Here is a 72089-nt window from a genome sequence, read left to right as displayed (position 1 = left end):
TCGATGATACCGAGGAAGGTAAAACCGAACCCTGGAACACAGCCATTTTGAAATTCAAGGAAACAAGAGAGTACCCTCCCGACCTTGACACGCGTGGAAAATGCGACCTACGAATGTTATCAGCCCAATTCATTAAGACCGATGACGGGTAATTGTACAAGAAGACGGCTCAAGGTGTTTTATTGCGATGCATCGATAAATCAACAGCTGAAAAGGTTATGGAAGAAGTCAATGACGGTGAGTGTGGACTACATATGAATGCCCATATGTTGGCCCGTAAGATCATAAGGCTTGGTTATTATTGGATAACGATGGAAATCGATTGTTTCAAATATGTCAAGCATTATCACAATTGTCATATATTCGCAAATGTACAGCGTATGGCACCTTCCATGTTATACACCATGACGTCACCCTAGCCATTTTCAACCTGGGAATCGATATCATTGGAAAAGTACACCCATCAGGAACTAGAGGGCATTGTTTTATCCTTGTTGCAATTGACTACTTCACGAAGTGGGTGGAGGCTAAATCTTACAAAGTGCTGAAAGCAAAGCAAGTAGCACAGTTGAGACCGAAGTTATACTTTAAAAGTATAAAATTAAACATCACAAGTCATCACCATACCGACCACAGACGAATGGTGCGGTAGAAGCTGGCAACAAAACAGTTACACCCACTTTAAGGAAGATGTCTGACAACTATAGAGAATGGCCATAAAAAATACCCTTCGCATTATGGTGGTATAGAACTTCAATTAGAACAGCCACGGGAACAACCCCTTACTACTTAGTACATGGAATGGAAGCGGTTCAACCAGTTGAGCTGGAAATACCGTCCCTGAGGATCCTACTAGAAAGTCATGTTCTGAAGCAGATTGGATTCAAGCAAGATATGATTCACTAGTCATGCTCGATGAGCGACGTTTGAACGCATTGTACCATGTCCAACTCTTCCAGAAAAGGATAGTGAGAGCTTTCAACAAAAAGGTGAAACCGAGGGGAATTAGTGAGGGGGATCTAGTTCTCAAATCAGTTAGACCTTTGTTACCAATTGACCCGAGGGGTAAGTTCAAACCAAATTGGGCAGGCCCTTATTTGGTAAAGAAGATTTTGTCAGGAGGTGTTGTTCGATTAACAGATTTGGATGGGAATGACTTCACAAATCCTACAAATTTGGACCAACTGAAGAAGTATTATCCTTGACGGCGTCATTCTCAAATGTTACGAAATAATCTTTGAATTGCAAATGTTTCTAGAATAAGTTGCAAGTTGTTTACACTACATGAAATGTTTTAAGCATGAACTACGGACTCGGTTTGATTCTGTTGCTAAGCAGATACGTAGGCAACTCTTAGTTAAGAGTACAACCGAAACATGTAAAACAAAAATGAAATTTTTGATGCAGAAACTGAGGATTTCTAATAAATAATAAGTTTTTATTTATTCTAAATTCCGGGCGAAGCCCGTTATAATATTTTATTTCAAGCGAAGCCCATCACACACAACTAAAAAGGAAAAGCACACAAACAGTAATAGTAATAGTAGATAATAAAGTCGAAGACTACTCTTTGCTACCCTTAGTCGGGCCGCACGCCTCATCACGACGAGACGAAGTCTCACCCATCATCACTCGGGCTCTTTTCTTCGGAGGAATCATCAATTCTTCCCAAGGGCCCAGTCTGTCTTTCAGACTAGGTCGAGGACAAAGTCTTTCTGCAAGTGTCAACCCACTTTCGTTTCTCAGACCTAACCTCTTCCACACATCTGGAACCAAAGAGTCAGTCCTAGGAGTCGAATCAGTCTCTGTTTCGAGCCTAGATGAAATCGGGGTCGTCCCAGTAAAGAATTCACGGTTCTTCTCCCCTCTATTGTGGTATTGGTAATCAACAACTTCATCCTCATAAAGTTTTCTCCGGGCCTTGAAAGAAGGTTCAATAGTCCACTGAAAATAAGAGGGTGACACCAAAGTAGAAGCAAATGACTCAGAAATATGCCAAATAGTCCTCCGAGTCTAGGACTCTAACCATGCATTGCACCTCGCGAGAGTCACTCCTTGAGCTTGGCTGCGAATAGGCTCAACAGCGCGAATCCGTTGCCGACGACCGACCTGTCGAAAAACACGGTCCGGATAGATATGGGTGGAGCACTCCAAGCCCAAAAGAGTGAGATGTCTGGTCATATCAGTTTTAGACAAACCAATAACTGCGGTGAGGCAAAGCCATGGCAAAGCCCATCTAACATGTAACCCGGCATTGGCCAAAAGCCGCTGTCGCCAGAAAAGCACTCTCTTTCTAGTTGGAAATTGACGATGACGAGAAGTGAAGCTTCTCACTTCATATGCACCCGGAACCTTTGGTGGATCAACCAACTCGAGTCTCTCACATAGCAGATCTGTGAAAAGTACCAAAAGCGAATCAGACTACAGGAAATGATGTCAAAATCCACTGAAAAGAAAGGAGGTGGGCAAAAAAAAAGAGACGAAAAAAAAAAAAAAAAAAAAAAAAAAAAAAAAAAAAAAAAAAAAAGCGAAAAAAGAAAGAAAAGAAAGAAAAGAAAAAAGAGCAAAAAGACATAACTGTAGAAGACGAGTTGATCCAGTATAAGCAAGGTTCGGGTTGGCCTTTCGAGCATCTAACCCAGCAATGATTTCAGCAAGAATGAGCCAAGCCGGACTCCTACGTTGTTTCATTTGTTCAACGATCCGAATGAATTTTGCTTTTCCGTAACAAGTCGGTACCTCAATATGTCTTTCAAAAGCATAAAGATGAAGCATGATCAATCAAAAAGCCCTACGATGGAGCGCCACGGTAATCAATGGGTCGTTAACACGACCAAATTTCTGAGCAATAGTGAGTAAGTTTACTCGTTCCCCATCAACAAAGGCACGGGCCTCATCCCGTGACAAACCAAGGAAATCATAGTACTTGTTAGCCCATCCCCTCTGAAAGTCGCGAATAAGGGGAGTTAGCTCAATATTCCAACCTCCTAGAATGGCAATTTCTTCTGGAAACGGACAAATCTCTCCTTCTGGAAAGGCAAAAACATGATGGGTAGGGTCCCAGAATTTTAGGCATTCATCAAGAAAGACAGTTTCAGGCAAGACCTGTCTTAACGGGACTAGTTGTTTCAATCCCGTATCAACAAGTATTTGGGAATCCAATCCTTTGAAATCAGAAGCCCAAGATGACATTGTTTTTCGAAAAGAATTCATGCTTAGCAAACGTTTTGTGAGAAAAAGAAGAATAAGAAGTTGTGATTTGTCTCCTATTATGATCCCCTTATATAGGAAGAGGCAAGGGAAGAATTCCAGAGCTTTTAGGAAAGCTCCTACTTGCCGCCCAAGCAACCGGCTGTGGGCCTCGAGGTGCGTGCCTCCACACCTGTCCCATCAACTTGTGTTGATTTTCACATTTTTTACCACCAGCGAGTTGACCCCCCCCCCCCTTCTCCCGAGTCAGAACCTCGAAGCATATTTCCTCATCGTCTTCCTATGAAATTTCAAAATGAAATGATCTCGGGCGAAGCCCATCTTCAAAATGAAACTCCAGCTCCTGGCAAAGCCCATTTTCTAATGTATGCTCCGGGTGAAGCCCATTTTCAAATGTATGCTCCGGGCGAAGCCCATTTTCAAATTTATGCTCCGGGTGCAGCCCATTTTCAAATGTATGCTCCGGGTGAAGCTCGTTTTGAAATGTATGCTCCGGGTGAAACCCATTTTCAAATACATGTTCCGGGTGAAGCCCATTTTCAAAACGTAGTAGTAATTCCAGGTGACGTCCCTATCCACGAGCAAACCGGGTCAGAAACCCAATGTTTTAGTTCGGGCCTTGAGCCCCTCCATGTTTGAACTGTGATTTCCGAAAGTTCGGAATAGCATTATGTGTTTTATGTTATGATATATGTCCAAGTTTAAGCAGGTACGCTTCAGTTAAGCACCCCAAAGTCAGAAACTTTAAACCCAATGCAACTGGGGGCTCTGTTTGCTCTCCGACCTCCAGAGACCACCACAATGATGTATGGAGAAGTCTCCACCAAGTAAAAGTGATTCGTGTCGGGTTAGTAAGACGACAATATTCCCAGCGGAATGCAACCAGTGATATTACAACAATACTGCTCAAAGTTGGGCACCAGGAACTACAACTCAAGCAAGCTACGATGAAAACTGTTAACTCTAGTGGGTGACAGTATGGGAGAAGTATCTCCAAAGTATGACGGCAACCTCCTTTTGGAAAGCTCCATTTCGGGTATAGTTAGCGGAACGCATACCAGCAGCATTCGGGTATAGTTAGCGGAACGTATACCAGCAGCATTCGGGTATAGTTAGCGGAACGCATACCAGCAGCATTAGGGTATAGTTAGCGGAATGCATACGAGCAGCATTCGGGTATAGTTAGTGGAACGCATACCAGCAGCATTTGGGTATAGTTAGCAGAATGCATACCAGCAGTATTTGAATCAAGACAACAAAATGCCAAGTCTAATTTTTGCCAAACTACGATGCGGATTTGATTCTGTTACAACGGATACGTAGGCACCTAAGGATAAGGCTCAATCTGCAATATATGTAAGTTTATGGGTCGACGACCAATGATGATGATTCAACGCAACATAAGTAAGAAGCAATCTCTAGCAAAGTTTCAGGTATGATCTCTTCTTATGGCTGGCAAGCTTACATACGCAAGTCTAATGGACTATAAACGACCCGCGAAATCCTCAAATCGAGTGGGACTTGGGGTACTTTGACTTTCACCTTGTCCAAGCCTCAGTCAAAGTGGGGGCTCTGTAGATACCCGTATCTGTCAATATTGAAATTTACAAGAATCCCGACAAAACACCCGATGTTGATAGGACACATGATTACTTACACCACTAGTTAGCGGATTTCGTATAGTGATGCGGGACAAGTGTTATTTGATGCTTTTATAATTTAAATAAAATTTAAATTATTTTGAAATAAATGAAATTTATTTCATCGGTTTTCATATTTTCAAGTTTATTTAAAATTTAAGCTTTTATAATTTATTTGAAAAATAAAGTATCGTTCAAAGTTTTTATTTAAATTTATTTGAAATGAGATTGTGACGGTTTTTTCGTGTTTTTATCACTTTATTTAATTTGAAAATTTAGATTTTTTCAAGCGGTTTTAACTCGATTTTTGAGAGAGTTTTAGCTCATTTTTTTGGACGGATTTTTGCACAAGTTTCGAGTTATGCTTCTGACCCAACCCATTCTCCCACAGGTCCTGGGTTCGAACCCCACCAAAACCCTCCTTTCCTTTCCCTTTTTCCACCCCAAACCCGACACTCACAACTCCCTTCCCCTGTTTTTACCCGAGGCCAACATCCAACACCACCCCAAACATCAACCCAACCCAACCAACACATCACCAACACCTGACCCATTAACCCAGCACCCAACCAATGCCCAAACCTAGCCAAAACCCACTAAATGACCCATACCCGCACCCTGTTTTGCGCGGTAAAATAGGGGCCTTTCCTGAGCGCCTTTCGAGCTCTATTCTAACCCTACTCCATTCCCTATCTTTCCCTAACTTGCACCCCAAGTATGGAAGATATTTACCTCCCATAAACAGCTCCCACAGTCTCCCATATCAACCGAAATCTCTCTCAAATTCTATCCTTTCCATAACCACCATATCACCTTCCAATCTCCACATCTCAACAAAATTCTCAAATCCCTCCATATACAAACTCCCTACCAGCTAACAAACGGAACCCTATCATTCATTCCCCTTCATACATAAGAAAAATCTCAAAAAAGACAAAAGAGAGGACGAAAAGAGAGAGACAAACGCCCGGTTTTGAGAGCTCGAAACCCTAAGCATATCACCATCAAACCTCACGTAAAAAGAATCCTAAAACTCCTCTCATAATAAAAAAAAAAACAAAGTATAAGGTTCATACAAAGGACTAGACAAACATTAGAGCATCGATTTGCTCTCTTGTTTGTGTTCTCCCGCGTTTTGGACAGCTACTGTTCTCGTCCATTTTTCTTTATTTTAAAAATCGTTTTCACTTCTGTTTCTTGCTAAAATTTGAATCTTTGTTCTTCAAGAATTCCAGAACATCTTTCAGATTTAGATTTGATCAAGAAACGAAGTCATAATCTTCGTTTGAAAATCGTTATACAAAGTACAACAAAATCGTGTTTTGCAAACTCGTGTGGACAGCACCTGTTTTCGTTCGTTTTTAATTAATGCAAATTACTTTTTGCTTCTATTTCTTGCTAAAGTTTGAATCTTTGCAATGCAAGGATTCCAGAACATCTTTCGGAACGAATTTTGGCTAAGAAACGAAGTCACAATCGTCAGATAAAAATCGTCGCACGAAGTGCATCTTTTAAAAAGAAACTGTTTCGAAATTTTTTTCAAATCAATTTGTTTTACAATCGTCGAAGACGCGCCTTCAAAGAAAACCTTGCATACGGGATCCCGAGCGGTGTCCAAGTCTACATGTAAGTTGAGGGTGCACAAAATCCCGTCTCTTTCCCTTCCTTTTACTCGTGTGGTACACGGCCTAAGAGCCTTTTATCGCTTTTATTTCGTCATTTAATTATCGTCTCATGTTTGTTAATATGTTACATAATTATGATGTTGATGATGGATTAATTGCTGTTTAGAATAGATAGTATGTTAATCATATGCTTAGTTTTTCAATTTATGACAATAACATGTTTAGTTAAAATAATTAACATGTTTAATGAAATAGTTTGCAATTGTATAACGATAACATGTTTTAAATCAATTAAAATGAAATCAATTGTATAATAATTAACATGTTTAATGTTTTGATTTAATTTTAATTATGAAATAATTAGATTTAAATCGCATGTTTAATTGATTATGATGCATGTATGTTATTTGTGTCGTTTATCAATTGTTAAATCTCAAACTTGACCAATTAATATGTAGAATGCATGTTAAATGAATTAGACATTTATAGGTCATACAAAACCCGACATAGGATTTTAAATGAACTTCTTTAAAGAATTTAATGAATTCATCTTTTCTATGACGATTTCTCACTAGTTGAATTGTGCATGCTTAGCATCCAATTCATTACACTCGATGACTAGAATAGTCAATTTTGACCTCCCCTTTGGCCGTGTGATGCCTCGGCCTTTGTGCCATTGTTGGTTCATTTTTTGTCTTATTTTAATTATTGCGGTTTTATTCCAATTATTGTTGTTATTTAATCGTTGTAATTATTGTAATTCATTTTAAACAATGTAATTTGTACTTTAAAATTTGGGTCTAGTTAGTCCTTTATTTTGAGTTAAAATGATTTTACAAAACCTTTGTTTTAATTGATTAAGTTGAAGTATTTTCATCAATTAAATCGCAGTGAGTGCAACAAACAATGATAAGGCTAAGGACGAAGTCCTATGTGAGTCGTGGCCTCATCATTGGAATGGTTTTCGAGGCACCTAGATAGGCGCGTCAGTCGTATGTCAAGTGTCATGTTTAGCAATTGTATTTAGATCAAGTTGTTTCTTTAATTCAATTGTTTGCGAATCGAGTTGACAAGAATCGTCTGGGTTGTACTAGCTAGTTCCCCAACGGCTCCCCCATTCCCATCTAAGCCATGTTTGTGAATGCTTGTTAGTATAGTTCAAATCAACCTCACATGCTAAATCACTTGGACAAAGTAAATTAAATGCATTAAACGATTAGAAACCAAGCTCACATGTTAGGATCAAAATGGTGTTTGCATTCTTTTACAACGAATCGTAATCTTGTCCAATTAGCCATCGTAGTCCTTAGTAGAGGCCGTTATTACAACGGGCCGGGGTGGGTGTTTTATTAACGAACTTCCTGACACGGCTATCACAACCCTATCAAAAATAAACCAACCGGCTCAACTAATATAGTAGAGGTAAGTCGAGTATCGTACTCCACAGGGAGGCTATTATATCTACTTGTTATTCTATTCCGTTACGGTAACAGATTGGGGGTGTTTTGACTTGATTTCTAAAGTCATGACTTGAATTAAATGGCAAAAAGAGAGAGAACAATAATAATAGTAAAAATGAAATAAGAGAAGATTAAATAAAGAGAGAAATGCTAAGATGGTGGTTCACCATGGTAATTAGCCAATTCAGTCATAACGAGATCAGTCAGTCTAATGTGAGAAGGGTAAAGGAAAGGTCATTTCGGTCCGCTATCCACCCTAAAATACCACTAACTTAGCTTTAACCCTCATTAGTGTAGTCTATTGTTCATAACAGGTCTGTTCATTCCAATCTCTCGATCTAGGTCTGGATTTAACCGGATTAACTAGTTTAGAAGCGTGCACTAAACTAAACGATTACAATTATATTGTTATGAATCAATTCTCACATATAAACCTCCTAATCTAATTATAGCATCATTGTTTTACTACTATGGCCCCCCTAATCCTAGCACAAAAGGATTTACCTACGCATGTTAATAATGAAAATAACAACAATCGATGAAATAATAGTAGACATGATATAAAGATGATGAAGATGAAATAACATAAACTTAACAACAACACTAATGAAAATATGAATTAAGAACAAGGATTAAATTATGCAAAAGAAGATTAAATTGAATAAAGAGAGTAAGAAAGATTACAAAGTATAAGATCCGGCAATAGAACGAAGTAACGTCGAACAAGAGAGAAAATAAAAGTGTCTGCTAAATGAATGCTTAAGAGTAATTAAGAATTTCTGAGATTAATCAAAAAATAACCTAAACCTAAGTAACGTCTTTTCTTTATATAGGAAAGATATTTATTAAACACGTAATTAACAAAATAAATAAGTTCTCGCAAAAAAATCTCGCGTATACTAGCAAAGCTCTCGACCGAGCAACTCCATTCTCCTCGATCGAGCAAATCCTCAGCAGAACCTCTCGATCGAGTACTTAACATACTCGATCGAGGAACCTCAAAGTACCACCTCTCGATCGAGAACAGCAGGGTCTCGATCGAGGTCTTCTCATCACCCATATCTACTCGATCGAACAGAAAGTCTAACAAAAGCCTTTGATCGAGTACACTGCCATTGAACCAGCTCCATATTCGTTGATTAGCTTCCGAGACCACTTCACGCTTCCCGAGGCATAGTAATTCCGCTTTAATTCTTCCATCTCCATGAATGCATGCTAAGGGACAGAAAAAGGCATGATTCCGCTACTTCCGGGTCCGTTCCTGCAAATAAAGCAAAGCGAACCAAATTAAACTATTCGGGGCATTTCGTAGCTTAATACTACGAGAATCGCATAGAAATACGTGCAATAAAGGCTCAAAAAGACTATATAAAATGCACGTATCAAACCTCCTCAAACCAAACCTTTACTCGTCCTCGAGTAAACTATATGCAAACTAATGGAATGGAATAGAAAACTCAGAGCTAGCTACAAATCGTCCACTTAAACCGATTTAATGCAAACAACTAATACTTATAGCAAAACAGTCAAGTGCAAACGAGTTGTATGATGTTTATAATAAAGATGAATTGTAGACCTTGCAAGACCTTTAAAAATGGACTCTCACGGGTCACGCTTCTCTCATGAAGCAAAGGGAAAGCATATGAGTGTAAGATAAGAAGAAAAACAGTCGCTCACCTAAACTACGACCGACATAGACATGCATGCAACTAATATGATAGACAATTCTAACTACCATACACATACATTCCAACCAAATAAAGTCTGTCACAGCCGAGGGCTTACAAAAATATGGTAAAGTGAGGCAATGGGTAAGAAAAGGCAAAATGTTTTGGAAATGTGAGGCTAATAGTCAAACTAGCAACCTAATCAAAACCAAACTGAACAATATCCGATTCTTAATCATTAGAAATAAGCACAAGTGCCCCTTATTTCGGCACACAAACTCACTAACCAAATAAATACTCCTCATAAGATATAAAATAATGCATAGTAGTAGAAACCGTCAACAATCAAACTCTTTTTTTCTTTTCTTTTTTTCCTTTCTTTTCCACGGTTTTTCCTGACTTTTTTTTTTCTTTTTTTGAATTTCTTTTTTTCCATCATATCATTCTCCTTATTTTTCATATACCAACTCCAAAACAATACAACATAAACCAAACTCGGATCAATAGACAAAATACCGCAAAAACATACACTAAACTAGCTTGACAAGGCAGCCTAAATTTGTAGTTAAGGGTCAAAAGGCAAATTTGGCTAAATGTGGAATTAAATGAGTAAAAATGAAAGGAAAAGGGGATGTAAGCACCTCCCTGCATGTGACACCAACCACTAACCCGAATGTATATAGGCAAAAAACAATTAAATCTCATATATGTGCAAATTAATGAAACATGCTATGCAAGGAGTACACTACTCAAAATCCTACATGAACTGGTCACAAATGACACCAGTTGTAAGGCTCTAATACTTAGAAATTATAAGTAGTTTGCCAAAATTATCAGGACAAGTCTATTTGTTCAGCTAAATTTTAATATTAACTCGTAGATATGCAAAAAGACAAAGCTAATAAGATATCAATTTGTTGCAAGGCTTAAGTGAAATGACTAAATGTAGTGCAATTTCATCATTGAAATCCACCATTCCGACTCAACCTATATGCAAAAATAAACGTGACATATTTTTTTGATTTTTTCGAAATTTTTTAGATTTTTGGATTTTTCATTTTCTGAAATAAAACACAATGTAAGCATAAATGCAATAAACGTGAATGCAAAACAGATGCAAATGCATACTCAAAGGATGCATTACCCTCTCAAACCAAAACGGACAACGCCCTCGTTGTCCTCCAGCATACACCAGAAGAATAAATGGGGGACGGTAAAAATACAACCAATATGTAATCAAATGAAATAAATGAAATGGAGATGAAAAAGAATAAAAAGTAAGAAATACTTACAATATATACGAACTTCCCCAAACCAGTCAACAAAGTGAGGAAGTGAGTAGACCAGTAGCTACTCGTTAGCCTCCTCCTCGTCAACCACCTGGTAGGTGGGGTCCTCATCCTATTCTCCTCTCCTCCTCTAACGACCTCCCGCGGCAAGCTCAGCTCGGTACCTCTCCTCCCTATCAGCTGTGTCCTCCTCGCTCGCTGGCTATGGGTACCCCTCCGCCGGGTACCGGTAGAAAGAAGGGTGTGGCGAGTCAGCTGGGACAGGACGTCCTCTCATCATATGGTACTTATATAGAGGGAATAAGGCAAGTGTCTGATCCCGCTCTATACGAGCCACTCTCCTGCACGTCCCCAATAAAAGCGCATCACGACGCCCTTGGTCCATGACCTCAGGCGCCTCAAAAACTAGAGGAGCAAAAAAATTAGCCAGTAAAGCCGGCTGAGGGACAGAGGGTGTAGGTGTAGGGGTAGGGATAGGCGTGGGCGTAGACGTGGACGTGGACGTGGACGTCTGCCTAGCATGTGTCTGTGTAGACCCCTCAGTTGTCTCCCTAACATCAGTGGGAGGCCTCTTCCGCTTCTTAGAAGTGGGAGGAGTAAGGTCAAGGAGGTAAGAAGGTGGAGGTAGTGGTAACCTATCCGACACAGTAGTCAAGGGTAAAAGACGGGTTAGGTTAGCTGAAGGTAAAGTCACGGACGTGGAACTGCCAATCTTCCACGTCCGTTGGTCTTTTGCTAACCAACGCATAGCAATCATGGTAGGAATATCAATGACTACATCCTTATCTAAATATTGAAGGCTACGGGAAAAATTGGGAAAAAGGCTGCGGGCAATGCGGGTCACCAACCCACCACAAGCAATCGTGCCTGTCGCTTTCTGCCCGACAATGTTAAAATGTTGAGAAGTTAAATAGGCAATGTTAAAAACAAAGGGGTTACCGCAGTCAATGTTCATGTAACCCCCTAAAATAGACAACTCGACATTGTTAACGTTGTTGGGCTCGTGGCGACCAAAAATGGTCTTTCCTAGCAGACGGAGAAAGTAACGGGCTGGGGGAAGGTGGACGTGAGCAACACGTCTCATACCGAAGGGAGTCTGTGCAAGTGTAGGCCAAAGCAGAGCCAGGAGCTTCCTAGGAGGCTCCCGAAGACCGTCACTAACTAAACACAACCGCCCCCCAAACTCAGCTAAGGTCCAGGTGCAGGTCGTGTTGAACAGTCTAAAGGTAATACACTTGCTCCCGGGGTCAGCCGCATAGGCTGCAGGTGAAAAGGTGAAAGAGCTAAAGAATTTTAAGGTAACTTATCGATATGTGAGCTCTTTCATGGTGGCCACACCCTACATCCCAGTCCCGTTGAGCAGCTCAGCAACGGGCTCAAAAATCCCCAACTTTTCTAAGGATGGTCGACACAAGAAATGGGTCGACGTCATGTCACAGTCCATTAAATTTAAAAACCGAGTTTTGTGGGATGGGGAAATGAAAAATACCTGCGGAAACTCAGGTACAGTCTCTGTGGAAGTGTCGACCTCACGTAAGGAAGTAGCCCGTAAGGCAGCAGCGCGAGACCGTAGTCGCCCAGAACGAGAACTCGAAGTAGCTGATATAGTAACAGTAACAAGGGCAGTGGCAGCAGCTGGTGTCGACGCAGCAAGGGTCGATACCATGGAACCTGTGGCAGCAGTAGTAACAGGTGTAGTAAGAGCGGCAGCAGCTATGGTTGCTGTGGTGGTGACGGTGGTGGCAGCAGGGACCACCGTCTCAGAAACAGACGGAATGGTAGCTGAAGTAGAAGCAGAAACTGACATACTACTATCCATCCTAATATCACAAGGAAAGTTCTAAATCACAATCCAATAAACACAATCGGATTTTTCCCCAAATCAAATTTTCGAAACCCTAATTTTCGAAATTAAGCATAAAAACGCAATTAAAAATTAAAGAGGGGAAGGAACTTACTTGTTACGATTACCCAACATAAATGATCAATTAAAATCAACAAATACGCAAATTAATAGAAATAAATTCCGATTTTCGAAACCCTAATTCTTCAGAAAGCCCCAAATTACTCGAAAATCAATGAAGCAATTAAGGGGGAGTGATTTAATTGATGAATAGGAAGGTATTTGTGTAATTAATTAGGTAATTTAGGGGAAAAATTAGGGATTTGGTGAGGGATTGATTGGGAGTGTCGAGGGATTTGGGGGAAAATAAGATTGAACAAATGAAATAGAAAGAGGGAAAGAGATACTCCCTAGTGCTCATATCAGCTCAATGTGCTCGATCGAGTGATTTGAAACCACTCGATCGAGAGCTTTTCTTCTCATTTGCTCGATCGAGAGCTTCTGTTACTCGATCGAGATCCCCCAAATATGACTTCCTCGATCGGGAGCTTCTTATTACTCGATCGAGGGTTTTTTCTTGCACAGTTGCTCGATCGAACACATAAAGTGCTCGATCGAGTGCTTTCCTCTTGGCGCGCTTCCCAATGATCATAGATCTCCCAAAACCTGCATAAAATGCAAAAATACTTCCCGCAAAAATACCAAAACCACAGCAGCAGTCTATATTCTGTATAAAGCTAATTAAACTAACTAAACTAAAACTATTGTCTAAAAGCAATTAAAATGTCTAACAAATTCAAATTACAAATTGTTTATACAAACGGGATGGCGTCCCGTTCTATCGTCCGAAACACTAGAATATCCCGTAAGAGGGCTTCTGACTGGACGAAATCCCTTCAGCATCGCGGACCGTCCTTTTTGGCTTCCATGAACTTGAATTTATCAAAGGAGAATAGTCTGCATCCACGTATGCCTTTACTCTCGTCTTTACTTTCTCTTGTTTCTTCCTTTCATGGCCTTTGTCTTTGGCATCACCTTCACCATTGAGCTCAAATTCCATTGTACTTTTATCAGCGGGATCTCCAATGTCCAATCCGCCTAGACCTGTAACAATAGAAATGACAGAATGGTCCTCCATATTTCTCCCAATCTGAGGCGGAGGTGTTAATATAGCAGCACATGATTCAATATTATCAATTGGAGGTTCCGTGTCAGGGTCTATAGAGAGTACTGCATTGCAGGGCTGAACTTCCATAGGAGACCTGGGAACGCTAGACTGATAGAAGGTCAACTCCTCATCACCTACCTGAAAAGTCAAAGTCTTCCCCCCGACATCTATTACTGCACGAGCGGTAAATAGAAATGGTCGTCCTAAAATAATAGGAGTGTAAGAGTCTTCGGGGATGTCCAAGACTACAAATTCAACGGGAATAAAGAACTTCCCTATCTTAATATATATGTCCTCTAAGACACCTAAAGGCCATGATAAAGTACGGTCGGCCATTTGTACGGTCATATTGGTACAATGAAATTTGGTCAAACCAAGCCTCTTAGCGAGAGACAATGGTAAGACACTCACACTAGCTCCCAAGTCGCATAAGGCATTATAAATAAAATGGGTCCCGATAGGACATGGTATATAGAAACTACCCGGGTCAGATAATTTGGGTAGGGTCTTATTTTGAATTAGGGCAGTGCCCACTTCACTCAAAGCCACCGTCTCATGGTCATTATTATGCCTCCAACGTGTTAAACTATCTTTCATAAACTTCATATAGGAGGGTACCTGGGTTAGTAACTCAGAAAAAGGTACATTAACATGAAGACTTTTCAAAATTTCGGTAAACTTACCGAATTGTTGCTCAATCTTCTTGCTCTGTAATCGTCTCGGAAACGGGACTGTAATTGGGAAAGCTAGTCCTTCATTTTTCTTCGCCAAAGAAATCTCACAGTCAGCATTGCAATCACTCGATCGAGCATCAATACCTTTCGATCGAGTTCTTTTCTCAACAATAGTGCTCGATCGAGCACTTTTATCTACTCGATCGAGAACCCTCTTTCCATCAATGCACGATCGAGCACTTTCAACCTCTCGATCGAAAGCTTTTTCAGCATAGTCCCTCGATCGACCATCAATACCTTTCGATCGAGTTCTTTTCTCAACAATAGTGCTTGATCGAGCACTTTCATCTACTCGATCGAGAACCCACTTTCTATCAGTGCTCGATCGAGCACTTTCAACCTCTCGATCGAAAGCTTTTTCATCATAGTCCCTCGATCGACCACCAGAAATCAGTCGATCGAGGACATTTCTTGGATTCAGCAGTTTTTTGTCAAAAGACGACTTTTCTTGCACAGTAACTTTAACTTTCGGGTCAGAAAGTTCAGCATTCTTTTTTGATATTTTGGGTCCTTCATAGGAAAGACCACTCCTCAAGTTGATTAAATTTACCGTCTCATGATGTTTTTGTCAGGTTGTGACGGTAAATGACCCGGTTGTCTCGAAGCTTGATTGGTAGCCAGTTGAGCCATTTGAGATTCAAGTGACTAAATGGAGGCATCTTTCGCTTGGTCACTTTTCTGCAACTGGATGGTCAAAGATTGCACCATCGACTTCAACTCAGCTATCTCACTTATTCCACTAGAAGAGGCACCTTGTTACGGCGGTGGGGAAAGAAGGAGGCTTTTGAAAGCCTTGTTGAGCTTTATGAGGTGGTACATAAGCTTGTTGCTGCGGTAGAGGTGTAGGATTCAAGACATTTTGACTAGTCCATCTCAAATTAGGATGAACTCCAGCTTGATTGTTATAATAAGAGCCTCCTTGCCTAAATTGTTGGAAGTCATAGACTTTATCCTTTTCAGCTAAACAGTCCACGGTAGTATGACCATCATTAGCACCACATCTCTCACATGAGACGGTCTCTTGTCTATACAACAAGTGAACCGTCTGTTGATTCCCCGCGGCCTGCAACTCAAACTTATCAAATCAGGCATTCATGGCTTCCAGCTGAGCCACAAGTGCACTATTATCAGTAGAACCATTCTAATACCGCTTCTAGGATTCCCATATTCAGCACAATGGGTGGCCATCTCTTCTATAATTCCCCAGCCCTTATCATCATCAATGTTCTTTTGGAACCGACCATTGGCTGCAGCATCCAAAATAACGCGGTGGTTATCATACAACCCATTATAGAACTGGTTGCACAAAAACCACTGGTTAAAACCATGATGTGGGATAGACCAAACAAGCTTCTTAAATCGACCCCATGCTTCATACAAATTCTCATCTAGAGTTTGTTTAAAACTCGTAATCTTCCCTCTCAATGCATTAGTTATTTGTGGAGGAAAATATCTTTTATAAAAAGCAAGGGCCAAGGTCTCTCAGTTGGTAATTCCAGCTGCAGTCCTATCCAGATCCGTTAGCCACTCTCGGGCTCCATCTGTAAGAGATAAAGGAAAAAGGACTTCCTTTATCTTGTCTTGTGTCAGTCCCTTAGTAGCGGGAATGGTAGAACAGTAATCTGTAAAGACCTCCATATGCTTTCTCGGGTCCTCACCAGCTACTCCACGATACAAGTTTCTCTCAACCATATTAGTGTAAGATGGCCGAATATCAAAAGTATTTTCATCTTCGATTGCAAGATTAAAACCCTTAGGAATAGAGTCAGTTGTAGGCTCGGAATGACTGGCAATGTTAGGCATCTTTGCAGATTTGGTTGCAGAAATAGAAGTGTCTTCCTCTAAAGACTGATCTTCTACAAATGTAAAGTTTTCAAGATCGGGGTCAAAAGTACTCAAGGATTCCTTTTGAAGATTCTTTCTCAACAAGTTCTGTCTACGGCGAAAAGTCCGCTGCGGTTCAGGATCAGCTGGTACTAATTCTGACCTGTTAGCCTGGTTATAAACAAAACTAAAAAAGAAAAATAATAAGAACTGTCTCAAGGAATTAGAAATCCCTCGAGACTGAGTCAAACGAAAATAGACAAGTAAATAGGCTAATTGCCTCCCCGGCAACGGTGCCAAAATTTGACACGGTTGTCGCGACCCTATCAAAAATAAACCAACCGGCTCAACTAATATAGTAGAGGTAAGTCGGGTATCGTACTCCACAAGGAGGCTATTATATCTACTTGTTATTCTAATCCGTCACGGTAACAGATTGGGGGTGTTTTGATTTCATTTCTAAACTAATAACTTGAATTAAATGGCAAAAAGAGAGAGAACAATAACAATAGTAAAAATGAAATAAAATGTGATCAAATAAAGAGAGAAATGTTAAGATGGCGGTTCACCATGGTAATTAGCCAATTCAGTCATAACGAGATCAGTCGGTCTAATGTGAGAAGGGTGAAAGGTCCTTTCGGTCCGCTATCCGCCCTAAAATACCACTAACTTAGCTTTCACCCTCATTAGTGTAGTATATTGTTCATAACAGGTATGTTCATTCCAATCTCTCGATCTAGGTCTGAATTTAACCGGATTAACTAGTTTAGAAGCGTGCACTCAACTAAACGATTACAATTATATTGTTATGAATTAATTATCACATATAAACCTCCTAATCTAATTATAACATTATTGTTTCACTACCATGGCTCCCCTAATTCTAGCACAAAAGGATTTAGCTACGCGTGTTCATAATGAAAATAACAACAATAGATGAAATAATAGTAGACATGATATAAAGATGATGAAGATGAAATAACATATACTTAACAACAACACTAATGAAAATAGGAATTAAGAACAAGGATTAAATTATGCAAAAGAAGATTAAATTAAATAAAGAGAGTAAGAAGGATTAAAAAGTATAAGATCTGGCAAAAGAACGAAGTAACGTCGAACAAAAGATAAAATAAAAGTGTCTGCTAAATGAATGATTAAGAGTAATTAAGAGTTTCTGAGATTAATCAAAAGATAACCTAAACCTAAGTGACGTCTTTTCTTTATATAGGAAAGATATTTATTAAACACGTAATTAACAAAATAAATAAGTTCTCGCGATAAAATCTCGCGTATACTAGCAAAGCTCTCGATCGAGCAACTCCATTCTCCTCGATCGAGCAAATCCTCAGCAGAACCTCTCGATCGAGTACTTAACATACTCGATCGAAGAACCTCAAAGTACCACCTCTCGATCGAGAACAACAGGGTCTCGATCGAGGTCTTCTCACCACCCATATCTACTCGATCAAACAGAAAGGCTTATAAAAGCCTTCGATCGAGTACACTGCCACTGAACCAGCTCCATACCTCGTTGATTAGCTTCCGAGACCGCTTGAATTCTTCCATCTCCATGAATGCATGCTAAGGGGCAGAAAAAGGCATGATTCCGCTACTTCCGGGTCCGTTCCTGCAAATAAAGCAAAGCGAACCAAAGTAGACTATTCGGGGCATTTCATAGCTTAATACTACGAGAATCGCATAGAAATACGTGCAATAAAGGCTCAAAAAGACTATATAAAATGCACGTATCATTTCCCATCACGTACTTTCGACCACGAACTCAAATCTCACTTATGGTTCCTAGTTTTCCTTCAAATTGGTGGTGACTCCAAACAATATTCAAACCCGTCGATAATTTGAATCCCAACATCCACAATTGTATAACAACCCAACCCACCACCGTCGTAACACAACCCCAATAACATGGGATGTGTACCTTTGGTTTGGGCCATTATTTGTCCTCACTCAAACCCAAAAGCACAAGGCCTTGTTACTATAGTGGTGGGTGGAACCTCTTATAAACATATCACTAGCTCTATATTTTTCTGATGTGGGACAACTTTATTCTCAACTCTTGGGGTGTTACAAACTCCCCCATTAAAGAACATAACGCCCTCGTTGTGAATCAAACTTGAGCGCAGCCAAGCCTAGAATCCTCCCCCGCTAGGTGGGTGACCCGAGTACTCCCATCCACAGGCTCACCACATGGTCGCAGGGTTACTCTAATACCACTTTGTAACACCCCCCATCTACCAAGGAGCCTTAACAAGACCTTCCCTAGCATATATGGGCGTTACCATCTCGATTGTCTGAGGAATGATATATCATAATGCCAATAAAAGAACTAATACATTTAGTTACTGCAATACTCCGTTTTTATATTTTTATATAATAATATTTTATTGTATTTATACGAGTTATGTTTGAGACGGAATAATAAAATAATAATAATAATTATTATAGGATGGTAATGATGATAATAATAATACGCAATATGATGCATGTATACGTATCCGCATAATACCTTATGTATATATACCCTCACCTTAGATACTCCACCCTTATTCACCCATCACCCTTATACATTAAAAACCTCAACACAATCTTCACCCACCAAATTTTAGAGAGAAAAGAGAGAAAGAGAGAAAGGAAGAGAAAGTGGAGATTTTGCCCTCCGCCTCCAGATCGTAAGGTAAAATCGTCTTAAACTTATTTATATGTAATTTAATTTATACCGTTGACTCACCCGCGACTTACACCTACCGTGGCCACCATAGGACCACCGTTGACCACCAAAATGGTGGTTTGACCGAGTATATATAATGGATTATAGCTGTTTTGTGCGACGGTCTTAAGACGAATTGTTAACCCTCTTACCATGACTGACCGGGGTTGATTTTGGGATGGTTGTGTCGAGGGTAGTGAGTACAAGCTAGTGATGGTCTTGGGTGGTGGGGAGGGTTGTTGTGGTGGTCGGAAATCGAGTCTAAAAGGGGGTGTACGGACTATTTTGTCTTGGTTGTGTTTGTTGTTGTTATTTGTTGCTAGCGGCTATAGTGGTCATTTGTCATGGTGGTTGGACTCGGACCAGAAGATGGCGACTGGTGGGAGGTTAGGTAGGGACCACCGTGGTGGTGGTGGCCCACGGTGGGGGCTGTGGTGCTGGTTATTGTTGGTGTCGTGTGTGTTTGTTGTTGTTGGTGTCGGTTGTTGATGTTGGGGGCGGCCGTGAGGGCTGCTGTTGGCCGTGGCCACCACGGTTCGTAGTGGTGGTCCATGGTGGCGGCGGCAAGTGTGGCCAGAGTCGGGGAAGTCGGGAGTCGGGATGTGAATAGCTTTAAGACGGGTTTCTATTTAATTAATTAACTCGTATTTAATTTAATTAGATTAGTTAGTAATTATATTTAATTATCGTAATTAGGTGCCGATTTTACGGAGGAGCGCATTTATATCGGTTTGCTTGCTTATTTGATGGGATTGCTAAAAGGTAAGTTTATCCTACTCAGTTCGATAATGTGTTTAATTGTTAAATGAGTCGTTTGTCATTTAATTAAATTAGATAAGTCTATAATTGGCATGTTATACTGTATCTTGCATATTTATGTTATTTTATATGTCGAAGGGCATGATTGGTTATTTGTTGTTGTGGAGACAGAAGGCGGTTGGGAGACTGTCTTCCGCTTGAGTCGCCTCTTGGAGTTTCCCGCTCCAAGAGGGATGTGCACATTAATGACTTGAGTTTGGAGGGACGCGTGTGGTGAGGCACGACGTCTGGCAGGGGACCCGAGTCGCTCTTAGGCCCGGTACCACCGACGTGTTCGGAGTACCTTGTGTGAGTGTGGTATCGTGGATGTGTTCCTGGCACCAGTGGTTGTGGGTACGTCTGGGCGTGTCCCGGTACCGGCGTGACGGTTGGATAATTGTGTGCCATTCATATCATGGTCATGTTGTTGACTCACACACTTGAGTTGTATCACACTTTATTTATCGTTACTGACGTTTGTGTGTCTGCGTAATTGTCACCTATCTCTTTTGGGGTGGCCTATGTCGATCCACATGATGTCCTTTGGTCATATGGGGAGCAGGTCCAGTACAAGTTATTTGGATAGCACGTGGGAGACGGGACGAGCTTGAAGAGTCACGAGACGAGTATAGTTGTCATGAGCTTTACTTTTATTCATTTGTTTACGTTTCTGTAATTCACTAAACATTATGTTTATTTCGAAAATGTTCTTTTATCGGAGTTTTGTAATACTACCTCGGGAAACCGAGATGGTAACGCTCCAATTATCTCGGCCGGATAGTTGGGGTGTTACAAAGTGGTATCAGAGCGACAATTGTGGAACCTAAACCAATGAAATAAAATGAATCTAGGAGTGTCTAATAAAATGAACCCGACTTGAATGCAATAGGAGGTCAGTTTTGGGTGAGAAGGATCCCTCATTTAAAAACTAGATCCTATTGCTTCGGTTTGTCACTATGTGGGTGGTTACGAGTCGTGAAACGTAACGTGATATGTTGCATGATTGTATGCGTGATATGAATTTTGCTTAGCATCTGACATGATTTATTTACTGAAATGAAATGTTGCTTGATTATATGTAGTTGTGATCATTGTTTAGTTCCTTGCCTTATATATGGCTCCATTCGATGCATGATGATATGTGAAAGATGGCGTGATTACGTGTTTACTATAACAAGTCAATAGGTTTTGCATGATATCGCTGTTTATAATGTGGTGCATCTATCGTGTGAAAATTGGATGTAAGTATTCATATGTATAATGTGTTTCGATGAATGGTTATTATATGTTAGAATGTGATTAGTAATGATTGTTAGTAGATTAGTCGTTAGTATAAATATAATATTTGTGAGTCGTGAATTGCAAATCATAGAGAGGCATCCAACCAAGTGCGAACTAGTACTCGACCGAGTACCAGTCACTCGACCGAGCGAACCTTACCACTCGACCGAGTGGACCAAATTCCAGAAACTTTAAAATTTCTGGAAGTAAGACACTCGACCGAGTGGACAGGGCACTCGACCAAGTGCCGATTTTTGGGTTGTTAATTTCACAAAAAAAAATTGAGTTATTACCTAATTTTATTTTACCTCTTTATTCTTTCGTCATTTAAAATTATTTCTAAAATTCCCTTGTGATGTTTGTTGTTCAGATTCAAGTTTTCTCTTTCATGTTATCCTCTTAAATTGGCTAATCTCATCATGTAAGCGATGTTTTCTTCCTCTTATTTTCAAAACTTGATTTTGTTTAAACCTGTGCTAATCCCTTCAAATTTTGCCAATCAATGGCATGTTCTATTTGATTAATGATATTAATCACCTTTTTCGTCATTTATGATGTCAAAGATGAATTTTCATGTTGAAATTTACCCAAATTTTTTTTTATGAACTTGAAAGTATACATTCTTGAGTCGATAATTTTATTTTGCGTTTATTGCTTGGTTAATGGTTTGGCAAGGACCAAAGTTCGGTTGTTATTGCTAATTTTTTCGTACATTTGAAATTTTGTCTTGAAAATTTTGAAACTTTAAGGCTCATTCTTAAGCTTTGATTTGTTGGTGTTTGAGACCTAGTTTAGTTGACTAATGAGGCTCAAGAATCTTCCAACGCTTAAGTTTTGATTTTCTCTGTTGGTAACTGCATATATTATCGTAAAATCCAAAATTTCATATTGAAATGTTGCCCAAAAATCTTTTAAGATTTCATTTTAAAAATGAATGATTTTGATGTGGTTTTATATACTCCGTCTATTTTTGTCTAACTATGTTGTAAAGATTCAAATGTGGCTTAATGATGTGAGGTATGGACCGTATGGTCTTAAAAATTTAAAAATTTCATTTTAAAGTTTTCTTGATTTAATTGAGAAATAAGACTTCAATTTTGTTAATAATGCTATGCATTGCCTTAATTCGAGAACCTCATCTTAAAATTTTGCTAAATATATACCATAGGATATATGATTAAATTTTACATCCTTGCTTCATAGTGTTGCAATTTTGTTGATAATGTGTTGTTTTGTATATGCATGAGTCACTGCTTAGCTTACCTTGTGGATTGTATGATTTTGATGAGTGAAGACGTATAGACTTGTGATTGAGGGTATGCGAGACGGGAGTGAATCGGCGAGCTCATTAGTATAAGGAGCAAAATGCTAATAATGTGCGATGAGTGAGTGTGTCATCTTGGGGGTTATGAATGGGAAACAAGTATTTTATTGGAATTGAGGTAAAAATTGAGTAAGTGATGTGGATTTGAGTCAGGTAGAGAGGTACATGTATAATGTTATGAGTGGTAAGTCATGGAATGAATACTTTTGATTTAAACCTTGAATGTTGGTTAAGTAGTATTGTAAGTATTGTGGGTAAAAGAACATTGAACGGAAATGAGTCGTATGTGAGTGTATGTCTCGTTGCCTAGAGGTATTGATACATTTAAAGGATTTAGGTGAAGGAGTGAAGTGCGGAATTATGTATAATCATCGAGTTTAAGAGTTTGGGGAATGTATTTCGTGAGATAAAGTTGTAGATGTAGCATCACCAAGTGGATTATGGGTAAACGTTTGAGAGCGAAATATGTAATGCATGTGGGTTAAATGGTGTTGTTAAGCTAGTTGGTCATTGATGTTATATAGGGTAACCGTTTAATTTAAGTATGCATGCACGACGAGAGAGAGTAGTTGGTGAGATTTTGGCCTAGCGGTGATAGTATAGATGTTGCTTGTAAAGTTGCCTCCTAATCGTCAAGTAAAGCGTTCGTGGCATACATCGTGAGTTTGTTGTAGTATTTGGTTGAGTTGAAATGTGGTATCATGTTTTGTTTTAGTTGGGTTATAATAATGGCCATAAGGACGTGCATTTGTTTTAATTAGGTTGTTTGATGACGTATTAGTCACCATCGGAGTCTATTAGCATTTACGTGATGAAATAGGAAAGCTTGGAACCGAGTTTGAGAATGAAAATCTCATGCCCAGGTGACACTCAGCCGAGTGTACCATGTACTCGACAGAGTGGTCGCCTAATCGGCCGAGTGGCCTCCTACACCCGACCGAGTGGTCTACTTTAACCCCTGTTTTGTCGATACTCGACCTAATATTGAGTGTATATCCTTATTTTCACACTTTATAATGGTTGGTTTGTGTCGGATGAACATGTTGACCCCATATAGATGAGACCTTATGAATTGTTTGCATTATGTGACTTTTGAGTGAAACTTAAATGAAAGTTGTCAATTGATATGTGTAATTGGACAACAATAATGATGTGATAATTTTGTTTGATGTGTGTTAGTTGACGTGGTTTTGTTTTTTTGTGTAAAAGTAAGATGAAACAAGCAAATTATATGTCACATAGTGGTCATTGCATGATAGTGATTGTGGCCTTTCATATGAGCGGAAGTGTTGATGATGAATGAGAACGGATATGGAAACACATGTGTGATCATATGGTAGATTTGACGCGGTATATGCGTGTCATGATATCCGGAAATGGGAATGTGGAACATGGTTGAGTCACATTATAAAAATTTTGCATTAATTGATTGTTTCCTAGAGTCCACGTATTGGTTTTTTGATGTGCATACATGTTAATGTATGAGGATTGACGTGATATAGATATGTAGTAATAATCGAGTAATACCCCGTGATAAATACGTATTCATATAACCGACATGAGTTAGAAGTTGTCTATAGGATTAGAGTTTCGAACCGTGGGTTAGACCTGGCACTTCACCTTTGGGAGGCTCGTAGGGGTACCCATAGAGAGACTTCTTGGAAAGTTTATAGTAATGGCATAAGACGATACGAGATATGATAATGGATTTGCAATAGGTAAGAGAGTGGGTCGAACCTGAAACATAGTCATTTGTGGAATTTAGTAACGAGCGTATGAGACCGCAGATTGAGGTTTGATAGTCGAACTTGGGGATGAAGTTCCCTTTTAGGAGGGAGTAGATGTAATAACAAGAAGGAAATACAAACAAAACCACACAAGGTTAGTAACTGAAGATTAACGAACAAGACACAATACAACAAAAGCATGAACCTCTAACTCCAGTAACTCACCAATCACCTGACTAGCACGAAGGTATAGTCCTGCCAGATTACTAATCGCAACCAGTAATCCACACCGCCAGTGGGGACCGTAGCCTTACCACCTAAGCCCCGCTCAAAACCATACTACGAAAACCCAAGGACCATTAATGTGAAGATCCCCCTTGTGACGGGAACCACAAGGGGCGGAACAAGGGCGTGAAGCCATTCTCGAAGATGACTCCACTGAGCCACGGACGCACCCCACACATACACAATCATACTATTATATAATTAGAATTACCACACAATACATATAACCACTAATCAATAGTACTGAGTAGGAAAACCTACCTTTAGCGATCCACGGCTAGCATCACATCCCTACGATTGCAAGACAACCACCTAACACACCTAACAACAAAGCCGTACCCTTATTACTAACGACCATAACCACAAACGAAACCTAAGGATGATGATGATGACTTACCTATGCCTGGCATACCGGCGACAAGACCGCAACCCGACTCGAGCCTCCGTCCCCATGGTAAACTCCAAGAGTGAGGGACTCAAAAGGGTGATGAGGGAGGAAGAGTGTCATCGATCTAGGTTTAGGAGAAATGAAAATGAAAAACTGATTTGGCTTTACGACTTCACGATTTATATCTTAACGTTGAACCCACCATACTCGATCGAGTATGGAACCTACTCGATTGAGTGGCTCTACTCGATCGAGTCACAAGACTATTCGATTGAGTGGCCTACGCTAGATCGAGTTCCCAATCCCCCAAGGTTACTAAGACGTAAGGCCGATAGTGTAAATATTCCAAGAGGTCAAACATGTGTCTAACGTTAGTCAACAGACAGTCAATGGGTCCCTAACAGGGCGAGTATTACATTGCATGCCATCGAACGTAATCGATTGATAAGATTAAGGGTTCAAGATCAACTTACAACGTCTAGATGCGAGGTGCTATTAATGTAGTAGTCCGTCTTAAACCGTCTTCCTCTCTCTTCTCACTTCTCTCTTATGAATTAGGGTTTGTAGGTGAGATGAGTAAAGTGTATCAGGTTAGATGGGGTGAAGTATTTATACAAATAGAGTAGGCTAGGTCAATAGGAAATAAATTAGGAAATAAGAATTATATATGTTCATTAGGTCGTCTGATGCGTCAATCCCCTATATCGATCGACATCTAGCTCTCTTTCGATCGACCACCTTCTATAGCAACTCAAAATCACCATTGTCTATCAACCAACCACCACTGTCTATCCACATACCTTACCTTGCCGATAGACGCTCAGTACTATCTCGCTAGACAAGATCACTAGACATAACAGAAGCTCACTAGACAAGGACATTAAACTTATGCATGTTAAACATAGATTGTCATCCATATAAAGTACGGGGTATTACAATCCCCCCCCCCCCCACTTAAATGAAACTTCATCTCGAAGTTCGCACATACCATACAAAACCGTACAACTAACACGATGTCACGATCACGGCTCAAGACTTACACAAACACAATTCACATTTCCTAACTTATGCAAACATATGATTCAAGAAATATACCATTCAAGAACTATGACAAAACATGTTACCACATTATTCAAGAATAATATAATAACGACATTCAAACTCATAGTATCACATCTGCACCGATTATTAATTAAAAATCCTGCAAAATTACAGCAATTTCAGCGACATTAAAAAAATTCAATCAACCATGTTCTTAGTTCATACAATAAACCCCAATTTCATCCTAACCAATCCCTAAACAAAAGAGAAAAATGATTGTACATCAGATGTACTACCTCATACATAATGAGTTTTTGAGTTTTTATGTATTTTTTTCTTGAGTTCTATAAAGCTTATAAATTACATTTTGGTTTCATGACGTCAAAAATCAAAATTTTATGAGCTTATATGTAATTTTTTGAGTTATGATGTAACTTTTTGAGATTAATGTTTAAGTAAATAAACTCAAAATTTTTATAATAAAACTCAAAATTTTTAAATTAAAATTCAAAAACTTTATCTTAGTGCTCAAAAAGTATACCATCTGATGTACTACATCAGATGTATAATCCACTTACACCTAAACAAAATTAACAATCATAAATAAGCAAATATAAGACTAATTCATACTTCCTCCATTCAACTCCACTCGACCACTTTCCATTTTCTACTCTATTCGCGGCTTAACATTCAATTTCAATTTTCTCTCAAAACATAAGGGAAAATATATTCATACGGGATCTTGTTTGATTCGTCTTTACGAGTAAATTAAAAATATCTAACTTTTATAATTTTTGCAAATACGTAGTTAACGATATTTACCGCATAAAACACGCATTGGCAAACGTGAAAAAACAAAGTGGTAGAGTGGAATTGAATGGAGAAAGTATTTGTTATACCTTACCTAACATTATTAACAAAATCGTCACAAAAGCCCTTTGATTGCATAGTTCATACAAATCATAACAACAATCAAAAATCAATGCAATTTTCATGCTTTTAGTGACAAATACTACTCTAGTCTCTAACTAACTATAATTAACATATATAAGTAATAAATTATGATTAACTTACAGAATTAGAGAAGATTTGAGAGCAAAAGTGACAACAAAAGATCAATTAGGGCTGATTTCCTCTTCTTTTCTCCTTTTCTCCTTCTAATTTCAGGGTTTTGTGACGATGGGGATGTGTTGTGTTTCTTCAATCGACAGAAGAGTTAGACAAAAGACACGTTATTTGTCGAATCATCTTTTTTATTTTATTTTTATGAATAATTTATTCTTACGGGTCCAGTTAATACAATACGGGTTGCTATTACTATTTTAATCCGAGTTAATAACTTACTTACGTCTCTTTTATTAATAAGTCAGTTTCATCTAATATACTAAAGTTATCTCATTTATTATCTATAATCGTAACTTAGACCATTAAACTATCCATTCATTTACTGTTTCTTTTATTAATCATTACCAAATTATTCCGGATGTTATATTGACACACATGAAACAAACAGTCAGCCACATGGTTGAGTATAGAGTCTAGAGACAGTCACTACACAAGTAAACCTCAAATGGACGTTTTTTTTTTCAAATCGTTTCTCTTTCTGAGAACTACGATTTGAAAGGCTAATTTGTCGAGTCTGAAACTCGTGACCAAGATAGATGGTCACTAAAAATTTTGTCGGTCAAAAAAACTTAGACATACAAAAACTCCTAGGCACGAGAACCAAATACGGCTAACTTTTTTTTTCAAATCGTAGTTCTCGAAAAGATGAACAAATTGAAAAAAAACCGTCATTTTCTAAGCTCGTAAACCCGTGTTATGGTCCCTTAAAGTTTTTCGGATAAAAAAATTGAGTATTTCGTGCAAAGTGTCAAACCTCAGAGATACCGCGTGAATTTCCGAAGAAATAATATTAACCGTGGGAGTAAAGAACGTAGTAATATTAACAAATGATATTGTAAAAGTAATAATATTAATTGTGGAAGTAGTGAATCTGTCTCGTAATTTGTTGATAAATTTTATATTTTATTATAATTTTACAATATGTCATATAAAAATATAGGGTTAATTGATGAGAATAATCCAAACTTTGCCTCACCTTCTTATATTAATCTAAACTATACTTTAACTCATAATAATCTGAACTATGGCCTCATTTAACTCGCATCACTTTTTGAGATGGGTAACCTATATAGTCGGTCACTCCTTCATTTATCTCATTTTAATATCACTTTTTAGCCTTTCCCCCTCCCTTAATCAGTCATTCCCCCATTTTTAATCTTCCTCTCATTCCTCTTGTTTATCATCAAACATCATCACATCCTAACCCGCCACTTATAATTTTCATAAATCATGAAGAACAAAATCAATAACCCATAAAAGTAGCAAACTTTAGTCTTGTCACCAACAATTAGCATAGTCCCACTTCAAAAATCATCTAATCAAACCAAACCCATGAATAATAATATAGCAAAAAAGCAAATTCGTCATGATTCGTCACTCTAAATTCGAAATGATACAAAGATTAATAATCTTCACGCTTCTATTCCTTCTATTGCCTGAAATTCTAAAACTAGTAGTTCTGGAAAACCTAAACCCAAGATTTGTCGGAGTTTGAAGAAGTAATTGAAGAAATTTGGGGGCTTTGGAATTTTGGATCTGGTTTTGGGGTTGTTTGGATTTTATTAAGTGGGCTGTTGGATTTTATGTTTGTTTTATGGGTATGTTTTTGTTTTGTGATTGATTTGGGGGTTTTTGATTGAAACTTTTTGGGTTTTTATCTTTGTTCCTGAATCGATGAATAGCCAATTAGGATATGGATGGGGGAGTGGTTCTATCGGTGGAAAAGGGATCATTAAGTTACAATATAAAAGAAGGAATATGATCAAAGACATACTAGTAATGAGGGAGGGAGATGAAGATCCATAATACAATTATGAAGTATATAATGTAGCAGAAGAAGAATAACCTAGTTAGAAAAATTGTGATTAATTGATATATAGTATAAGATTCACATGGAACAGGGAAGAAGAATATTGGGGAACCGTGAAAAACAATAATGAAGAGAGAGAAAGCGATTCTCGTTTCTATGGTTTGTCTGATCTTCCAGCAATGGCGAAGATAATGTCTCCTTCTCAATCTTCTACTTCTAAAATTCCTAATCATAATAATAAACCAAAAATTAATACTAGTAAAAATCTAATTACACAAAATCAAACACAAAATAGTAATATACCAAATAATACAAATATAGATACAAATACTCAATTTACTTTACAAATTTTGAAGCCTAATGCAGATTTAACTAAAGATGCTCGTGCTGCTGAAATTGCAAAAATTCGGCAGGAAGTGGCGAGTATGCTTGCGGAAGCAGGGTATGATAGAGACGAGTGTGATACAGTGGTGAATTCGGTTGACAAAGAATGGACAGAGGTACCTCCAAGAAGAAGAGTGATACCAAACTTGCACCGATTGTGGAGGATGAGGTCCTGGAAAACTCTCCTAAAGGTAATTCATTAAAACTCACTATGGATGATGTAAAAGATGAAATTAAGTACTGGAATTTAGCGGTTTATGGTTATGTGATGGGGGCGAACCCTCCTTGGGAAGCAATTGAAGGTTACCTTCGTCGTATTTGGCAGAATTATGAGATCTCTCAGGTCTCGTTTTTGCCTAATGGTCTTTTTGTAGTGATATTTGCTAAAGAGGAACATAAGAGGTTAGTACTGGCATAGGGAATGTTTTTGTTTGATGGGAAGCCAATTATCTTAAGGTCTTGGGATCCTAATGTTAAAATCACTAAGGTTTCAGTCAAAACTGTTCCAATTTGGGTGAAACTAGTAGGTCTCGACCTGAAATTCTGGGGGGTGAAATGCTTAGAGAAGTTGGCGTCCTTGGTTGGTAAGTTTGTTAGAGTGGATGATCTTACTTTAGAGAAAAACTTATTGGGTTATGCTAAAATAATGGTTGAGGTGGAAGTGGATCAATATTTCCCAGATAAGATCAAGTTTGATGATGAAAATGGGCAAGAGGTCATTGTTTTACTTGAGTATGATTGGCTTCCTATCACTTGTCAAAAATGCAAGGGTATTGGTCATAGAACTAATATGTGTAGGGGAAGAACTAGGGTGTTCAGGAAACCTGTAAATGGTCCAACTGCTCAAGCCCCAAAACAAGTGTGGAGGAAAAAGCCTGAAGCAACAGTCACTCTTGATCCAAAAGAATTTCCTACCCTCATCTCTCCACAAGGGGTGGTGAACAAAGAAAATCCTCCTGGTACTGTGGATAGGATTGCAGGACTTGCTACTCCAACAAATGCCAGTACAATGCAAGGGTCTCTATTAGAGCTGATCGTTTGCGGGCTAGGGCCGGACACGGGCCGGGCCACCATGTATAAAAAGTGTCCGGCGGGCCTATTTTTTATGTCCATACCCGTTATAACGAGCTTATTAAAGTTGCCCATACCCGTCCGTTATAAGTTGGCGGGCCTGCCCATGGGCCACCGGGCTTTGAAATAAAAAAGACACTAGCTTCATAATGACATATATTCGTACCAGAACTGAATTACTCTGTATATAGTACTAGAGTGCATCTTTGCGCGAACGCAAATACGTCCTCATACTAACACCAAAAGGCATAACAAATGCCCAAATTAAGTGTACATCGGGTAAACATTCACGTCATTCAGTACGTGGGTTTGGGTAATTTGAGATTTCAAGGTTATTTTTCTTCATTAATTTAATTAGGTATTGGATTATTACATGGACTTAGTTAATTAATTAGTTTGGTTAATGGTTTTAATGAAGTAAAAATTACGGAGTACATTATAAGCTTAGCGGGCCTAGCGGGCTGTCCACGAACATTTTTAGTTAGTCCATACCCGCCCATTAACTTAGCGGGCCGAGTTTTCCTTGTCCATTAACCATTTTTCTAAAAAAATTCATGTGACCAAGCCCGCTTAAATAGCGGGCTGGACGGGCCGAGCTGGACGGGCTGGACGGGCCGAGCTGGACGGGCTGGCCCGGAGATGATCAGCTCTAGTCTCTATTCACTCCAGCAAGAATTCTGACCAGAATGACTAGACATGAATCTAGACTGCCAGGGGGACAGAAAAGTGGTTTTGTCACAAGTACTAATGCTGAACTGACTAAATCTGCAGAAATGGTTGATAAAAGGGGGGAGGGGAGTCATCATCCCTTCATGCTTAAGTTTGGAATGTGGAATATTAGGGGCTTAAACAGTGACACCAAGCAGAGAGATGTGAAGTGGTTTCTGTATCAAACTGAGGTGGTCATGTTTGCGCTCATAGAGACCAGGGTTAAACCTGGTTGTCTGAATAATGTAGTTAATAATGTGTGTAATGGTTGGTTATTTACTACAAATCATAGCTGTCATACTGGTGGTAGAATATGGGTTCTTTGGAAGGAACAATATGTTCAGGTAGATATTGTTGAGATAGATTCTCAATATATTCATCTCAAAGTTAAGGATAAAATTGGTGATCATATTTTTTATGCTACTTTTGTGTATGGGTTTAATAATGTTGGGGAGAGAGTGCCCCTCTGGAATGCTTTAAAAAGTTGGACTATTACTGAGCCTTGGGTAGTACTTGGGGATTTTAATAATGTTCTGTACTCCAATGAGAAAATTGGGAAACCTGTCAAAGATGCAGAAATGATTCCTTTTCAAGACATGCTGGATATCTGTGAGTTACAAGATATGAAGACCACTGGTGCATTCTTCACTTGGACTAATAAACAACCAAGTGAAACTAGAGTCTTCAGTAGGATTGATAGAGTGGTTGTTAATACTGCTTGGGTTGATTTGTGGCCTGATTACTATGCTCATTTTGGCCCTGAAGGGTCATTTGATCACTGCCCTTGTATTATTTCTTATGAAGCTGATGCTGTCCAAGAGGAAACCATTCAAATTTTTTAATATGTGGAGTAAGGTCAGTGATTTTCATGACATTGTTAAGATTGGGTGGCAAGGTTACATTCAGGGATCTCCCATGTTCAGAGTGGTGAGAAAACTTAAGATGTTGAAAGCTGATTTAAAGGGTTTGAATAAGACTTTGTTCTCTGATATTGAAAGGAATGTTGAGATAGCTTATGAACTTCTTTTGGACTGTCAAAAGAATCTGCAAACCAATCCCAGGGATACTATTCTTATGGACATTGAACACCAAACAAAGGAGAGTTACTTACTACTTGCTCAAGCAAAAGATGATTACCTGAGACAGAAAGCTAAATGTCAGTGGGCTAAAGATGGGGACATAAATTCTGCTATGTTCCATAAGGTCATCAAGCTAAGGCAAATTCAGAACAAAGTCTTGCGAGTTGAGGATGCTCAGGGTAGGATATGTACTAAACCTGATGATATAATTCATGCTTTCGTGAGCTATTATGAGAATCTGCTTGGATCAAATGCACCTACAACTGGTTTCTATCCCCATATTGTTGAGAGAGGGCAACAGGTTTCCATTTCTGACTGGGATGCTTTATGCAAATTACCTTGTAATGAAGAGATAAATCAAGTTATTTTCTCAATCCTTGATGAGAAAAGCCCAGGTCCAGATGGTTATACCAGCTGTTTCTTTAAAGCTAGCTGGAACATTATCCATACTGATATCTGTGCATCTATCAGCGATTTCTTCCATTCTGGTCAGATGTTAAAGCAACTGAATAGTACCAATCTGATTTTGCTACCTAAAAATGATAATCTTGTGTCTGTCAAGGAGTTCAGGCCAATAGCGTGTGGCAATACCCTTTATAAGGTAATCTCTAAACTGATGTGCAATAGATTGGCTGATATTCTCCCTAGCATTATTAATCCTTCCCAATCAGCTTTCATAAAAGGAAGAAGTATAATGGGTAATATATTGATAAGTCAAGATTTGGTAAGATTGTATACTGGAGGTCAGTTTCCCCACGTTGTATGATGAAAGTGGATCTTAGAAAGGCCTATGACTCCATTGAATGGACATTTGTGCATCAAATGCTTCTCAGTATGAACTTCCCCTCCCAATTTATTGCCTGTATAATGCAATGCATAACCACAACTTCTTACTCTATTGTGCTCAATGGACAATCACATGGCTTTTTCTTTAGTAAACGTGGACTCAGACAGGGTGACCCCTTATCACCACTCTTGTTTACCTTGTGTATAGAGTATCTAAGTAGGCTGCTGAAGGAGGCTTGTGGTTACCCAGGGTTTAGGTTTCATCCACTTTGCAAGAGCCTACGTTGACCCATCTAATGTTTGCTGACGATCTCTTATTATTCAGTAGAGGTGACATCAGGTCCGTGTTTACTTTCATGGAGGTTTTTTCTTGCTTTTCTGGTGCTTCTGGACTGCAGATTAGCAAAGAAAAGTCTGATATTATCCCCAATGGTCTCACACCTGATAATGAAGCTACTATTTTGAAGCATAATGGGTTTAAGAAAGGTACTTTGCCTTTTAAATATTTAGGGGTGCAGATTTCTCATAAAAGGCTTACTAAACTGGATTGTAATGTCCTTGTGGATAGAATGCTTGCTAGAATTAGGGGTTGGAACAAGAGAAAAATTTCTTATTCTGGCAGACTAGTTCTGGTTAAATCTGTGTTAGCTACCATACACAATTATTGGTCACAAATCTTCATACTTCCTATTGGTGTTATAGATAAAATTCAGGCTCTCTGCAAGAATTTCCTTTGGGAGGGTGGGGAAGGCTATTCTAAAGCTCCTTTGATAGCTTGGTCCACTTTTTGTAAGGGAAAGGAGTATGGTGGTTTGGGACTTATTGATACAAAACTGTGGAATATTGCTGCAATAGGTAAGTTGGTGTGGTGGCTTGTGAAGAAAAAAGATCATTCATGGATACAATGGGTGGATAAGGTTTATATGAAACAAACATCATGGCTGGATTATAAACCAACATATGCTAGCTCTTGGGCGTGGAGGAAGATTTGTGAGGTCAAGGAAATTTTTAAGGTGGCTTATATGTAAGGTAAATGGGTAACTGACACTGAGGAGTATACTATATCTGATGGTTACACTTGGTTAACTCAGCAAGCTATAAATAAGGTCCTCTGGTACTTGAGTGTTTGGAATAAATTCATCATTCCAAAACATTCCTTTATCTTATGGCTCATTAATCATGGGAGATTGCTAACCTTAGACAGATTGGTTAAGATGGGAATTACACAGCAAACCTCCTGATTTCTGTGTGGTATCCAATCTGAAACCCACCACCACCTTTTTCAGGAATGCTGCTACACAAAACTGTGTCTTATTAAACTGCTTGCCTCGTTAAAAATGCAGCTTACTGGACAGGTCACTGCTGAAGCAATACTCAAGATGAAGAAGTTTACTGGTTTTATCAGATTGCTGCTGAGCTCTCTGATTGCGACTTTGCATTGCCAAATCTGGTATACCAGGAATGTGTGCAGGCATGAGGGCTATATTCCACAACCTGGTGCTCTCATTTCAAAAATTCAGAATGATTGCAGATTGAGATTACTGGGTCTGCCTCTTGGTACTCTTAGAAGTGAGGAGATTGAATGGTGTAAACAGAGGGGGTTAATGTAACAGGAAGGTTCTGTGGTTGTTTACTAGTTAATTTGTGATTATTGTTGTAATTGGGTGTTTATTCTATTCCTTATTAGTAAGGGGGATAGTGTAAACAAAAACTTGGTTGTAATGGTGTTTGCAGCCTATGTTTTGGGCTTGGTATTAATATTACTTACAATTCCACCAAAAAAAAAAAAGAATATTGGGGAACTATAACAATAATTACCTGCTACTTGCCTACTTCCGGTCAAAAATAAGAGAAAGTTCAGTAAAAGAAAAACGAGGGAATAATTCAGATTATTATAAGTTAAATTATAGTTTGGATTAATATGGAAAGGTGAGGTATAGTTTGGATTATAAATAATAAATGTATGAATTAGACAAATTTATCGTAATTTTAATTTATTAAAAATAAAATTTAAATAATAAATAGAAATAGACCATACCAACACGAAAATCAAAACTAGTTGGGGAGTTAAGCAAGTACCAAAGAGAGACCACACTAAACACACCACCAGTACTTGTAGACGTTGTGGAGTTAAAAGAGAGAGGACAAATTATTAATAATCCAAAAAAATCCAAGAAATCTCCCAAAAAATAATACACCCACCATCATCACCATTGATTTACTTTACTCACACTTCCACATGCATTTCCACAAATATTCCCTCAAAATAATACTCTTCTTACTACCACCATCCCTTTAACCTCCCATTTTTCCAGGATTCAACCTATTTTGTCCGATGAAATTGGTCCCTAAATCTCACAAAAACAACTGTAACTACATCACATCAAATGTTGAAAACTTGGCCGGAGAAATTGGTCGGAGTTCGAACTCCGGTGACGGAAGGACGGTGGTTGTTGCGGTGAGGTTAGACCAACAAAGTAAACAACTGTTAACATGGGCACTTGTTAAGGTTGCTCAACCTGGAGATCGTGTTCTTGCTCTTCATGTTCTTCATTCTTCTCCTCGTATTTTTCTCCCTCTTTCCTCTAATTTTCAGTTTTTTTTTCATGGATTTTTATATTTATTTTAATGGGTATTTTCATTTTTGTAATTTGAGAAATGGGTTGTTGTTAGAATTGAATTAATCACTCTTTCCTGACTCCTAAGGGGTGACATTAGGTGGACTAGCATGTGAGTTCGGATCCTCTGTCCCATTTACATGCCTCATCTTGCGTCCCACTGCCTCTTAGTAGCCCATACTATTGGAAATTTTTGAACTTATCAAAATTTTCGATATGTTTATTTTTATTTAGCTTATTGCATTAATAGTTTGCCCGTTGTTGACGATAAATCCTGGTTCCGCTACTGGGGGCGGTGTTTGGATATTGCGGAATGTGAATGTGGATTATAATTTTGGTTGGAATTAATTGTTTATAACAAATATTTCAGAGGAACAATCAACATTGGTGGCATTGGTGAAGACATTTGATTCAGTTCTTGCTGTTTATGAAGGTTTCTGCCATTTAAAGCAGGTTTATTTTCCATCTTCTACAGTACTTAAAAAAAGAGCAAATTTGTGCAATAAATGGGATTAAATTAGAGAGTGATATAATATTAATGGGGTTGAAGTAATTGTGGATTTTGTTAATTTGGTAATTTTTTGTTAAATGGGTAAAAAAATTTTACTTTCCCAATTTATTCATTTTTGAAGGTTAATTATTAGCTACTAATTGTACATTTCTCTCTCTTATTTGATTGCAAAGAACATAACAGTTCATGTTTCTAATGATGTGTTTCCCTTTGTCCTGCTTTGTTGGGTTTAATTGGATTGTATTGGATGCTTTATTTTGATACACGTGATTAGTTTTACCCATAATCCAAATCCAAAATGATGTGAAAATGACTTGGGATTTGTTGTTTTGTACCCACTATTAGTAGCATAAAGGAAAGTTAAAGAGTTTAATCACATTATGCTTGTGGAATGTCGGCTTTCGATGTCAAAGTTTTGATTAATAAAAAAATTCAACCAAAAAGATGGTTAAATTGGTAAAGTGTCTGTTTTAGGGAGTGTTTCTGTAACTTTGCAGATGATATTAAGATGCTTTTGGAGTAATACTATTTCCTAAGCTTTGATTTATTCTACTTCAAATTTAATAGGTTGATCTGAAGCTGAAGGTTTGTAGAGGGTCATCTTTGAGGAAGATTTTAGTCAGAGAAGCCAAGGAATTTGAAAGCGCTATAGTAATCCTTGGAGTATGTAAAATTCCGCACAGCATCCGTTCTCCAACATCAGTGGCCAAGTATTGTGCGAAGAAGTTATCAAATAAATTCTCAGTTTATGCAGTTGATAATGGCAAAGTTATTTTTCATAAAGAAGCGGCTACTTCGTGTTCTGGTACGTACTTCTTTGTGCTCAGTAGTTGTGGACCTTGTGGTTGTTTTAGCAATTTATTAACATACTCCCTCTGCTTTTTTTACAAATCATCTTTTTTGTTTTTCATGATATTGGTTTGATTTTAAATTAAAAAAAAAAAAAAAAAAAAAAAAAAAAACTATATCAAGGAAAATTTTAAAACTTACATCGCTAGATTCGTTGTAAAAGAACCATTTCATAAATTGTAATGCCTAGAGTATTTACTCGATATTGAAGATTGAAGAGATTAATGAGAGTAAATTATATAAAAGCGGAGGGATTACAACCACGCAATTTGCAAGAATTTAATTTTGAAGGATTTTGATTTCATATGTTTGTCTTTCTTTCCTATTGTGATTGAGCAGGAAACGTGACAAGCTATCAATTAAATGACAGAGTAGAATTTGACAACATAGAACAAATGGGCGGTGATTGGAATTCTGCCATTGTACCTGTGGAACCTGATATGGACAAGTGTGATAGTTTTGAAAAGCTTGGCGTCATTGCTAGAAAGAGTACCTTGATAAAGAGATACTTGGGTTGCGCACCCATCTCTTTATGGGCGGATTATCCTTGTGACGATTTGGAGGAGGAGGAATCCCATGTCAATGTTGTAGAGGACACATCTTTGGCTTTGGTACCATATCAGAAACCAGAGGCTTCTCCCGGACAGAATTTAACTATGGACCAAGAAGCGCATGGGTTGAGCACTGGATGGCCTTTGCTTCGTCGTGCATTTTTACCAAAGCATCCTGAGGCTGATAGGGTTCCAAGTCGGAAAACATCAATGGTTCGCCGAGTTTTGAAATTTCCCAGGCGACATTCTTCAATGGCTGTTCATCCTGACAGAAAAAGACATAACTCTGTTCAACTCGATAACCAACTGGCTGATCTGAGTACTGCAATTATTCCAGTTGATGATGTGTCGGCCTCTGCCCCTTGTTCACCTTCCCATAGGTTTTTACCAAAGGAATGGGAAGACCTTCTTGAGAAATACTCAACAACCTGTAGATTGTTTACTTACCAGGAACTTCTGTCTGCCACATCTGACTTCATACCTGGTTTGTTCTTGCATTTCATGTCTTCTTAGTTTTGGGACTCATGATGATTAAAAGTTTGTTCCAAATGTTTATAACAGTGTGCTTCTTGTTTTGCAGAAAATGTGGTTGGGAAAGGAGGCAGTAGCCAGGTTTACCGAGGGTGTCTTCCTGACGGGAAGGAGATTGCAGTGAAGATATTGAAGCCTTCAGAAGATGTGTTGCAAGAATTTATTGCAGAGATTGAGATCATTACAACAATCAATCACAAAAACATAATATCTATTTGTGGGTTTTGCCTTGAAGATGAGTATTTAATTCTGGTCTATGATTTCTTACCTAAAGGAAGCTTAGAAGAAAATCTTCATGGTTTGCTAATTGCTATAGAATCCTCTACTTTTGTTTCCATATTGAGTCAACCTTTTTGTATTGCCTGATGTGTATTTTCTTAAATTAGGTGATAAGAGTGATGTGAACCTATTTGGCTGGGAAGAGAGATATAAGGTTGCAGTGGGCGTGGCAGAGGCGCTGGACTGTCTACATAATAGAGATTCCGATTCAGTAATTCATCGAGATGTTAAATCTTCGAATATCTTACTCTCTGATGAATATGAGCCCCAGGTGAACAGAAAAAATACACTGTTTTGTGTTAGTTGTTTGATACTAGATCACAAATTGTATTGAGAAAGTTGCTAACCCGCTTTATATTTTTTGCATTTAAGCTGGCAGATTTTGGACTTGCCACACGGGTTTCAATTGTGTCATCTCACTTCGTCTCCACCGATGTTGCTGGAACCTTTGGGTGAATAACATCATATAAAAACTTCACGGACATTTAATCTTGCAGCTTTATGAAATGATTTAGCACATTTTGCTTGCTGCGTGGCTGTGAAGCACGATTATATCCTTTAGCTTATTACTCCCTCCGTTCCGGTCATTTGTTGTCCTATTCCATTTTAAGGTGTCTCAGTCAATTGTTGTCCTTTTTATTTTAGGATTGCATTTGATGAGCAATTTGATCATTCACACTCAATTTGGTCCACTTGTCATCTTATAATTGACTCTCTCCTCTTTCCTTGGTATTTGTGCCAAAACCCAAGGACAACAATTGACCGGGACGGAGGGAGTAGTTTTTAGGACAATTACTGGTTCCTATATTAAAAGAAACATATTGGCTTAATTCCTTATCTGCTGACTTTTATGTGGTAGGTACCTTGCACCAGAATACTTCATGCACGGGAAAGTGACCGACAAGGTTGACATATATGCATTTGGTGTTGTACTTCTTGAACTTCTTTCAGGAAGAAAGCCTATTGATAGCAGTCAACCAAAGGGAAAAGAAAGTTTAGTTATGTGGGTATGTATCTTATCTTGTCTCACTATCATGAAAATTAACCAATCTAAAACATACTCCACACAGAAACTTGTCTTACATGTGAGATTGACCCATTCACCCTATAATTAAATGGGGAATATATAAGGTTTGGGTTATTCTTACACGTAAGACCGTCTCCTACAAAACTCACTGAAAACCACAACACTACTTTTCCAAAAATGAATCGTGAAGTGCATGCTAATGTATTCATGAATAACCAGGCAAACTTGATACTAAAAGAGGAGAAGCAGTCTCATCTATTAGATCCCAGATTGGACAGCAGTGACCATGATCATGAACGCATCGAAAGAATGGTGCTGGCTGCCACCCTTTGCATAAGACGTGAACCTCAATTGAGGCCTCGGATAGGCAATGTTAGTCGAGTCATACTCACTGTTATTTTTCCATTTAATTTGTCCCCTCTTGTATGCATCTAACATATAACAACATGTGTGTGATTTCCAGGTTTTAAAACTACTCCAAGGCGATATTGAAGTAATAAACTGGGCAAAGCAGCACTTAAACAAGTACCCTGTAGATTTTGATGCATTGGATGTGGAGACATCACCAATTGATATCCAATCCCATCTAAACTTAGCTCTGCTCGGTATAGAAGCAGATGACTCGGCCTCTGTAAGTAGCACCGAGCCCAATATATCATTAGAAGATTATCTGAACGGGAGATGGAGCCGCTCTTCAAGTTTTGATTAGTCTAAATTGAGTGCTAGTGTTGATTTTGTGTAGTATCTTGTAAAGCTGTACATTTGTTGGCGGGTCGCCCTAGCTAATTGATAAGCTAGCTAGACCTTGGATGAGAGGATGCCCAGGTTAGTAGTATTTACACCCCGTCCTGGTCTAGGTACTTGATTCACTGAGTTCAAGAGACACTTGAATGCAAATTTGTGTAGGGAACATGAAACCATGAATCCTTCAATTGTTGTTTGTTCCACTGGGTTGTCTAATTAACAAGGTTTAGCAGCATGTCTTTCTTAATATGGCTTGTGTTCTTTTGCCTGCCGCCTCAGACTCTTAGTTGTAGCTGTTGCTGGCAATTACTTTACGTTTACTATATCGAGGATTCAAGGTCCGTGATTATCCAACATTGGCCATCTAAGTTGCTCAGACTTGGTTATCAAGTATGTGTCCAAACTCCAAATGTTAGTCTCGGTTAATTTATGACAAAATGTTAATGCCTTTGGCATGATTTGGAGCGTCGTGGCTAAGTGAGGGAGGCTAGCAGGAGTGGATGTTGACTCCGAGTAACGAAACAATATGAATTTTTGGTTGTCGAGTCATTCAATGGGTGAAAATGTGGGATGTGTTGGTGATAGTGTCATAATGTGTCAAGTTAATCGAGTCTTTTAGGTGGTGTATTTGCACTAATAAGCCGGTTTTGAGCACTAATCTTTGTATTTCTCGGCCAATCAAAGTTGGGTATCACTTAGGTTAATTGGGCATGTTTGGTTGGCATTTACGTCCCAAGCAAGTTTTGATAATAAGTTGAGGAGGAGAAACTATTTTGCACAAGTCAACTAAAGGAGAAAAACCCAAGTTCCCCTAAAGTGAAGAAAGGAGTACTAGAAATGAAGATTGAGGTCGGGTTTTGGAGGAGAAAGCACCAGAGCAAAGTTCAGTCTGCGCCTCACGGCGCAGCCTGCGCATTTTACAGAGAACACAGGCCTAATTCTTCGCAATTGGGCTTTGTTTAATACTTAACCTAGATTCTAGTGCAGCACTATATATACCCCAAACTTTTGAAGAACATTTTATCTCATGCTTTATCCTAATCTTGTAGTAATAAAAGACTTAATCTTTCCTTGGTTTATGTTAATCTTTCCACAAAATTTGGGTTGCTTGGTGTAATTCATTCACTTTGTCATCTCTAAACTTTGTAAGAACCTCTAAACCTTTCCTTTGTTTTAATTAAAGTATTTCCTTTGTTCTCAATGTTTATGTTAAATTGTTGTGTGTTAGAATTGATCATCCTTACATACAATTGTTGAACTATTGCATATTCTAAGCTTGTTGGTCTAATATTGCTTGAAATTAGTAGAAACACCCTCTTTTGTTGCATGCTTTGGTTAAAGTTTGCACCTTTAGGGAAAGGTTATGCTTGTATGTTCTTGTTATGATGGTTTCATCTAACTAAGAACGTATTCTATCAATTGCTCTGTAATACCACGATTTTTTGAGTCTAGTCTACTCGGCTAAATATGGCTAACTCGGTCGATTAGGGTGTCGTGTGTTTTCTGGTCAGGTTACTGTCCAGGAACACTCGGTCGAGTAGTGAGAAACTCGGCCAAGTACCCTAGTGAGATACTCGGCCGAGTACCCTCGGTACTCGACCGAGTATCCGGTCTGACGAGAATAATTTCCGCGGTTTTGATTAAGGTGATTAGAGATTACAAATTATGTTTTAACAGTTTACAATCACTTTTACAAAATCAAACGACGTTCATCATCTCTCTAATCACCCTAATCACTCTCAAAGCTAATTGATCGATCGCGAGTCTACACTTCCGTCTTTTGTCCCAATTTCGTTGGTAAGACTCTAGTGCTTCGTAATCAGTTAAAATATCGTCTTTTAGGGTTTTGTCCTAATTGTTAATTTGGGGAAAAGGGGGTAATTTGGTATGTTTGTGACATATGGTGTGATTGTGATTATTGCTAGGTGAAGGATTCGTAGAGGAACAGTTCTAGCTTCCGCTGATTACTTGTGATTTCAGATTCATAATAAGGTAGGGTTTTCCCTACTCAGTTGCCTGTTTAATTGATTTAAGATGATAATGATCGATGTATTGGCATGATTAGTATTATTATTATTGTGATTATGATTTTGGATGATTTGGCTTGGTTGTTTGATGTGTTTGTGGTTCACGAGGTGCGTCCTCGGCTGAGTGGAGTCATCATCGAGAATTGCTTCACGCCCTTGATTTGCCCCTTATGGTTCCCGTCACAAGGGAGATGTGCACATTAATGAACTTAGATTTTCGCTCGTAGCGATGAGCGGGGCTTAGGTGGGAACGACTGCGGTCCCTCACTGGCGGTGAGGATTACCTGTTGCGATGGGTAATCTGGCAGGACTACACACTTGAGTGTTTAGTCAGTTATTGATTGATAATGGAGTTGGAGATTGGTATTGGCATTGAATTGATTGTATCGTAGTGTTGTGAATTCTTATCTTGATTATACAGTTGACTGACCCCGTTAATGTTTTCAAAACTATGGCGATCCATTGGGGATGGTGAGTAGTTGATTGAGCAGGTACGGTTGTGGATAGCTTGCGGGTTTGGATAGGGGTCGAGTCATCACCGATCGTTTAGCTAGCTCCCGCTGACAGTTTATACATCAGTACTTTTGATAGTTTTGGTTGTAAACAGTTTTGGTTAACTTCAGTTGTATCTTGTTTAAACAGTTTTATCTTTTAATAAACGTTCTTGGATGATCTATTTGATATACTTTACCTCGGGCAACCAAGATGGTAGCACCTTGATATGCTAGGGTGGTCTTGGTAAGGCACTTTGGTGTATGGAGGTGTTACAAAGTGGTATCAGAGCACGATTTTGGAACCTAAAACCAATGAACAAAATGAACATAAGGAGTCTAATTAAAATGAACCCGGGTAGGAGTTGTTTGGAGCTACCGCAAAGGTTTGGGAGACATCCTAAAACCGCAAATTGCCCTTACAATTTCGAGCCGGTCACTACGAGGATGTCTTGGGATTCGTTATGTGCAATGCGTTGTTGTTGCGTGATAGAGTGAATGTGATTGTTGGCTTGAAAAGTTTATTTGATATGGAAAGGATGAAGGATATGATGTGATATGGCATAAAGGTGAACATGACTTATAGCATGCATGTATATTGTATGTTGTGTTTGATTTACATGTTGGTATGATAAGAGCTCATCTAGTATACTGGTTTTAGAGGTATTGAATTGTTATTGTCTGCGTTGTCATTGTTTAAGTTGTTTGGATGAGAAAGATTGATTTGTAAGTCCGATTTTGGGAAGACTGACTTCATATGTTCGTAAGTTGAGTTTTAGGAATGATATTGATGTGATTCCAATTAGAGGTGATAACGTGTCCTCTTACGATTCTAACGATAGGTTACACGCCCAAAACGACCAAGAAACGAGTGAGATACGACTGTTTTACGAAAACTGGACGTTGCGAGAACTGTGCAGGAACTCGGTCGAGTAGGTCCAACTCGGCCGAGTAACTTGCGAATTCGGCCGAGTAACCCGTATTCGACCAAGTAATCTTTCTGTGATAATTTGGGTCAGCTTCTGGAGTCGAGAACTCGGCCGAGTTGTATAGTTACTCAATCGTCTACCGAGTACGTCATGTACTCAACCGAGTACCTCTTTGGGCGGTTGTTTTGAGTCGGCGGCTATGTTCTTATATTTGTTTTGAGTCGTAGGTTATGTGCACAATGTCTTGGGTCTTAAAGCATTATTTTACATATGTGACGGTCTTGATACGTAAGTTACCAGATACTATGATGTGGAGAATATTAGCTTATGAAGGATATGTGTTTGGTAGGGAGGACATGAGTACACGTGATTGTGATGGATAGTGGAAAGAATAAGTGAAGTTGACGGGTTATTGAGATAAGGAGCACATTCTGTGAGCTATGGTGAGTGAATTAGTTGTTGGCTTAAGTGGTGTAGTGATGACCGTATATGGTCGAGTGATGATGAAAGTGGTAATGTAAATTCGAGGAATGTGAGAAAGAAAAGTTGAAATAGGGGATGTGAAAATTATAGTAATTTGGGATATATAGTGATTTATGGAGAGAGATGATTATGACGATGTTGGGTGAGGAGATGTGTAATGGAAGGTTGTGATAAAAAAAAATGGAAAAGATTGGTGTCTGGTTGTTATACCCCCTTCTTACCCGGCCAAAGTAATTAGGAAATGTTATCGTCTCGGTTTCCCGAGGTAGTGAAATCGGAATTACAATTAAGAAACTTCATTAAATAAATAACAAGTTTAGTTATTACAAACATAAACTAATGAGTAAATGAAATACAACTCGTCTATGGCTTTGTCATCCACCTAGTGACTAGCTACTCGACTCCAAAGTCAGTAGCGCGGCCCGAATCCCGATCACGTCAACAAGCAAACCCGTACTCAACCTGCTCCCCATATGATCGGAAATATCATATGGATCGACACAGGTCACCTTGAAAATAGGTGACAATTACACAGACGGACAACACGTCAGTTTCAATAAATAAAGCGTGACATGACACGAGTGTGTGAATATGCGATATGACTATGATATGAATGACATGCTATCAAACAACCACCACCACGGTACCGGGACACGCCCAGACATACCGACAACCACACTGGTACCGGGACACGCCCAGACATACCAACAACCACAAACAGGTACCGGGACACGCCCAGAAGTACCGGGTCCAGAAGCCAATTGGATCCTCTGTTAGACGCCGTGTCTCAACCACACGAGTCCCTCCGTAACTCAAGCCATTAATGTGCACATCTCTCTTGGAGTGGGAAGCTCCAAGAGGCGACTCGAGCGTAAGACGGTCTCCCAACCGTCTTACGTCTCCATAACAACAAGTAATCCACTAAGTCCTCCGAAATATAAGACACTTGTGGACATGGGCCACCTGCGACGCCCAGCCGATCTGTGGACGCAGCAGCAGTGTGAAAGCCACGCTCGGTGGCGTAAAAATGCTTTCGACCGGATCGTTTTAGATCGGTCGGTTTCGTCTCGGCAAGTGTCTCGAAACGATGCAAGAGATGTTCGGAGTCGCCACCAAGCATTTGTGGGATGCGTGGAACGCGTTCGAATCCACTTTATACCTAGGTCAACCAAGGCAAAAGCGGTGTTTGACATAGGTACTAATGATAAGAAGTCGTCTCTCTTTAGCATCTTATCTCTAGAATGACTCTCGTTCGCCGTGGATAAGGTCGTCCACTATCCAAAGTTTCTGAGTAAGAGGTGAAGGTACGTATTGGGAAGCCCTTTAATCGGACACTCAATCCCGCCCGCGGTAGCGGCTTCTACTGATCGATCTTGGTTGGTTAAATGCAAAAGTTGATAAAACGGGTAAATGCATGAATGCGCATCCACAAGTTTAAACCTAACATGTGAGCTTTCTATGTCGGTTGTTTATCCAAATATCAAGTAATTGATGTCAAGTTGGATTTAAAGTTGATTTGCATCCAAGACAAAAATTAAACATCCATTTACCGAGTTAGGTTCATGGTGCATAACGTGATCCATTTGTCTTAGAAAGGCGTTTTGCAAATACAAAGTAAAAGGGCAGGTTTGTCATCTGATCCGTCCTGTATTCGGGTTAACCGATGTTGGGATTGTCCTAGACAAGTGCTGGAAAGGAAACAGGACCTGCATCAGGCAGCCTATTGAGGCGCGAGCTATCAGACGATGCAAAGGGACCTGACCTGGTTTGAAAACTGGAAAACAGTTGGCCTGTTTAGGCGCGAGGCAGTTGACTATCCAAAGGGACGTCTTCTGACTGTTGAAAACGTTTGTAAAACGGTTTGTAAAAGGGTATTTGAACCCGTATTTGTTTGAAAATATCGTATAGACCGCTTTTGTATTAATGTGAGGAACGAGAGTTGAATAATCACCATTGTATTGACGATATTCGATGTCCAGTTTGGTTTTGCAAGCTTGACATGAATAGTTTTGAAAAATGATTGTGAACTAATTGTATTAAGTTCATTTGTCTGTAATTAGTCAATGTTTATCATCGTACTCGGGTTTAAACCGTCATGGTATAAGGAACCAAGGGTGAAAATGTTTTATGGTTAAAAAGTTTATCATAAAATTGATTTGAAACGGTAAAAACCGGTTGTAAAATGAAATGAAAAATGAAAAGAATGAAATCAAACACGTTTGTTTTCTTACCTAATAAAAAAAAAAGGTTTGAGTTCTGACCTGGACACTCCATTGAGGTGCGAGGTACCTAGTGGTGACTAGGGCCTTTTGTTTCTGGTCAAAACTCGGCTTTGGCTCATTCGATCCGTATTTTGGACCATGTTATGTATGTTTTAACATGTTAAGGTCATAAAAACAGATAAAAAGACATGAAAGAAGAGGATTATTACACCCTCATACTTACATTCTAGGTTTGAGACGAGAAATCCACGAAAGTGTAACAACTTGTTAGGTCGGAAAACTCGGTTGAAAACCGTTTTAGCAATGTAAAGAGTGTTTGTTTATTTTAGTGATTGTTTAGTTGATCGAAGTGGTCGGACAAGTGATTTAATGCATGATGACGGTACCAAACAATGTGTAAGGCTTGTATTTTCGATCGGTAGGTCGAAAATACGTGTCGGTTTGTGACTTAAGAAGTCGAGTCTAGAATTTTATGGGAGAAATGAGGGGGCGGACACAGGCGTTCCTTTAAATGGTGGCATTAGAGGGGTATTTATAGAAGATTGAGTGGTTGTGTGCGTTTTGAGCGAAGTGTCCGCATGGGCTACTCGAAGAAGCGCGAGCCATTTCGCGGGTCTTCGAGCTATCTTGTCACTATCACGCAATTGAAATCATGATTTGTTCTATATTAGGTTTTGGATGGCATGATTGTAGTACTTGATCATTCAAGTATACCGGGTATACTTAACAAGGAAGTTTTCTGATGTTTGTTTTTTGTGTTTGATTCGGTTTGACTCGTTGTTGGAGTCGGGATTTGAATTTTTGAGTCGGTTTTTGGCCCGTGTCGGTTTTGACTCTAGTTAGAGTCATTGCGACCCCGTCGTCGTGCATAAAACACTCCAGATACTTTTGAAAAGTTTTGAAAATGTTTTGTTTTTGAAATCGTTTTGAGTTTTCCGACGTATAGTTATACAAAACTGTCGATTAAACGCTGCGATTCCTAAGCATGTTGTAGTCCGATAATCATCGGGTGTTTGTTGGGGATTCGACAGATACTGGATATCTACAACAGTACAATAAATGCAAGATACCATATAACATGCCAGTTACCGACCCATTCAATGCAATTAACCAATATCATGTTATAATGCAATGACCATTAAAATACGACTCAGTTAACCATTCAAACATATATTAAAACTGAGTAGGATTAACCTACCTTTTAGCAAATCCTGCTAAACAATAAAGCAACCGGATACAAATATGCTCCTCCATAAAGTCGGCACCTAATTACGATAATTAAATATAATTACTAACTAAACTAAACTAATTAAAATACGAATTCAATTAATTAAAACCCGTCTTAATTACGCTACCCAAAAACCCGCTCAAAACAACCCATAGAAACTCCACCTCCACGGCCAGCCACCCCTTTAAATCACCACCTTCTGCTGCAGCCATAGTGGCCATCACCACCAGCCACGGTGGGCCACGACCAGCAGCAGAACTACAAATACGAACACCATACAACAACAACAACAACAACAACACACGAACAACAACACCACCACACAAACGCACCCACCGTGGCCACCACCAGCCACGGACGACCACGCCATCACCCCCACCGTGTCCCTTAGCCTTAGTCGACACTAGCCACTATCGACAACCACCAGCAACACCAACGACACTAGCAACAACGAAGAACAACAATAACAACAACAAACATGCCGTACAACCACCCTTTGGCCCTCGATCCCGCCACCTACAACCACCCAAACCACCACCCAAGACCACCACTAGCTTCTCCTCACTACCCTCAACACAACCACCCCAAAACCAACCCAAGTCAGTCATGGTAAGAGGGTTAAAAATCCGTCTTAAGACGGTCACACAACAACTACAACACCCTTATAAAACTCGGTCAAACCCGTATTGGGTAGTCAACGGTGGGTCAACGGCGGTCTTGGGTGGTCAAGGTCGAAGTGGGTCAAATAAAATAATATGTGAGCTAGTGAGACAGTCTTACCTTACGAACTCGGGGCGGAGGGACGAGATCTCATAATCTCCTCTTTCTCTCTTCTCCCTTATTTTTTATGTGGATTTTATGAGATTTTGTGAGTGGATAAGGGTGGGTGGATAAGGTAGGGTGGAGTATATAAGTTGGGTGTAAGTTTCTGGCAACCGTCACAATTACTACCGTCTCGAGTTAATTATTATTATTATTATTATTATTATTATTATTATTATTATTATTATTATTATTATTATTATTATTATTATTATTATTATTATTAGTATTATTATTACAACTATTACTATTACTATTATTATTATTATTATTATTATTATTATTATTATTATTATTATTATTATTATTATTATTATTATTATTATTATTATTATTATTATTATTATTATTATTATTATTATTATTATTATTATTATTATTATTATTATTATTATTATTATTTATTAAAAAAAAAAGGATGCGCGCAGCTGTCATAGATAGAAAAATAAAAGTTTACATGAAATTGGTAGGGAGCCGAGAGACAATCTTGGCCCCACCCCCTTAGCAACAGCAAAGCTAAGTCTAGTCAAAATATAAGCGGCCAGCCGAGCCCCCGCATCCTAAGATACCGAGAATTTCTGGATCCGCTTGAACAAGGCAACAGCATCCGAACCCAGCTCTCCAAGCGAAGAGAAAGAGAAGGGAAGGAAACCATAACCAGCTGCCGCGCATAAATCCCCATACTTAGCACACTTACGCTGAGCAGCATCAGCGACAACCCGCCTGCGCACAAAATCGGTCATCCCCATATTATTATTATTATTATTATTATTATTATTATTATTATTATTATTATTATTATTATTATTATTATTATTATTAGTATTATTATAATTATTATTATTATTATTATTGTTATTATTGTTATTATTATTATTATTATTATTATTATTATTATTATTATTATTATTATTATTATTATTATTATTATTATTATTATTATTATTATTATTATTATTATTATTATTATTATTATTATTATTATTATTATTATTATTATTATTATTATTATTTTTATTTTTTTTTTGCTGGAAAATTAGGATCAATATATTAAACATAGGAAATATTTCAAGTACAAGATCCTAGATACCTACAAGGGAGCCAGTGAGGCCACCTAAGACAACATTAACAACCAAAGTAAAAGAATCTACTACAACACTCTTTAGCCATGAGAGAATCTAAGAGAGACCAAAAACTGGATTTTGCGAATGAGAGTTAGTGGAGCAGCCTTAGCACCTGTGAATATGCGCTTATTTCGTTCCCTCCAGAGAAGATATATAGCACACATTAAGGCACACCTACGTTGTTTCTTCAGCAGACTGCCCACGGTTATGGGCTTTAAACCAGTGGAAAATATGAGGAAGAGAGACACAGGGAGTGGCCCTGAGCCAAAGAGCAACAGTATGCCAAACAGTAGAAGAGAAAGAGCATTCAAAGAAGAGATGAGGATGTGATTCCAGGGAGCTTTCACAGAGGACACATCTATTGACCATGAACAACCCTCTACTGCACAAGTTGTCCACAGTTGGTAGTCTCCGCTGTGTAGCCAAATTCCCAATGAAGCTGTGCTTAAGGTAGCAAAAAGAGTCCCAAATGACCCTACTCTGAGGGAAGTGCATCCCCTTGGCCCTAATCATCTCATAGAAACTGTTTTTGTAGGCAGGAGACAAGAGGAAATGGTGAGCATTGACAGGGCTGCCAAGGAGTTGAACCAGGAGATCTCTACACTTAATGATGCTACCCCAAAACCAGGAGTAAGCAGCCGTGAGATGGAAACTCCATATGTCCACATCCTTGAGAATGTATGCCTTCACCCACTTCACCCAAATAGTGTCAGTGTGTGTGATAATCTTATGAATCAAGATATCATTCTTTTAAAATATTTTATTATAGAATTCGTGATCGAATCAAGATATCATTCTTTTAAAATATTTTATTTGTACAATCAATCATCTAACGAAGTCTGACCACGTTTCTTTTTCTTTTAGACTTCCATTGGTTACAAAAAAAAAATAATATATGAAAAACTGACTACAAGGGGTTAAGTTCTAAAATACTTTTCTTTTTTTTGTCATTTTTTTTAGTTTTTGCTCTTTTTTTGATAGAACTTAAATTCTAGTCTAAATTGAATTTTTTTATTATTACATTACACGGGGTCTAAAAAGAAACATGAGATACTTGTTTGATATTTGGTTATTGGATCCGTCGGGACTGACGGGGCTCGAACCCGCAGCTTCCGCCTTGACAGGGCGGTGCTCTAACCAATTGAACTACAATCCCAAGGAACTAAGGTATACAATATCTTTTTTTATGATTTGATTGAAATCATTTAGAGTTCGAATTTTTGTCTTATAATATAGAAGGGAGTTATTAGTGATATAAGGATCTCTGTATGAATATGTACTTGAGTGAGAACAACACGAATTACTAGTTAATTTTCTTTAGTTTAAATTATCCCATAGGATGAATCTAGATAATGATCTAGATCATTATTTAAATTTCCCTTAACAAATAAAAAACAGAAAAATCGACTCTTTTATTCCGCATGTCGTCCGTTTCGGGAGGACAAATATCTTCATCTAAATAATGGATGAGAGAGCTTTTGGGCCGAGCTGGATTTGAACCAGCGTAGACATATTGCCAATGAATTTACAGTCCGTCCCCATTAACCGCTCGGGCATCGACCCAGGAAGAATCTATTCAATTATAGGTTTATTGATTAGGCTTATTGATAATGCACGAGCAACTTCCTTTCGTAGTACCATACCCTTAGGGGAAGTCGAATCCCCGCTGCCTCCTTGAAAGAGAGATGTCTTGAACCGCTAGACGATGGGGGCATACGTACCCAACTGCCATCATACTATGTTCATAGTATGAACAGTTTTTTGAAATTGTCAATATAATCGAATCTAATATATATTATTATTAAATTTTAAATAACAATAATTAGATTCAAGGGGTCTTTCCATCTTACATGATTACATCCAATTTTTTTTCATTTCATTTTTTTAATAATTCATTCAAACCATTCGATATTAAATCTATAAACTATAAAAAAATTCGTTCTAATTTTTTTTTTCTTAATATAAAAGATAAAATTTATTAAATTAGCGGAGGAAATCTAAATACTAAATAATAGATAATTCAAGGATCCGTTCAGGACGTGCTTTAGCTACTCAAAAAAAGGAGGTTTAAGGTAAACAAACCCCATATATCGCATTTAGAAAGGAGCAGCTAGCTGCCTACTTATGTATATGTAAGTTGTATAATATAGAATATAATAACTTCATTAAATATATTTTATATGTATATTATATTTCTTATTTCTATTATAGAATAGATATAAGTGGTGACTCAGCCAAGAATTAACTATATATAATATTTAATATATATATTTTAAATATATAAAAGGGCCCTTTTAACTCAGTGGTAGAGTAACGCCATGGTAAGGCGTAAGTCATCGGTTCAAATCCGATAAGGGGCTTTTTTGAGGTGTTTCATAAAAAAACACCATCATATTTGCACGCGGAATAGAGTTTTTGTTGATATCTAATATATAATTATATTATAAAGTTGAACTAATCTTCATTATAATGACTAAATAATAATAATCGTATAAGCGGTCTGTTGAATCATTAAATATTTAGATTTTATATTATTTTTTTATTTCAATAAAATTGTTTAGAATAACAAAATTATAAATCAACAAATGAAAAATAAGTGGACCGACCTATTGAATCATGACTCTACCCACTATTCGATATTAAAATGTGATTGAGATTAAAATGAAACAATTGACCTTTTTTTCTTTAAACTCTGCATGAATTTGTCGATATTTCCTACTAATTCTTTGTGTTCCTAGTTATTCCGATTCCGCATTAAAAAATTGGCTATTATCTTCCTCATAAAGAGGATAAAACTTTTATTAAATTACAAATCACAAAGATAAAAAAAGCCATTTTCAATATCTATTTTTTCTTTGATTCCCAAATGGAAGTAAGTTCGACCTTATCTATTGAAATTTTATTCGATATAGCGCGACTTCATGTACAAACAATTTCAATATCCATGCACCCCCATATTTTTGTTCCAACAATTTAATGGAGAATGCATCCGGGAAGGAAACTTTTATTTCAAGTTTCCTTTTTTTATTGAATGAATATTGAATATTATATTAAATTTAATTTTAATTAAGTAAAAATAGGAATTCTCTCTTTTTCTGACAGAATAAAATGTAAATAAAAAAATAGTCGAAGTACCTTTCTTACCTTAACCCGCGAAAATGAAAAGATATACTTTTAAATTTTCCGACAGTGAGGAGTAGATCATTTGTTCCTTCAACAGTTCTTTTTTCACAAAAGTAATAGTTAATCGTTGAGTCTAATAAGTTAAAATTAATAAATATAAATAATTTAATTTAACCTAAGTTCATTTATGAACCTCTAAAGGATTTATTTTTCGAAACCCTATCGCTAAACTAAGGTCCGTGGACGAGAAATCAAAAAATACAAAAAAGAAATAAAAAAATTCTCGAACTCCATAAAATGCTAATGCTATAAGGTGCTCGGAAATAATAATAATAATAATAATAATAATAATAATAATAATAATAATAATAATAATAATAATAATAATAATAATAATAATAATTATTATTATTATTATTATTATTATTATTATTATTATTATTATTATTATTATTATAACAACTATTACTATTACTACTACTATTATTATTATTATTATTTCTATTATTATTATTATTATTATTATTATTATTTTTTTTTTTTAATTAAAAAAAAAAGATGCACGCAGCTGTCATAGATAGAAAAATAAAAGTTTACATGAAATTGGTGGGGAGCCGAAAGACAATCTTGGCCCCACCCCCTTTAGCAACAGTAAAGCTAAGTCTAGTCAAGATATAAGCGGCCAGCCGAGCCCCCGCATCCTAAGATACCGAGAATTTCTGGATCCGCTTGAACAAGGCAACAACATCCGAACCCAGCTCTCCAAGCGAAGAGAAAGAGAAGGGAAGGAAACCATAACCAGCTGCCGCGCATAAATCCCCATACTTAGCACACTTATGCTGAGCAGCATCAGCGACAACCCGCCTGGGCACAAAATCGGTCATCCCCATATTATTATTATTATTATTATTATTATTATTATTATTATTATTATTATTATTATTATTATTATTATTATTATTATTATTATTATTATTATTATTGTTATTGTTATTGTTATCATTATTGTTATTGTTATCATTATTACTACTACTACTACTACTACTACTACTACTACTACTACTACTACTACTACTACTACTACTACTACTACTACTACTACTACTATCATTATCATTATCATTATTATTATTATCATTATTAATATCATTATTATCATTATCATCATTATTATTATTATTATTTTTGCAAGAAAGTAGCTTACTTTTATTCATCCAAAACGGGAACAAAAGTAACAATCTTACAAAGCTAACCAATAAGTTACTCAAGCATGAAAAAGCTCTAACATATCCGCATCATCACCTATACAACCATTGAAAACACGAACAGCAACACTATATTGGATTTTCCGGACTAGACTATCCTCAGTGAGTGCATATCCCAAGAAAATTCGCCTATTCCGTTATTCCCAGAGAAAGCCAACAGTAGACATAATACTACAAATCCTCCATTTGTGCTTACTGATTCCCTTAGACGCAAGATAATGAAGTCGTTTAAGTTCATATAGCACACCTCGAGGTCGACGAGTTAGACCAAGCCATGAAAAGATAGTACCAATAATACAAGTTGAAAACGAGCATTGGAAGAAAAGGTGAGCATGGGTCTCTTTCGCAGCATAACAAAGTGTGCAACGATTAGGAAGAGGCAGCCCCCTTAGCTGGAGATTATCCACCGTGGGTAGTTTCTTTTGAACAGCTAACATAGTGGTAAGGCTATGCTTTGGCAGACAAATACTCGTCCATATGGTCTTGTAGTACGGGAAGGGACGAAACTTAGGCCTAAAATAATCATAGGCCCTCTGCATAACAAAACAACCACGGAGCTCCCAGGACTTAAGAAGGGAGGCAACATTCTCTGCATTTCCAACAGTGGCCAGTATCTCATCACAAATTTTTAATACACTCCTCCAACTCTCAGCACATGTAGTGGGGCAGTTAACAGTCCAGATGTTACCTGATGAGAGTAGGTAAGCCTGAATCCATCTGCCCACCACCGTGCAATTATCAGTCTAGATCCTCCATTGTAGTTTTGATATGAGTGCTTTATTCCAGGATAAGACTTCCTTGATGTATAGCCCTCCTTCAAGCTTAGGCGCAGCACAGCTAGACCAGCTCTTAAATGTTAACCGTCTGTGCCCCTCTTCAATTTGCCAAAAGAAATCTTTGGAAAATTTCTGAATTTTCTTGATAACCCCTTTGGGCATGAGTAAAATGGCAGAACCAAAATTCTCAACACCAAAGACCACGGAATTGAGGAGCACAGTTCTACCAGCATAGGTTAATGAATGAGCCGCCTAATGTTTAACATATCTCCTAATTTTCTCCAAAAGTTGCTTAAACATGTCAGCTCGTAAGTTACTAGAATGTAAAGGAAGCCCAAGATAACGAAAGGGTAAGGTGCCTTCACAAAACCCAGTGCTGGATAGGATGTCAGCTCTCACAGAGGCATTCACACCTCCAAAGTAGATGTTGGATTTGGCTGGGTTAGCAGTAAGTCCAGAGGTAGTAGCAAATTTGTCCAAGCATTTAAGAACCGTGAGGACAGAAGGAGTATCACCCCGAGTGAATAACATCAAGTCATCCGCAAATATAAGGTGGTTAAGATTAATACGTTTGCATTTGGGATGAAAAGAGAAAGTAGGATCAGTTGTGCTAAGCCTGAGTAGCCGGGAGAGAACTTCCATACTTAAGACGAAAAGATAAGGTGAAAGAGGATCACCTTGCCTAATGCCAGGTTTGCCTTGAAAAAAACCAGTACAAGCGCCATTTAGTTTGAGGGTATACCAAGGAGTGGAGACACATAGCATAATCCACTCAATGAATTCCTCAGGGAAATTGAAGCCATAGAGCATTTGCTTGATGAAATTCCAATCTAATGAGTCGAAAGCTTTCCGAATATCAATTTTCAACAGACAGCGAGGGGTAATATATTTCCTGCCATAGCCATTAATAAGCATTTGACAGAGCATGATATTATCAAATATATTCCTGCCCTGGACAAAAGCTGATTGTTCATTATCAACAAGATGAGGAAGGGTAGCTTTGAGCCTAGCAGCCAATATTTTACTGATGGTCTTGTAAATTACCGTGCAACAGGCAATAGGTCGAAAGTCCAGTACAAAAGTAGCTATTTGTTTCTTAGGTATCAAGGTAATTGCAGTTATGTTCACTTGTTTCAGCATTTTCTTTTTCAGGAAGAAATCTTGGACAACATTGCAAAATTTATCACCAATAATCCCCCAAGCAGCTTTATAAAACCCAGAAGAGTAGCCATCATAACCAAGACTTTTATTTGAATCAATGCTGAAGAGAGCTTTGCGGATTTCTTCCCTGGAGATAGGTTTAGTTAACCCCTGGACTTCAGAACTAGGAAGACAAGGCCCACTAGCTAAGATATCAGGATCAAGATCAGTTCTGTCGCGAGGAGTTCCAAGGAGTTGTGTATAATAGGAAGTAAAAGCAACACCTACTCCTGTATCAGTATCATGAACAACCCCCTGAGCATCAGTGATTTGACTAATATAATTGCAGTGGTGCCTCTCAGCAATTCTATCATAGAAGTACTTAGTACTGCAGTCATCCAGACGAATATGAGTGATTTTGGCTCTCTGATTCAATGCACTTAGTTCAGCCTGTTTGAGCTTTTTAAACTGAGCAAGAAGGACTTGTTCCTCATTCAATAAGTCAGTGTCCAAAGGAGACATCATAATGGCTTCCTGACAATTCTGCAGCTTGATCCTGCATTCACTAACCCGACTAATCAGATTAGCAAAGTGTAGAGAGTGCAGGTGCTTCAGATCCCCTTTCAATTTTTTGAGTTTTTCCACTAAACAATACATATGAGTGCCATAGATGTTACCAGTGGACCAAGACTTAGAGACAGTATCAAGGAAAGATGGATGAGAAATCCAACAGTTAAGAAATTGAAACCCAGTCCTGGGGGGACAGACTTGAGATCAAGCTTAACCTCTACGGGTGAGTGGTCAGAGACCCCAGGAGGAAGATATTCAGCACTAGAAGTAGAATAAGTCTGGAGCCAGTCCACATTAACCAGAGCCCTGTCCAATCTAGCCCAGGTCCTAGTAGTCCCCTCATGCTTGTTAGTCCAGCTAAAATCAGATCCCAGACTTCTAATATCAGTGAGAGAGTTGGAGAGGATACATTCATTAAAATCTATGATATCTTGAAGGCTAGGTGGGTTAGGACCTAGTCTTTCATCAGGAGACCTAACAACATTAAAATCACCCATAATTATCCAAGGCTTAGTAGCAGAAGAAGATATGAGATTCAAGCCATCCCATAAACTTTTCCTAGCTGTCCCAAAGTTAAAGCCATAGACCATAGTAATTAGCATATGGCTATTAGTAGAAAGGTGAACAGCTTCAAGATGAATATACTGACTGTGCTTGATCAAAATCTGAACAGAAACGAGCCTAGGATTCCAAAGTACCCAAATACGACCATTATGATGATGTTCATAATTGCACTCAACTTGCCAAGAATGAAAGTTATTCCTAATAATAGTAGGGGCTTTATTAGGATTTATTCGAGTCTCTAAAAGTCCAACAATATCCACTTGCCATTGTTTTATTTGAGCCTTTATTTCATGCATCTTAAATGGCTCATTTGCACCTCTTATGTTCCATGAAGTAATTTTCATTGTTTATCAGGAGGTTCAGATTCTGCCACTGTCTCAATAGTCACCATTTGAGTATTACTAACACCTTCCTCAGCTAGTGTCTGAACAGGTTCATCAGTAGCCAGTTGAGAGTACCTGTTGACAATAGCAGTTTTTGCACCCCTAGATTTAGCCTTGGACCCAAACCCTTTTAGACCTATTCCATCAGTTCCTGTTGGAGGAGGAGTGGTCTTGCTAGGACTTGCCACAGTTAAGGAAGCAGCAACTGTTGAGCTTGCCTGAAATTATTTCTCAGTAAGCTCAGAGGTCTCAGTGCTAGCAACATCCTCCACTGTATTCACAGGAATACTAGAAACATCCACAGCAGGCTGCCCCAGTTTAGCACTAGGCTGAGAGCCTGTGGCTTCCTTCTTTTTGTAAACTTCCTTAGGTTGAGCTTTTTTGTTCCTTTTACAGCTAGATTCAACATGTCCCAGCTTCCTACAACAATGGCAATAATGTGGCAACCATTCATATATCACAGGCTGGGTTATGTAGTTGTTAAAGGGGCTAATGAGAGACACATACTTCACTAGATCCTTTGATAGGTCTACTTCTACCATAATCCTAGCAAACCCAAGGCGAGCTTTAAGTGTTGTAACATTATCAACACATATTGGTACACCAATCTTACTGGCAATTTTACTTAGAGCACTAGAAGACCAGAGGTAAGGCTCAAGATCAGGGAGAAGGACCCATACAGGCACCCTAGAAACATCATCCAATTCCTGACCAAAAGAGGGTGTCCAGTGTTTAAGGATGAAAGCATGACCTCCCACAAGCCAAGGTCCCTTCCGTAAGACATCCTGCATATCCTTCAAGCAATCAAACCTAAAAACAAACCATCCTTTCCGATAATATTGGACCAAGGGGGCTTTGACATGGTTCCAATTTTTCTCCACATAATCCTTCATTTGAGGAAGTGTGGGTTTCATCCCTATCACAACTCCAACTAAAGAAAATTCCCATAGTCTAAGTTCCTCTGCAATATCCTCTTTTTCAATTACAATGTCTTCAGCATTGCAACTGTCCTCACAAAAATGTAAGTCCATACCAGCCTGGGACCTAGCATTCAGGAGACTACTCCAAGTCTTAGCAGGTTGGCCAGATGGAGGGTTAGTAACCGGGACTGGGGTAATAACCTTGGGACTAGCAGTAGTTACAGTCACAGAAGGAGAAACCCTAGGAGACCTAGACACACTATTAGTATTAGTAACCGGATTAACAGCTGTGCGAATCACAGGGGATTCTGCGGCCGCAGTAGCAGTAGCAGAACTCCGAGGAGTGGTTGAAAGTTTACCCATATAATCGTTCAAAATCACCGGAGATCGAGATGATTGTACCTATGTATTGTCGTTTAGATCACTAGAGATTTTAGTAGTAGATTCCGTAACATTATTATTATTATTATTATTATTATTATTATTATTATTATTATTATTATTATTATTATTATTATTATTATTATTATTATTATTATTATTATTATTATTATTATTATTATTATTATTATTATTATTATTATTATTATTATTATTTTATTAAAAAAAAGGATGCGCGCAGCTGTCATAGATAGAAAAATAAAAGTTTACATGAAATTGGTGGGGAGCCGAGACCGAGAGATAATCTGGGCCCGCACCCCCTTAGCAACAGCAAAGCTAAGTCTAGTAAAAATATAAGCGGCCAGCCGAGCCCTCGCATCCTGAGATACCGAGAATTTCTGGATCCGCTTGAGCTAAGCAACAGCATCCGAACCCAGCTCTCCAAGCGAAGAGAAAGAGAAGGGAAGGAGACCATAACAAGCTGCCACGCATAAATCCCCATACTTAGCACACTTACGTTGAGCAGCATCAGCGACAACCCGCCCGGTCACAAAATCGGTCATCCCCATATTATTATTATTATTATTATTATTATTATTATTATTATTATTATTATTATTATTATTATTATTATTATTATTATTATTATTATTATTATTATTACTATTATTATTATTATTATTATTATTTTATTAAAAAAAAAGGATGCGCGCAGCTGTCATAGATAGAAAAATAAAAGTTTACATGAAATTGGTGGGGAGCCGAGAGACAATCTTGGCCCCCACCCCCATAGCAACAGCAAAAGTAAGTCTAGTAAAAATATAAGCGGCCAGCCGAACCCCCGCTTCCTAAGATACCGAGAATTTCTGGATCCGCTTGAGTAAGGCAACAGCATCCGAACCCAGATCTCCAAGCGAAGAGAAAGAGAAGGGAAGGAAACCATAACCAGCTGCCGCGCATAAATCCTCAAACTTAGCACACTTACGCTGAGCAGCATCAGCCATCAGCGACAACCCACCCGGTCACAAAATCGGTCATCCCCATATTATTATTATTATTATTATTATTATTATTATTATTATTATTATTATTATTATTATTATTATTATTATTATTATTATTATTATTATTATTATTATTATTATTATTATTATTGTTATTATTGTTATTATTGTTATTATTGTTATTATTATTGTTATTATTATTATTATTATTATTATTATTATTATTATTATTATTATTATTATTATTATTATTATTATTATTATTATTATTATTATTATTATTATTATTATTATTATTATTTTATTATAAAAAAAGGATGCGCGCAGCTGTCATAGATAGAAAAATAAAATTTTACATGAAATTGGTGGAGAGCCGAGACCGAGAGACAATCTGGGCCCGCACCCTTTTAGCAACAGCAAAGCTAAGTCTAGTAAAAATATAAGCGGCCAGCCGAGCCCCCGCATCCTGAGATACCGAGAATTTCTGAATCCGCTTGAGCAAGGCAACAGCATCGAACCCAGCTCTCCAAGCGAAGAGAAAGAGAAGGGAAGGAAACCATAACTAGCTGCCGCGCATAAGTCCCCATACTTAGCACACTTACGCTGAGCAGCATCAGCGACAACCCGCCCGGTCACAAAATCGGCCATCCCCATATTATTATTATTATTATTATTATTATTATTATTATTATTATTATTATTATTATTATTATTATTATTATTATTATTATTATTATTATTATTATTAGATTTGGGATCATATGAGAACAACCAATTAGGTGAGAACGGTGAGAACACTTTTCAACCATTAGATTTAACTCCACTAAATCTAATCTAAGGGTTGTGATTAACTCTATTATACAACCACCTATACAACCCAATCCATTGACCAACATTGACCACCGGACAAGTCAACGACCAACATTGACCACCGGACAAGTCGGCGGTCGGTCAGCGGCCAGTAGTCAAAGATGATAAACCACTAAGTGAAACTTCAAAAAAGTTGTTAGTGAGACTTGAACCCAAGACCTCTTGGTTGAGATGCACTTGCTAATACCACTGTGCCACAAGCATCTTGTTGCTATTTTTGTATCTCTTTTTATATATGTATGTATGTTAAGACCTGAGTTAAAACAATATGTACCTATAATAATTATTAAATGTACTTCTAACTTATATACAATGTACATTCAGTATAAAATCAATGTAATGCTTAGTTAGTTAAATATATTTGATAAAGATTGAACAAAATATCGTATGTACTTATGATAATTTGTACTTATTATTTACATATTTATTATAAAATTTACTTTTGTTATAGGTTATAATATTTTAATGAAAAATGTACGTACAATATATTTATGCCGAAGGTACATTTTATTTTCATTGGAGGTACATAATATATTCTTATATGACATGTCATGTATATTTCAATTATCTATTAAATTCATATCATTAATTCGTTAGGTTCATCATATATATATATGTAAGGTGTACATTGACCATATGATATAGGTACATCTTATAATAACTATGGGTACATATCAAAGTATTTTTGTTTATTTAAAGTATTTATCAATCACGTTTCAACAAATCATCAAGTACCTTTAATTTGTTTAGGAGGTACATTAAATATATCTACAATAGGTACATTTATTAATGATTATAGATTCATAACATGTTTATTTTAATTAATTATCTTGCACGGTTGAATAAATCATTTACATTTTATGTATATGAGAGGTACATTAAACTTTTAATATAGGTCCATATAATACTTATTAAAGGTACATATCATGTTTATTTTAATTAATTATTAATTATGACTCGATTTTTTATTATGTACATTTTATTTATATAAGAGGCACATTAAATATATATTATAGGTACATATAATAAATATTAAAGTTACATATCATGTATATCTTAATTAGTTACAAGGCATGTTTCAATAATTATTCAAGTACATTTTAATAATATAGAAGGGACATGAAATATTTAATAAATGTACATTTTAATAATTATAGCTACATATCATATTTACTACAATTGCTTATTTTTATTTCACTTACTCATCGGGGACACATTATATATATTGGAGGTACATTAAATATAAAGTATAGATACAAAGAATAATTAACATAAATACATAAAATATGTTGTTCAATTTTTATCAAGTACACTTAACTAACTCAACATGTACATTGATTTTATAAGGAATGTACATTAAATATAAACTGGAAGTACATTTAATACTTATTAGAGGTACATATTGTTTTAACTCAGGTCTTAACAAAGATATATATTAAAAGAGATACTAAAGGAACAACAAGATGCATGTGTCACAGTGGTAAAAGTAAGTGCATTTCAACCAAGAGGTTGTGGGTTCAACGCCCATCAACAACATTTTTGAAGTTTGAAGTTGTTGATCATCATTGACCATTGGTGGCTGTTGACCACCTTCAACCACCGTCAACCCTCCGCCTTACCAGCCACCGACCGGCGTTGACCCAGACCATTGACCACCAGCGGCCACCATGACCGGCGTTGACCACCTGTGACCACCACCGACGGCGTTGACCACCCTTGACCACCACCGGTGACCACCCTTGACCACCACCGGCGACCACCCTTGACCCGACCATTGACCACTGGCGGCCACCATTGACCGGTAGTCAACCACCCATGACCGGTGTTGACTTTTTCCGGCAGTCAACCACCCTTGACCGGTGTTGACTTTTTGTTCATTGACTTTTGGGTGGATTGTGTGTAATATTAAAGCTTAATCTTTAAGATGATGTTAAATCTTGTCCCTTAGATCAAAATTGAATGGTAAGGATTGGTTCTCACCGTTCTCACGATAAGCCCCGTTCTCACCGGAACTCTACCCTTATTATTATTATTATTATTATTATTATTATTATTATTATTATTATTATTATTATTATTATTATTATTATTATTATTATTATTATTATTAATATTATTATTAATATTATTATTATTATCATTATTATTATCATCATTATTAATTAATATTATTATTATTATTAATATAAATATTATTATTATTATTATTATTATTATTATTATTATTATAAATATTATTATTATCATCATCATTATTATTATTATTATTATCATCATCATCATCATCATCATCATCATCATCATCATCATCATCATCATCATCATCATCATCATCATCATCATCATCATCATCATCATCATCATCATCATCATCATCATCATCATCATCATTATTATTATTATTATTATTATTATTATTATTATTATTATTATTATTATTATTATTATTACTACTACTACTACTACTACTACTACTACTACTACTACTACTACTACTACTATTTCTATTATTATTATTATTTTTATTATTTTTATTTTTATTATTATTATTATTATTATTATTATTATTATTTTTTTTTTTTTTTTTTATTATTATTTTTATTAAAAAAAAGGATGCGCGTAGCTGTCATAGATAGAAAAATAAAAGTTTACATGAAATTGGTGGGGAGCCGAGAGACAATCTTGCCCCCACCTTCATAGCAACAGCAAAAGTAAGTTTAGTAAAAATATAAGCGGCCAGCCGAACCCCCGCTTCCTCAGATACCGAGAATTTCTGGATCCGCTTGAGTAAGGCAACAGCATCCGAACCCAGCTCTCCAAGCGAAGAGAAAGAGAAGAGAAGGAAACCATAACCAGCTGCCGCATATAAATCCTCATACTTAGCACACTTACGCTGAGCAGCATCAGCCATCAGCGACAACCCGCCCGGTCACAAAATTGGTCATCCCCATATTATTATTATTATTATTATTATTATTATTATTATTTATTATTATTATTATTATTTTTTTTTGCAAGAAGGGTAATTTCTCATTATACTCCAAAATAAGAATACAAGAGATTTATTACAAAAGCAACCCACTAAGGTATAAAGGACATGGCTTTAAGAGACTATTTCCTAGAAGCTAGGAAACTATCTAGTATTCTCTCGTGAAAAACATCCTGGGTTTTGGCAAATAAAATGATGCTAACAGTGTACTGGATATCCCGTATGAGTGTGTGGCTTGGACGACACTTATTCTCAAAAATTCGCAAGTTCCTTTCACTCCAAATGCTGTAAACAGTTGCTGCAATACTGTTTTGAACCCATTGAATGCGTCAATGCCTTCTATGCTTCCTTTTGTTAGCCCAGCTTAACAGTTGTAGCAAAGAAGTTTCAGAAGTGTTGATCCCCACCCATTGCTTAATGGCAAGTAAAACCTCAGCAGAATAACTACAAGCAAAGAACAAGTGTGCAGTAGATTCACATTGCCTTTGACAAAGAGAGCACCTGTTAACCATAGGAAGGCCTCGACTAATCAGTCGCTCTACAGTAGAAAGCCTGTTGTGAGCAGCCAATTGCAGGATAACACGATGCCTAGGGAGATAAAAGCCCCTCTGAATAGCCTGACTACACTCAGTGATAGCATACTTAGTCCTTAGAGCATTATAAGCATACTGGATGGAAAACTTGCCTGCCACAGTGCAATGCATTAGGAGATTTTTAACATGGGAACAGCTGCCCAGCTGAGCAATGCAGTAGTCCCTGGTTTGGATAATACCACGAAGACACTCTGGGTGATGCTCCCTTACTTCCATCAACCAGATGGAATGATCCTGTAAGTAGTACTTGGACATCCAGTTCACCCAAATGGACTCCTTCTTCTGATCTAATTTCCAGAGCCAGCTAAGCATTGCAGCCTGGTTCCAGACTGTAAGGTTTTTGATGTTAAAGCCACCCTCAACCCAAGGAGCACAGATACTATCCCAGCTCTTATAAACCATTTTCCTGCTACCAGGAGAATACCCCCAGAAGAATTGTCTGCTGATCTTAGTAATGTGTTCCCTAAGGTGGTGTGGCAGCAAGATGCAAGAGCACCAGAAATTGCCTAAGCCAAAAAGAACCGAATTAAGAACCTGGAGTCTCCCAGCATAAGAGAGATACTGAGAAGGACAGCTAATGAGCAGCTGCTGCAGCTTGAGAAGAAGAGCACCATACATGTCAGCATGGAGCCTAGAAGCATGGATGGGAATTCCTAAGTACCTGAAAGGGAAAACACCTTCCTACAGACTAGTAGCTTGCAAGATGAGCTGTTTAACCTCCTCACTCACTCCTCCAATGTAGATCTCAGTCTTATCCAGGTTAGCAGTCAGGCCAGACCAGGTTGAGAACTGAGCAAGTTCATCTGTGGCTTTAGAAACAGAAGGCAAGTCACCCCTAAGGAAGATCATGAGGTCATCAGCAAAGACAAGGTGGGTAAGACCAAGCTTGACACACTTAGGATGGAAAAAGACATTAGGTGTGTTATATAATTGTCTGAGCTTCCTAGACAAGAGCTCCATACTAAGGACAAAGAGATAAGGGGAGAGGGGATCTCCTTGCCTCACTCCACTTTGCCCCTTAAAGAACCCATGATGAGAACCATTGACCTTGATAGTAAACCAGGACCCTGTAATACAACCCATGATCCATTTGACAAACAGGGGGGGAAACCCAACCCAGCTAACATATGATGAATAAAAGGCCATTGGAGGGAATCAAAAGCCTTGCTAATGTCCACCTTGAGCATACATCTTGGAGTGATTCCTTTTCGTTGATACCCCTTGACAAGGCTTTGAGTAAGCATGACATTCTCAAAGAGATTCCTATCCTTAATGAAAGCTGCCTGCTCCTCTCCAACCAGTCCAGGCATGAGCTCTTGCATTCTCAGTGTAAGAATTTTAGTCACTGTTTTATAGATGATGGAGCAGCAAGAAATGGGCCTGAAATCCTTAACAGAATGGGGAGTAGATTTTTTAGGAATGAGAGAAATTAAAGTGACATTAGCCTGCTTGGGCATATGGCCAGTGGCAAAGAAGTCCTCCACTACTTTACAGAAATCCAGCTGCACAATGTCCCAGGCAGCCTTAAAGAAACCAGAAGTGAAACCATCTATGCCAGGACTCTTATTATTATCAATACTAAAGAGAGCCTTCTTAATCTCAGATCTGGTGACAGGAGAGATGAGTTTGGCACAATCATTGGGGTCCACTCGAGCACCCTTAGCAAAAAACTCAGGGTCTATGGGAGTAACTGGTTTGGCTGACCCTAGTAGACCTTGATAGAAATCAACAAAGGCCCCCCCCCCCACCTTAGTTATCCCCTGATGAAGGTTACCATGGATATCATGGATTGCCCCAATAAGCTGCTGATGCTGTCTTTCTTTAATTTTCTGAAAGAAAAACCTAGAGCTAGTATCATTATGCTTTACATCATGGGTCTTAGCTCTCTGAGACAAAATGCTCATTTCAATCCTCTTTAACTTCCAAAAATCAGCAGAAGCAGCCTGCTCTTTTTGAATGAGGGCAGGAGAAAGGGGATCAGATTGCAAAGCCTGATAGCATTGAGCAAGCTCATCCTGTTTCACTTTAACCCTCTCAGTGATATTGGAAAAACTAGTACTATGGAGTAATTTTAACTCCTTCTTGACAGCTTTGAGTTTCCCCATCAGCCTAAACATAGAATTCCCAGCAACATCACTACCCCAAGCTTTAGCTACAGTATGAAGGAAGTCAGGATGATCTACCCAACAATTGAGAAATTTAAATCTCTTAGGAGGCCTGATGTCCCCATGAAACTTCAGCAAAGCAGGACTATGATCAGAGACCCCAGGATCAATGAAATGAGCAGAAGTATCAGCAAAAAGCTCCTTCCATTTGGCATTGGTAAGGACCCTATCCAGTTTAGTATAAACTCTAGTTTGGGCATCCTGCTTGTTATACCAGGTGTACTCACAACCAGACCCAGTAATATCATCCAAGCCACAGTGTAATAAGCACTCATTGAAGTCAATAAGCTCAGACAACACATGAGAGGTATGGCTAACCTTCTCATGCAGGTATCTGATGACATTAAAATCTCCCATGGCAACCCAAGGGGTGGCAGTATCAGCAGCATGCCTAAGGGAGTGCCAAAGCCTGTGCCTGACAGTAGCATTGTTGCTGCCATACACAAGGGACAAATTGAACTCCCTACCAGTAGCTAGGTGTTTAACAGAACAATGGATGACTTGATCATGCTCCTCTAGGATAGACACAGCAGTAGTAGAAGGATTCCAAATTAACCAAATTCTACCATTGTCATGAGACTGATAGTTGCAATAGGAATCAAAGTTCCTAAACTTATTCCTAAGAATTTTATTAGCTTTATTCTTTTTGACCCTAGTTTCTAGCAAACCCAGGATATCCACTTTATTTTCAGACAAAAATTTAACAACCTCTACTTGCTTGACAGCTTTATTAAAACCTCTAATGTACCAAGAAGCAATAATCATTGAACAGGTTTGTCAGGGGGAACAGTGACTACCTCTGATGTTCTAGGAGCAGAACAGGCTTCAGCCTCCTCAGTAGAAGCAAGGGGACTGAATTTGTTAGGGGATAAAATAGTACCACCAGGATCCTCAATAACCACAGTCTGCTCTGCAGAGCCAACCTGAGCAGGTGCTTGCCCTAGCTCACTGCTTCCTGAGTGCATTACAGGTTCTTGGGATGTGGCATCAGGAGAAACCTCATGTGAAGTGGAACCTAGCACTATGCATTCTGAGTTCCCTTCAACATGCAGGACCTCTGATGGAACATCCTCAGAACCTGAGGTACCACCTAGCAAGTGGCATTCTGAGCCAGCAGTTACTGCAGGTTGATCTTGAACAACAGCAGTCTTAGCAACAGGTTTAAACACCTTCTTGGACACACCCTTCTTTTGGGGGACACCCTCAGGGGAGGCCTTATTCTTTTTACAGGTAGCAGTGGTGTGACCCAACTTCTTACAAGTATGGCAGTAATAAGGAAGCCACTCATAAATGATCCTTTGATGAGAAATACCAATATAGGGAGCATTAATGGTGATGCTATCAGGCAAATCCTTAGAGACATCAACTTCAATCATCACCCTGGAAAAAGACAGCTTTGCCTTACATGTAGTGTTTAGGTCAGCAAACAAGGGCTTCCCAATCTTGCTAGACATCTTACTAAGGATGGAGTCAGTCCACATATAGGGATCAAGATCCGGGAACAAGATCCATACAGGGACAGTGGTGACACATTCCATGATTGTTGAGAAGTAAGGAGTCCATTGCTTAAGGACTAAAGAATTTGACCCTATAGTGCCCCCTCTTCAAGACTTCATTCATGGCTTCCTCAGAATCAAATTTGAAACTGAACCAACCCTTTTTGAAGTATTGTACCACTGGCAAGGCTCCATGATTCCAATGTTTCTGAACAAAGTCAGTGACATGTTTCAAGGTAGGCTTAGCTCCAAGAACATTCCCCATAAGCGTATATTTCCACTTAACAACTTCATCCTGGACTTCCTCCATGTGAATTTCCACTTCAGAAGCTTGGGCACTCTCCTCATGAAAGAACAAACTCATCCCTGCGTGCTCCTTCCTACGAATAACATCTGCCCATGATTTAGCAGGTGTAGTAGCCTTCGCAGAGGGAGGAGCAGGAATAGTTGGAGAATCAGAGCAAGGTGCAACAATGGCGTCCCCTGATTTCCCCCAATTGGCGGAACAGACCCGGAACCGGATTGACCTGATTTCTGAGTAACAGACTCCCAAATAGGGGTAGAAAGTTGTTTCCCTGCTGAAGAAGGCGTAGTTTTAGGCAAACTATGCAGAATTACATCTTAACAGTGACCGACTTTCGAAGAGAATAACGACCCTCAGGCGAAATTGAAAGAGAATCGGTAAGATTCATACCAATAGTATCGCATTCATGTTGAGCTTCCAAAGATCTAGTTGATTTTGGCGGTCTTATATTATTATTAGACAATCGGCTCGGCTGGCCGCTTATATTATTATTATTATTATTATTATTATTATTATTATTATTATTATTATTGTTAGGCCCAGTTTAGCCTGGTCTGACCATAACCTGGCCTGACTTAACAAGGCTGATTGATTAAGACGAGGACCGGACAAATCTAACTGTTATCTAGCTGTTGAGAAATATTATAACAAGCAGGCCACTAAATCCTGGAAGAAGAGCCACGATGGTCGGTATGGAATAGCTTGGCGAGTATTGAAGTAAATTTGGATTAAGAAGATAAAACAAGAAATATAATTGTATAAGTCAAATAACCGTGCCCTATTCTCAAGGAAGACCAAGTCCAAACTTAAAACTATATAATCTATGAATGTGAACGGAAAGAAGAGGAAAGGCTATAAATTGGTTAAGATTGGAACGGGTCAAGCGAGTAAATAGGGAGCATGCCCTATTAATCCGGCGACAGCTCCTATAATGGAGAAAGACGTTGAAGAAAAAGGCAACGGTAGAATTTGTAGAACTATAAATAGCAGAATCTAACAATTGTAAAGGCATTCAATCTTAGTCAATTAATTTACACTTTATCTCTTTTTATTCTTGAATATTCAGATATACATACAATATTGTACTCGGTTTATCAAGATAATAAAAACGTTATTCCTTATACTTAAATCTTCCTTTGTTATTTACTCGTATTATTCCAGTCATATAGAACTAGATACCCTGATTACTATATAATCAAGCCGGATCCTTCCAGGAAAATCCTGCTAAAACAATTGGCGCCCACCGTGGGGCATCTAGTTCTTCAACCAATAAAATTCTCCTTATCATCTTTCATTTAATATTCACACACAAAAATGGTAGAACTCACCGCAGAACAACAATTAGCGGCTGCCCTGGCCAAGATCAAAGAATTGGAAACAATCCAAGAGAAGGCGGCTCAGTCAAGCAGTAAATCAATAGGTCAAGGAATCGAGTCTAGCACTGAAAAAGAAATTGGAAAATCGGGCTTCGGGTTCCAGGACCGATTTGAACCAGGAACCCCATTCTCATCCATTATCAAAAATATAGACTTCTCTAATTTTGGAACCCCGGAGAAGGATACATTATCCAAGACTCCGACCATTCCCAATGATGAGACAAACAAAATGAAGCAAAGAATAATGATGGCTATGCTTCAGGAAATCCAAAAACTCCACAACAAAATAGAAAATATACCCGGAGTGCCAGACCCTGTGACTGAAGTAGAAGTTGACAGCTTTGCAGATTCACCCTTTGCAGATGAAATTGCAAAGATTGATCTTCCCAAGAAATTTACTGTTCCATCCATGAGAACTTATGATGGAACCTCTGATTCACAAAATCATGTTGCCATATTCAAAAACAAAAATGTTGGTCGCCTCAATACCCAGTGAACTCAGGCAAGTCCGCATGTGCAAAGGCTTTGGTACAACCCTGGACCGGAGCAAAGATTACAATGGTTCATCAATCTCCCAAATGGAGGTATCAAGAATTTTGCAGAATTGATCAATGCCTTCAATCAACAATTCGCAAGTAGCGGAGATATGGCCAAGAGACCCAAAGAACCTATTCAGGGTAAAGCAACTTCCTGAAGAATCTCTCAAAGAATTCCCCTGGCCGATTTGTCAAAGAAAAGGTGGCCATTCCGGATGCGATGAAGAAAAAGCGGTAGAAGCATTCAGCAAGGAGTCTGCTTGACAAAGTGACATCTATGCAGATCGACCAAGAAAGCATGTCCAACCTTTGCCACTGTTCAATCCATCGCTTTAGAGCATGTCAGATTGGAAGAAGACCTCAACTTCAGAACGGACTCATCCGGAGGAAAGCAAGGCTATGGACACACTAACAGGAAAAGTTCCTACCAGAAAGGAAGCAATCCCGGATCAGCACCCTATTCCAGGCCCGAACGATCCAAGTCAATATGGCACAAGAACATAAAGGTAACCTTTCTAACCTCCCAACTATTCCTGAATATAACTTCTCTATTAATACTGCAGGATTAATCAAACGCCTGGAAAACCTGGGAGATACGGTTAGATGGCCAAAGAAATCCGACAACCCCAGGAAAGATCCAACAAGATGGTGTGACTTCCATCAGGACATCGGACACACCACGGAAGAATGCATCCACTCAGAAACAGGTGGCATATCTTCTAAAGAAAGGCTACTTGAAAGACTAATCCAACAGCCAAAGAACAAAAATGAAGAACAAAACAAGAGAGATCCAGGAAATAGCAGAGACCCTCCTCCTCCTCCCCCCCATCTATGAAGTCAAATTCATAAATGGAGGATCGAAATCGTGGTCCGACCATTTCACCGCCAAAAGAATATCCAGGGAAGCCGGACTTCAACCTCCTTCCAGGCCCAAGTCATTGCCCGCTATTACCTTTGATGACTCGGACTGCAAGGAATATCGATCTACATCATGATGACTGGTAATCACCATGCAAATCGGCAAACAAAGGTATCAAGAATCCGATAGACGGAGGCGTTCAATCAACCTGGTGATGCTTGACGTCCTTAAAGCTATGAAGATAGACGAAGGGAAGATCATCAAGAAATCCAGTGTCCTGGTTGGATTCAGTGGAGAAACAAAGAACACCTTGGGAGAAATCAGCCTGCCTACCTATGTGGAAGGCGTGGCTTCATATGAGAGATTTGGAGTAACGGATTGCCTATCCTCATATAATGTAATCCTGGGCAGACCATGGATCCACAATGTCAAAGCAATCCCATCAACGTACCATCAATGCGTGAAAATTCCAACAGAATGGGGGATAACCACCATCAGAGGAGAACAAAGGACGGCTCAGGAATGTTACACTCAGGCTTTGAAACCCTCAAAGTCAGGTAAGTCCCTTGCATAGCAATTAAAGTCACCTGTCAGGGAAGAATATGTAGCACAATCACAAATGGAAACAGGAGAAGTCATATTAGATCCAGAATTCCCTGACAGGAAAGTACTTGTAGGGTCGATGCACCGACTCAATCAGACCAAACCTGGTCAGCTTTCTCAAAACTAAAATGTCTTGTTTTTCTTGGTCACATTTTGATATGACTGGTATAGATGCTGATGTTATTACTTATAAGTTAAATATTGACAAATCCTTTAAGCCTGTACAACAAAAGAGAAGAAAATTCGCTGCAGAGAGGCATGAAATCATCAACCAAGAAGTTGACAAGCTACTAGACATGGGAATGATCAGGGAAGTAATGTACCCTGACTGGCTTGCAAACGTAGTAGTCGTCCAAAAAAAAAATGGCAAATGGAGAGTCTGTGTAGACTACACCGACTTGAATAAAGCCTGCCCAAAAGATCCATTTCCCCTGCCACACATCGACGCAATGGTAGATGCCACTGCAGGCCACGAAATGTTAACATTTATGGATGCCTCCAGCGGATTCAATCAGATAAAAATGCACCCAGCAGACCAGGAAAGCACAGCTTTCATCACTGAAAGAGGTATATATTGTTATACTGCTATGCCCTTTGGATTAAAAAATGCAGGTGCAACCTACCAAAGGCTAGTCAACATGATGTTCAAAGATCAGATAGGAGACACCATGGAAGTCTACATAGATGACATGGTAGTCAAATCAAAAGACCACGTCAAAGACCTGGAAGTAGCCTTTCAAA

At 38.3% G+C, this 72089-nt stretch overlaps 5 protein-coding genes and 3 non-coding genes across 8 annotated transcripts in view; 6 read left to right on the top strand and 2 right to left on the bottom strand.

Annotated features, from left to right (window-relative positions):
- The window catches only part of LOC141641187 (uncharacterized), a 1881-nt gene extending 676 nt beyond the window's left edge, over positions 1 to 1205 (top strand). Inside the window, exons 2-4 of the mRNA XM_074449857.1 lie at positions 1 to 18; positions 378 to 593; positions 877 to 1205. The exon at positions 1 to 18 is cut by the window's left edge and continues 124 nt beyond it. Of these exons, the coding sequence (XP_074305958.1) occupies positions 1 to 18; positions 378 to 593; positions 877 to 1205 (563 nt within the window). The remainder of the gene's footprint in view (positions 19 to 377; positions 594 to 876) is intronic.
- A 14752-nt stretch (positions 1206 to 15957) lies between these two features.
- Positions 15958 to 16064, top strand: LOC141645163 (small nucleolar RNA R71). The gene has a single exon (XR_012544749.1). It is a non-coding gene; the product is annotated as a small nucleolar RNA R71 (small nucleolar RNA).
- A 13708-nt stretch (positions 16065 to 29772) lies between these two features.
- On the top strand, positions 29773 to 31972 carry LOC141641186 (uncharacterized). Its single transcript, XM_074449856.1, has 2 exons — positions 29773 to 30355; positions 31194 to 31972. The coding sequence occupies exons 1-2, from the start codon at positions 29773 to 29775 to the stop codon at positions 31970 to 31972; spliced, it is 1362 nt and encodes a 453-aa protein (XP_074305957.1).
- Position 31973: 1 nt separating this feature from the next.
- On the top strand, positions 31974 to 34605 carry LOC141641185 (uncharacterized). The gene is made up of 3 exons (XM_074449855.1): positions 31974 to 32810; positions 33394 to 33912; positions 34339 to 34605. Exons 1-3 carry the CDS (start codon positions 31974 to 31976, stop codon positions 34603 to 34605), a joined length of 1623 nt encoding a protein of 540 aa, XP_074305956.1.
- Positions 34606 to 35052: 447 nt separating this feature from the next.
- Positions 35053 to 40352, top strand: LOC141642894 (protein kinase STUNTED-like). The gene is made up of 10 exons (XM_074451875.1): positions 35053 to 35559; positions 35984 to 36066; positions 36692 to 36929; positions 37313 to 38008; positions 38105 to 38353; positions 38442 to 38605; positions 38707 to 38786; positions 39194 to 39341; positions 39581 to 39733; positions 39825 to 40352. The coding sequence occupies exons 1-10, from the start codon at positions 35331 to 35333 to the stop codon at positions 40068 to 40070; spliced, it is 2286 nt and encodes a 761-aa protein (XP_074307976.1). The 5' UTR covers positions 35053 to 35330; the 3' UTR covers positions 40071 to 40352.
- Positions 40353 to 50513: 10161 nt separating this feature from the next.
- Positions 50514 to 50587, bottom strand: TRNAD-GUC (transfer RNA aspartic acid (anticodon GUC)). The gene has a single exon. It is a non-coding gene; the product is annotated as a tRNA-Asp (tRNA).
- A 1132-nt stretch (positions 50588 to 51719) lies between these two features.
- TRNAT-GGU (transfer RNA threonine (anticodon GGU)) lies at positions 51720 to 51791 on the top strand. Its single transcript has one exon. It is a non-coding gene; the product is annotated as a tRNA-Thr (tRNA).
- Positions 51792 to 63745: 11954 nt separating this feature from the next.
- LOC141641184 (uncharacterized) lies at positions 63746 to 64627 on the bottom strand. Its single transcript, XM_074449854.1, has one exon. It carries the CDS (start codon positions 64625 to 64627, stop codon positions 63746 to 63748), a length of 882 nt encoding a protein of 293 aa, XP_074305955.1.
- Between the last annotated feature and the right edge of the window lie 7462 nt (positions 64628 to 72089).

The sequence above is a fragment of the Silene latifolia genome, chromosome 2, assembly GCF_048544455.1.
Source record: "Silene latifolia isolate original U9 population chromosome 2, ASM4854445v1, whole genome shotgun sequence".
Classification (NCBI taxonomy): Eukaryota; Viridiplantae; Streptophyta; class Magnoliopsida; order Caryophyllales; family Caryophyllaceae; genus Silene; species Silene latifolia.
The sequence above is the reverse complement of the archived record's forward strand: the minus strand, read 5'-3'. Positions and strand labels throughout refer to the sequence as shown.

Bases quoted from the DNA above. Each gene is read 5' to 3' on its own strand.
- LOC141641185 (XM_074449855.1), top strand. From the start codon at position 31,974: ATGTGGAGTAAGGTCAGTGATTTTCATGACATTGTTAAGATTGGGTGG. The intron at 32,811-33,393 runs GTAATCTCTAAA...TCTGGACTGCAG, and splicing joins GTGGCAATACCCTTTATAAG to ATTAGCAAAGAAAAGTCTGA. The intron at 33,913-34,338 runs GTTTATATGAAA...TTAAAAATGCAG, and splicing joins GGATACAATGGGTGGATAAG to CTTACTGGACAGGTCACTGC.
- LOC141642894 (XM_074451875.1), top strand. From the start codon at position 35,331: ATGAAATTGGTCCCTAAATCTCACAAAAACAACTGTAACTACATCACA. The intron at 38,787-39,193 runs GTGAATAACATC...TTTATGTGGTAG, and splicing joins GATGTTGCTGGAACCTTTGG to GTACCTTGCACCAGAATACT. The intron at 39,734-39,824 runs GTTAGTCGAGTC...TGTGATTTCCAG, and splicing joins TGAGGCCTCGGATAGGCAAT to GTTTTAAAACTACTCCAAGG.
- LOC141641186 (XM_074449856.1), top strand. From the start codon at position 29,773: ATGTTTTTGTTTGATGGGAAGCCAATTATCTTAAGGTCTTGGGATCCT. The intron at 30,356-31,193 runs GTACAATGCAAG...CTAAATCTGCAG, and splicing joins TGCTACTCCAACAAATGCCA to AAATGGTTGATAAAAGGGGG.
- LOC141641184 (XM_074449854.1), bottom strand. From the start codon at position 64,627: ATGTATGGTGCTCTTCTTCTCAAGCTGCAGCAGCTGCTCATTAGCTGT.